Source organism: Salmo salar, chromosome ssa19, assembly GCF_905237065.1.
Source record: "Salmo salar chromosome ssa19, Ssal_v3.1, whole genome shotgun sequence".
Classification (NCBI taxonomy): Eukaryota; Metazoa; Chordata; class Actinopteri; order Salmoniformes; family Salmonidae; genus Salmo; species Salmo salar.
The window spans coordinates 60406082-60478170 of NC_059460.1; the positions used below are offsets into that span (position 1 = coordinate 60406082).

Here is a 72089-nt window from a genome sequence, read left to right on the forward strand (position 1 = left end):
GATTAGCTGTTCAGTAGTCTTATTGTTTGGGGGTAGAAGCAGTTAAGAAGCATTTTGGACCTAGAAGAAGAAGAAGCCTCTTCGGGTAAGTTTTGGGGAAAAATATGTCTTCTGTAACCCCTTTTTTGGAGCTGGTGGAACTGTGTGCTTGGGCTGCTGTGTACCTCCTAGTTTGTTACTCTCTGAGCCGGCTTGGTACGCGGCTGTATGTCCCCATAGTATGCTATACCGAGTGACCGACTGAAAGGGAACGTACAGTTATGAATATAAATACTGTTCCCTGAAAGAGGGAGCAAGGTATAACATATTTTGGCACCGCGCCATCGCGGGAGTTGAGCTCGCTGAAGAGCGATACTGAGTTGAGGTAATGGATGCGAGCCCGATATTATAGCCAGGGAGACGGGGCTTCCGAGAGCGGGCTCGGCATCCATTGGCCCGTTGGGCAGGATTTCAGTTTTCTTCGGGTGAATATGATTGGTAGTTGACTCCCCATAGTATGTTGTTATACCTCGTTCCCTCCTTCAGGGAACAGTAGTTATAGTCAGAATTGTACATTTATGAGTGTCCGTCAAAATGTAATTTTAATACAGCAATTCTAAATAACTGCTTTATTTAGAATTGTTGCTATTCAACAATTTTGTAGAATGACACTAACACTGTTTATTTATTAAATAAAAATTCAAAGCAGAGTCACCTGTTTATAATGATATATTTTACAGTACTATGGTCTCCCCTGGCTCACATGCTCCCTGTGACGATAATAAAGTGTCTGTCTAATGTATTAACCAGCAAAACATTCTGAAAGGACCTGAGACACACACACACACACACACACACACACACACACACACACACACACACATCACTCCACTCTGCCAGCTCACTGTCTCACCTGCCAGCAGCACCCCTTCAATGCCAATTAGTTTAATTGGAACTAATTGTGTTATTTGGGCTCATTAAGGCGGAGCAAACTTCCTGAGCTCTGCCATGTCACTGTAGCCCTGTCCTGACCAAATTGTCCTCTACTGGCCTCATGGGTGGAATATTATTCATACTTATTCATCATTTCATAATTAATAAACATTATATTATTTTTTATGCTGAAAATCTGGTATTTCTGTGTCAAACGGTTTTGGTATATTGGGATATAATCTCAAAATGGAATACATTTCAACTGCTTTATATACAGTATCTGACATAGCACAGGTGCCTTCTTTTTTTAAAGCCCATAACTGTGTGTGAGGTTTATACTTTTGTTTCAAGTTAGATTTCACACTCTGTGTGACCCTGATTTAGCCCACTGCAGTAAAAGGTTAATCCTCTTAAATGTAACTAAATGTAATTGAAAATGCAATCTATGTAATCACCAAAAGTAATTATTTATCATGAGATAAAACATGAACTTTTGAGGACACAAGCTCAAGTACACAGTACAAATATAATGAAAATATGAAATATGAAATATTATGTATTTCCTATTCAACAAAACTACGAATAAGGCTTGAAATTACATATTTTCTTCTAAATATAAAATAATCAAGTTCTGAAAGGACTACCTATAAGATTTCACCTTCCTTATAACTGTAACTGCTCTTTCCATGACAGACTGACCAAGTGAATACAGGTGAAAGCTATGATCCTTTATTGATGTCACTTGATAAATCCACTTCAATCAGGGGAGGAGACAGGTTAAAGATGGATTTTTAAGCCTTGACACAATTGACACATGGATTGTGTACTGTATGTGTGCCATTCAGAGGGTGAATGGGCAAGACAAAACATTTAAGTGCCTTTGAATAGGGTATGGTAGTAGGTGACAGGCGCACCGGTTTGTGTCAAGAACTGCAACACTGCTGGGTTTTTCATGCTCAACAGATTTCCGTGTGTATCAAGAATGGTCCACCACTCGAAGGACATCCAGCCAACTTGACGTGACTGTGGGAAGCATTGGAGTCAACATGGGCCAGCATCCCTTTTGAACTCTTTCGACACCTTGTAGTCCATGCCCAGACGAACTGAGTCTGTTCTGAGGGCAAAAGGGTGTTCAACTCAATATTAGGAAGGTGTTCCTAATGAATGGTATACTCAGTGTAGATATGTGTATATTCAGTGTGCATGTTTTCTAAAGGCCTCTCTTGACCATCGCTGTGAATGTCTCAAAAAGCTCTAGCTTGGCTTCCTGAACTTGTTCGGAACTCGCCTTTCATCTCATTAATCTTGTCAATTTTTTAGATTACTGGCTATAAATTGATCTCTGAATGTGCTACAGCCACGAAACCACTCTCTCCTGCTGCGTTACAATGTAAGGATTCCCAGGCATAAAATTACGTTAGTGGCTGTGACGTAGGATTCTGCCAGGAGATGATGGACAGTCAGAAGAGCGAATAAAATGGTATAAGGGACATCCCAGCTTCAAGTGGTGTCAGATTTCACATCCTGCTTCACACAAGAAAATTAGACATATTAGAGTCAGGGCTATCGCTCGATGCAAGCCATTTCAATCTACGGTGTCCACAGATCGATTTATAAGCTAAAATGTTGGTCGGAACCGGTACCAGAACCACGCAGGTCCCCTAAACAGGGGGCTTTACATCGAAGTGGATTTAAACTAAAGAGTCCCAGAGGAGTGTCACTGTCACCACGGCATTCTGTGGCCAATGACTTACACAGCCAGTCATAGGGTTGTCATACAACTACACAGCTCCAAGACCAAATCTAAAATGACACCCTATTCCCCAGATAGTAAGTGATTGAAGTGAGCCAGTCCTGACCTGTATGGAGAACCGGCACCATCATTTTCTTCTTTGCGTGCATCTCTTATCGAATACTGGCTCTAATACAAACCTTTGTACAGACATATTAGTAACAGACTTTTTTTTCATTCCATTTCAAGCACTGCAATATGACCAGTGTTATGTACTGTATAAAAACATCCAGCTCTCGCCATAAGGAGTGAACTATAGTACAGTATGTAGTACAGTATGTACAGTATGTCATTTGAGATGCAGCCTAAGTGAGCCTCTGTAAACCAGAAGCCTTCATCATCACAAGGTCATCATTTCAGTTTATCTAATCAAACATTACTGTACTTCCTGACAGCCAACCAATTGGGTCTAAGCTGCAGCTAGAGCCAATAAAGGCAGCTGGGCAGGAGAGTGTGATGGCTTTCTATCTATAGGAGTAAAAATACAAAATAAAACAGCTGTTGATTGATTTGATGGAAATTTATTGACATGTGTACAGGTCACAGTCCAGGTGGCCATGCAGGAAGGGAGACTGTGTGTGTCAATGCCAGGTGGATGGGGAGGGAAATGACCTTGGAGTACTGGTCCAGAGCCAGGCTTGGTTAGTCAGTCTCAAATAAACTGATCCACGATCAGCCCTTAAAGGGCTGGTCTTATACCCGTTATACCTCTAAAACCTTTATTACGCAGCTATTCTTTAAAGCTACGTGCTGTAAGATTTCAAGTCACTCCAGTGGTAATTTTGACTAATAAAATACACCTCTTGATGAGGAGAACATATATACCGTAATTTCCGGACTATTGAGCGCACCTGAATATATGCCGCAGCCACTGAATTTAAAAAATATTTTTATTTTGAACATAAATAAGCCGCACGTCTATAAGCCGCAGGTGCCTACCGGTACATTGAAACAAATGAACTTTACACAGGCTTTAACGAAACACGGCTTGTAACAAAAATAAATAGGCTTTAACGAAACACGGCTTGTAACAAAAATAAATAGGCTTTAACGAAACACGGCTTGTAACAAAAATAAATAGGCTTTAACGAAACACGGCTTGTAACAAAAAAATAATAATTAGCAGTAAGCTTTAGTTGTCTTTTTGCACTGAGTAAATTCCTCACGCTGCTGTTTCCAACGTCTTATCATCGACTCATTAAGACCAAGCTCCCGTGCAGCAGCTCTATTTCCTTTTCCAACAGCCAGATCAATCGCCTTCAACTTGAAAGCTGCATCATATGCATTTCTCCGTGTCTTTGCCATGATGAGGGTGACAAAATGACTACCGTAATCAGAATGATGGGAAGTTTGAGAGCGCTCGATTTAATCTAAACAGTAAACAAGAAAGTTGTTTGACCTTAACCCGTTCGTCAATTTCATTGGTCTAATGAAAGCTTCATGCCGCCAAAAAACGGAGCACGCCACAGAATGTGTTTTTAAAAAAAAAAAATTGAAAGCGGGAAAAATCCATATATTAGCCGCGTCATTGTTTAAGCCGCGAGGTTCAAAGCGTTGGAAAAAAGTTGCGGCTTATAGTCCGGAAATTACGGTACCATACATATTACTCCATTGTCTTTGCTTTTGTAGTTATGTAGGACTTTGTAAACAAATTACTGTATGTATAGCTTTAAATCATGTATGAAAAAGTACTGTTGCTCTCATGAAATGTCGTCCCCTTGATCACTATAAAAATATCATATAATTAAATTGCTATATGCGTGTGTCACTGTACTGGAATGCATCGTAATGCTCCAATGCTTGGTGGACCCACTCCTTGATGGCCAAGAAATCCAAGAGTGTGGCTTAATTGCAATATACACCTTATAACTGTTAGTAAAGATTGAGACTATACTGAGGGGTAAGCAGATGTACAGAGTGACTAGAATGGGTAGAGTGCAAAGCCCTGTGGTTGGGTTGTGCTTTTAAGTCTCGATGCTGATATATTAGGTAGGGAATGAATGCCGTTACTGAAAACAGTGAACTCTTTGATAGCCATATACCACATGGTTAAGGCCATGATAACTGAATACATACAACAGTTTCCCCATAGTTCTATTTAAATGCAGTACCAGTCAAAAGTTTGGACACACCTACTGCTTCAAGGGTTTTTCTTTATTTTTTACATTGTAGAATAATAGTGAAGACATCAAAACTATGATGTAATACATATGGACTCATGTAGTAACCAAAAAAGCATGGAAGAATCTAAAATATATTTTGATTTGTTTAAAGTAGCCACCCTTTGCCTCGATGACAGCTTTGCGCACAATTGGCAAACTCTCAACCAGCTTCATGAGGTGCAATGTATTTCAATTAACAGGTCTGCCTTGTTAAAAGTTAATTTGTGGAATTTCTTTCGTTCTTACTACATTTGAGCCATTTAGCTGTGTTGTGACAATGTAGGGGTGGTCTACAGAAGATAGCCCTATATAGTAAAGACCAAGTCCATATTATGGCAAGAACAGCTCAAATAAGCAAAGAGAAACGACAGTCCACCATTACTTTAAGACATGAAGGTCAGTCAATCCGGAACAGTTTCTTCAAGTGGAGTCGCAAAAACCATCAAGCGCTATAATGAAACTGGCTCTCATGAGGCCCGCCACAGGAAAGGAAGACCTAGAGTTAACTCTGCTGCAGAGGATAAGTTTATTAGATTTACCAGCCTCAGAAATTGCAGCCCAAATAAATGCTTCACAGAGTTCAAGTAACAGACACATCTCAACATCTACTCTTCAGGGAAGATTGTGTGAATCAGGCCTTCATGATCGAATTGCTGCAAAGAAACCACCACTAAAAGACACCAATAGGAAGAAGAGACACCAGCAATGGACATTAGACTGGTGGAAATCTGTCCTTTGGTCTGATGAGTCCAAATTTGAGATTTTTGGTTCCAACCACAGTGTCTTTATGAGACGCAGAGTAGGTGAACGGATGATCTCCGCACGTGTGGTTCCCACCATGAAGTATGGAGGAGGACGTGTGATGGTGTGGGGGTGCTTTGCTGGTGACACTGTCAGTGATTTGTTTAGAATTTAAGGCAGACTTAACCAGCATGGCTACCACAGCCTTCTGCAGCGACACGCCATCCCATCTGGTTTGTGCTTAGTGAGACTATCACTTGTTTTCAATAGGACAATGACCAAAAACACACCTCCAGGCTGTGAAAATTTTGTTTCCATTTTTTTATTTGAATTAATTATTTAACTAGGCAAGTCAGTTAAGAACAAATTCTTATTTACAATGACTGCCTACACCATCGCTGTAAAAGTTATTTGACTAGGGCTATTTGACCAAGAAGGAGAGCGATGCATCAGATGACATGGCTTCCATAATCATCCGACCTCAACCCAATTGAGATGGTTTGGATCGCAGAGTGAAGGAAAAGCAGCCAACAAGTGCTCAGCATATGTGGGAACTCCTTCAAGAATGTTGGAAAAGCATTCCTCATGAAGCTGGTTGGGAGAATGCCAAGAGTGTGCAAAGCTGTCATCAAGGCAAAGAGTGGCTACTTTGAAGAATCAAAAACCTATAATATATTTTGATTTGTTTAACACTTTTTTGGTTACTACATGATTCCATGTTTTCATAGTTTTGATGTTTTCACTATTATTCTACAATGTAGCAAATAGTAAAAATAATGAAAAACCCTTGAATGAGTAGGTGTGTCCAAACTTTTGACTGGTACTGGGTGGTTATTGCCAAGAAATCTTCTGACTGCTACGGAGTGAATCCTAGAGTGAATAAATCAGCAAATGAAGTAATGACATCCACAGGACGTTATATACAGTGATTTCATAGATATTACACTCTCAATTCAGCGGGATACACAAAAACATCCTTTGTCCGGCCTAGGCATTTGAGTGTGTTAGAATGGTATGTTCAACACAAGATGCAGACTATTTCTCTGGAGAGAAAAAACAAGAACATGGAAACAAGCATTACCAAAAGGGCTGAAGACATGTGAAAATCATTTTGTCGGGTGGTTGCATCCCAACACATTCCATGAGAATAATGTATTACTAACTTACTATAAAATGCTATGAAAATGGCTGACATCCAGAGGCCTACGGAGGAGCCCATACAGAGGGAGGAATCGGATGTTTAGGTTAAGCTTTGTGTCTGAGTGTCTTATCATGCTACACCGTCTCAGTGCTGTGACCACTGTGACCTCTGCTGCATTCACAGAGCTCTAAGCCTTTAGTGATCACAGAGAGGGAGAGAGTGCTAGACAGAGAGCATGTGTGATATACAGAGAGGTGGGGGAAAATAAATAGGGGGAGAGGGACAGAGGTCCCAAATAATCACCCATTGTTGGGAAGGACATCACAGCAGGATTAACATGTGTGTCTGTCTCCCCTCACTCTCCTGGCTAAACCCTTCTTAATAGTAAAGATAATTAATGATAATGGATTGGATTTATATAGCGCTTTTCCAGATGCTCGGAGCACTTTAAACCTCATCCAACACCTACAGGTATGTGTAGCACCCACCTGGATGATGCCACGGAAGCCATTTTGCACCAAAAACAACTGTTAGCCTTTTAGCTAAACAAATTGTCAAATGGGATTGACCAATGTAAAGCAAAGAAGGGGAGTTAGCAAAGATTAAATGCTAGGACCTGAACTTCCCAGTGGTCAGGGAGTGAGTGAAGCATGCATCAATACATTTGACTCAACAGTACACTTTCAATTACATTGTCCAAGCTACAATCCTCAAATCAAGCATAAGGCCCTTGAGGCCCCCTTCTACCCACTTTGGTTTGCCCCAATGTGTTAAATAATCTGTGCCACAGGGAATGCGGCTATGCCCTATCTGGCTGGGAGGACAACCTCAAAGGAAAAGAGCTTGGTCGCAACAAGCTGCTACAATAAAATGCTACAGAACTTGGACTCACAAAAACGTCCAAATTTCACTTTCACATGAAATCCAAAAGGTCACACGACCAACACGGCGAATAACTGCCAGTCTTCTCCACCTTGGCTCAAGCAGAAGCTGTGCTTGTGTAGATTGTGAGGTATCCATACATCTTTCAGACAACCGCTGCCTGCTACAGTCACGCCGCCCAAGCTCCAGGGCCATTGTTAGCATTAGTGTCTTTGTGCAGTGTGTGTGTGTGTGTGTGTGTGTGTGTGTGTGTGTGTGTGTGTGTGTGTGTGTGTGTGTGTGTGTGTGTGTGTGTGTGTGTGTGTGTGTGTGTGTGTGTGTGTGTGTGTGTGTGTGTGTGTGTGTGTGTGAGAGAGAGAGAACAGGTAAAAGAGTGTGAGGGTACACCACAGGTAAAGCAGCTAGCTCAACAGAAGCCCTCCCCCCTCCTTTCTCTCTAAATTATTCCACCACTCCAAGCAAAGCAGTGAAACCAATTTGATCCTGGCCAGTGTCCACCATATTCTCCCTCCCTCTCTATGTTTTCTGGTGTTGGTGGGAGGGTCCATTTCCACATCCAGGGAGTTGGCAGTCAGTGAGGTGTTAGGGAAGCGCTCCTGATAGAGGGTGGTCTTCAGGGCAGAACGAGGGTCGGGACACAGAGAATTCCCTTCTTTGACGGAAGTCATATCTCCAGAAGGTACTTGGAAGGGACTAGACCTCTCTTTTTCCCACTGCTCAGCTTTAGGAAACCGTCCAACTCTTCGTTCTTCCCCACACAGATCTAGTTTGAGAAAAGAAAGGTGTGTGTTTAGTACAGGTGTGTGTGTGTGTGTGTGTGTGTGTGTGTGTGTGTGTGTGTGTGTGTGTGTGTGTGTGTGTGTGTGTGTGTGTGTGTGTGTGTGTGTGTGTGTGTGTGTGTGTCTGTGCGTGTGTGCGCGTGTTTTGTGCGTGTGTGTCAGCGTACCTGAGCCTCTTTCACAGTCATCTGCCCTCTGTCACGGTCACCATGGAAACCACCCGTAACCTTCCACACACGCTCACCTGGGCGCACTCTCTGTACAAAGTTGGCGGGGAAGAAACCCAGCTTGTCTTTGCTTTTCCCCTGCGAACACACACGGCAGAACATAGTTAAGATAATTAATTACACTATGCTCGTATATTCTCAGGGATGTAGTGATAAAAAGGTGTGTAAACGCCGAATGCCAATAGACAAACGGCACATCCATGTAGATACAGCACTTTTTTATTGTTTGAACAAATGGTGTGTCTGCATGAACGCTTGTGTCCCGACGTGTTTGTGTGTAACTGTGTGAGCTGACGATTGCCTTTCCATCTGGGCTCACCTTACCTCCATTAGGCCAAACCAAAAGGCAAAGCACATAAAACTTTCATTACATCCTGCTCCACTTACTGACTAGCTCTGCTAAACCGAAGTTGCCCAAAGACACTGATTTAAGGTCAGTTTTGCTTTTCCCCACCTAATGGTTACAGGTAGAATTGGGGGAAGTTAAGATGATCCTAGATCTGTGCTTATGGCCAACTTGTACCTAGATAAAGACACTACCCTCTCCATTGTCTAAGAACACTTCATGGAGATGTACTGTATATTAGTGATGCACCGGTTGACCTCGCATGTTTAGGGTCAGGAAATATTGTGTGGATGAAGGGCGTGTGGGTGGCGGGCTGGTTGAATATAGATAAAACAATGCATTAAAAATTCATAAATGTATAATTCTCGTGCAATTCATATCTATGGGCTACATTGAGGTTTTTCTTACATTATTTTTATCTGGCGTTAGTGCGTAGCCTAAGCTTTAGGGCCTAACTGTACAACCTGGACTCAGGGGTACGTTTTGTATGTATTCATTTGTGGATGTCTATCATTCATTTCGTATGATATGTTACGAATTACAATTTGTATGATATGTTACAAATTGCAATTCGTACAATAAGCTACAAATTACAATTTGTTGTGGCTAATGTTAGCTAGGTGGCTAACACTAATGTTAGCTAGGTGGCTAACGTTAGCTAGGCAAGGGGTTAGGGTTAGGGGTTAACGTTAAGGCTAAAGTTAGAAGTTAGGTTAAAGGGTTAAGGTTAGGTTTAGGGTAAGGGTAAGGGTGAGCTAATATGCTAAGTAGTTGCAAAGGAGCTAAAAATTTGTATGTATTGGCAAAGTTGCTAATTAGCTAAAATGCTAAAGTTGTCCAAGATAGACGTTTGTGTTATGTAACCGACCAACCGCCCTACTTTCATTTTAGCCTTAAGTAACCTTCTGTCTTACCAAATGTAACATATCATACTAATTTGAGTGTCCCGGATTTACATTTACTATGTTACGTCTAGCCTATGAGACCAGGCTGAACTGTAGCACACCAAATACACACCAATTGCCAAACGCTTTTGGGAACTTGAGCAGAAAAAGTTAATGACGATCCACAGAGGCAAAAAGGACAATGCCGGAGTTTAATTCAATAAGAGAAAAGCTGCAAAATGGGAAGTTACAAATAAATAGAAGGGAGGGCCAGAACAGTAGTCTAATGTTTGGGAAAGATTTTGTGAAGTGGTAAAAGAGGATGTTAGCAGTGTCGGCTATGTTATGTGTGATGATTGTGAGGCACTATACAAATTCGACAGTCACAAGACGGGGACTTCAAAAGGGCACGTCAAGGGAACTGTACAGTTTAGATGGGTTAAATGGAATAGTAGCATAACTGAAATCTGGACACTGACTGTTGGTCTATAACCTCTCACATAGCCTAATATAATATACTCCTGCAGAATAAAGCATTTCCTGCAGTAAAATTAAACACCAAATGTACATTTTTATCAGGAACAGGAGTGGAGAAATATGGATTTCTTTCTTTCTCAGCATCTTGAGAGAATGAATGCATGGTTAAGGACTGTCTGTAAATGGTGGAGGTGCTATAACCATCATAAAAGATGATCGTATTCCAACCACATAGAATATATGCATCCAAGCCAAACTGAAATCTTATGAAAAACATGTTGGGCTATTTTTTTTAAAAACATAGAATTTTCTTACAACCGGTCAAACTGATGTCATTTGAAAATGTTGCACGAAAAATCTTCCCTGTTTTTTGTTGTTATTGTTTTCTCCCCAGTACCTAAATGTCTTTGCTGCGCGAGCGAAGCAGAGATGAAAGAGGGAAATGAAAACAAACTTTACCCGATGTCAACTAGATTGAAACATTCATTCTGTCGATTTATGAACAAGCGTTTATTTAGTCTTCTACAAAAGGTGCTATCTAGAACGAGTGCATTTTCTATATTTGTGGGTTAGGGTCGGGTGCAAGCCTCAGATTGTCATGTTATTACATACTGTATAATCAGGCGGTTGCAGATAGGTTATTAGCAAGTGCGGGCAGGTGCAGGTGAAGAAATAGCTGACCCGTGCATCACTACTGTATAAAGTATAGTAGATCCTGTTTGAATACTTGAATGCTTTCATGTCTTTTCTGATATTGACAAGACTGGAAGGGTGAAAGCTTTGTAATGGAGCCCTTAGATTTACAGTTGAAGTCGGAAGTTTACATACACTTAAATTGGAGTCATTAAAACTTGTTTTTCAACCACTCCACAAATTTCTTGTTAACAAAGTATAGTTTTGGCAAGTCGGTTAAGACATCTACTTTGTGCATGACAAGTAATTTTTACAACAATTGTTTACAGACAGATTATTTCACTTATAATTCACTGTATCACAATTCCAGTTGGTCAGAAGTTGACTGTGCCTTTAAACAGCTTGGAAACTTCCAGAAAATGATGTCATGGCTTTAGAAGCTTCTGACAGACTAATTGACATCATTTGTGTCAATTGGAGGTGTACCTGTGGATGTATTTAAAGACCTATCTTCAAAATCAGTGCCTCTTTGCTTGACATCATGGGGAAATCAAAAGAAATCAGCCAAGACCTCAGAAAAATAATTGTAGAACTCCACAAGTCTGGTTCATCCTTGGGAGCAATTTCCAAATGTCTGAAGATATCACGTTCGACTGTACAAACAATAGTACGCAAGTATAAACACCATGGGACCACGCAGCTGTCATGCCGCTCAGGAAGGAGACGCGTTCTGTCTCCTAGAGATGAACGTACTTTGGTGTGAAAAGTGCAAATCAATCCCAGAACAGCAGCAAAGGACCTTGTGAAGATGCTGGAGGAAACAGGTACAAAAGTATCTATAGCCACAATAAAACTAGTCTTATATCAACATAACCTGCAAGGCCGCTCAGCAAGGAAGAAGCCATTGCTCCAAAACCGCCATAAAAAAACCAGACTACTGTTTGCAACTGCACATGGGGACAAAGATCATACTTTTTGGAGAAATGTCCTCTGGTCTGATGAAACAAAAATAGAACTGTTTGGTCATAATGACCATCGTTATGTTTGGAGGGAAAAGGGGGACGCTTGCAAGCTGAAGAACACCATCCCAACCGTGAAGCACAGAGGTGGCAGCATTATGTTGTGGGGGTGCTTTGCTGCAGGAGGGACTGGTGCACTTCACAAAATAGATAGCATCATGAGGCAGGAAGATTATGTGGATATATTGAAGCAACATCTCAAGACATCAGTCAGGAAGTTAAAGCTTGTTTGCAAATGGGTCTTCCAAATGGACAAGCATACTTCCAAAGTTGTGGTAAAATGGCTTAAGGACAACAAAGTCAAGGTATTGGAGTGGCCATCACAAAGCCCTGACCTCAATCCCATAGAAAATCTGTGGGTAGACCTGAAAAAGCGCGTGCGAGCAAGGAGGCCTACAAACCTGACTCAGTTACACCAGCTCCGTCAGGAGGAATGGGCCAAAATTCACCCAACTTATTGTGGGAAGCTTGTGAAAGGCTACCCAAAACGTTTGACCCAAGTTAAACAATTTAAAGGCAATGCTACCAAATACTAATTGAGTGTATGTAAACTTCTGACCCAATGGGAATGTGATGAAAGAAATAAAAGCTGAAATAAATCTGTCACGTCCGGACCAGTTAAGGGTTATTTGTTGTTGGAGTTTGGTCAGGATGTGGCAGAGGGTATTTGTTTTATATGGTTTGGGGTGGTGATGTAGGTAGTAGGTCGTTTTATTTATGTATTCCGGGGGGTTTGGGCACTGCTCTGTGTTTATGAATTTCTATGTTTAGTTAGTTAGTTGTGGGTATAGGTTCTAGGTTTGTTTTCTATGTATAGTTAATTGGGATGGGACTCCCAATTGAAGGCAGGTGTGTTGAGTTGCCTTTGATTGGGAGTCCTATATAATAGGGTGTGTTTGTCTTTGTGTTGGTGGGTAGTTGTTTTTGCACTGCGTTTTGTATAGCCTGCAAAACTGTTGCTGTCGTGAGTATCATTTATTGTTTTTTTCCCTGTGGATGCTTTACTTTTGTTTATTAAAAAACTATGAGTATCCACATACCCGCTGCAGTTTGGTCAATTCAACACGGCACCTTTTGTGACAAAATCATTCTCTTTACTATTATTCTCTCTATTATACATTTCACATTCTTAAAATAAAGTGGTGATCCTGACTGGCCTAAGACAGGGAATTTGTACTAGGATTAAATGTCAGGAATTGTGAAAAACTGAGTTTAAATGTATTTGGCTGAGGTGTATGTAAACTTTCGACTTTAACTGTACCTATCCAAATGTGTTGCATTTTTCTAAAGGAAGGAAGGAAGAATGGATGGAAGAACGGAAGGAAGAACGGAAGGAAGGAAGAACAGAAGGAAGGAAGGAAGAACGGAAGGATAGTTAAAGAATTCTAACAAAACAAAAAACGTATTTTTCACCCACCTTCCACCAGTCCTCATTGGAGTCATCAGTTACTTGCACTCGATCGCCAGGTCTGAGAGTGAAACAACAGGTCCTGATTAAACACACAAATGCGCACACACACACACACACACATTCCCGGCTGCCTGTCCTTCTCAGTCTGTGGCTCCAACAGCGTTGCCAGTTACGTCTCAGACCCCCAGTGAGAAGGCAGATGGTCTGAGAGATGTGTTGGCACTGCACACCTGTCCTTCCTCTTTCTCTCACCTGCCCACTGCGACAATACCCCCTCCTCATACACACATACCTTTCTCCCTTCATCCATTCTTCATCACTGCCTATTTCTTTACCTCTAACTTTTTACCTTTCATGTGGTAATGCGAAGTCTGACTTTCTGTCTGAATACGTGTGCAGGCACACACACACACACACACACACACACACACACACACACACACACACACACACACACACACACACACACACACACACACACACACACACACACACACAAAATCACATGCATGCACACACACACACACACACACACACACACACACACACACACAAACAAAGGTACTATGTATTTAACTCACTGCAACTCCAGATCATTCTTCTCCTGAGGGATGAACTTGTACAGAGCCACGTAGGTGTGTACAGAGTGGACGTCGATGCGCTTTGGAGTCTGGACACACGCACACACCAGATTAGTCTAATTCACACACTTTGTATTTCATTTGATTACTTTGGTACTATTTTCACAAGTATGTGTGTGGTGAATTTTCAAAACTTCTATTACAAATTTCCAAACTGGTAACACTTGTAATGCAGCAAGTCTTGCATTCAAAACCTTTCATTGTGCATTCGTTTTGTTTGTGGACATCTTTCACCATTGATCCAAAATATAAGTTTACTTTCGAAATATGAGTACATTGGTTCACCAAAACACAAAATAATGATATCTTCTCAATTTAGTTATTTTAACAACCAGTTAATCCAATAGCAAAAAATGTAATATGCATGTTTAAAAATTGCCCATTGAATGTAGAATGATTCAGTACTGTAAATTACAGTACATTACACTGTTTTCACATTAGGCAATACACTTGCACTACACATTCAAATTTACTGAACATAACATTTCTGTAATTTCTATCCCATGTGTGACCAAAGGCGTGATCATTGAAGTCATCTTTCACAATGTAATCAAATGAAAGAAAGGAAAGAGACATAATATTTAGCAGGCACTAGTTTCTGTCCAGCCTGTCTTGAGCATTTGGCCATAGGTTCTCATCGAAATCGCAGTAAATATCCTCATTGTTCATGCGCCTGGGGAAAACCGTTTTGGCATGGCGAATCCAAGCCTGACATACTGTAGGTCTGGTTTGATGTCATTGCATGCCTCATCCATGGCCTGAAGGAGGGTGGTACACTCATGGGGATGGCAATCAATCGTAAATAGCATATACTACGCTATTACGGTACTGTATTGGCCTATGCAATTTTAGTAAAACAGGGGTGAACAAAAAGTCACATGGAGGTTGATAGGTAGAGTTTGAAAGGATAGATAAAGAGAGGGAGGGTTTAAAGTTAGAGGTGAAGAGGGATGAAAGGAGGAAAGGAAAGAGATATGCTGACTACGCACCTTCAGACTGACCCTGTCCTCTGAATCAGCCTCACTTTCAGGAGGATTGAGAGCTAGAGGGAGAGAGAGCGAGAGAGAGAGAGAGAGAAGATAGCTCGAGAGCAGGGAAGAGAGAGAGAGGAGAGAGAGAAAGAGAGAGGGAGGGAGGGAGGGAGAGTGAAAGAGAGAGAGGGAGCATACAGATTGAAAGAGAGTAGAGATACAGAAAGATAAAGAGAGAAAGAGGGAGGGGGTCTTGTCACTTTGCAGTATAGCACAAAGACAAGGTCAGTTAGTTAAAGCATACACAGTACTTTATATCATCGGATTTATTGAAAATGGAAAGACACTGGTGAATTCACTACAGACACGCATGCATACACAAACACGCACACACAAACACACAGGCATACTCTCACACACACACACACACACACACACACACACACACACACACACACACACACACACACACACACACACACACACACACACACACACACACACACACACACACACACACACACACACACCACCTAGTTTTGGCAATGGAAGGCCTTCTCAGTTTAATGGATGGGTATAATGATAGTCTATAATGAAAGAGATTATTTCAGGAGAGAGGACAATGGTTGACAGTCCAGGCTTGGCTTTTTGCAAGTTCAACCAACTAGTCACGTTGATGCAACATTACATATATAACATTACATTGATTACATTTAAATGACATGACATTGATAAATGAGTTTGAAATAATGAGGAAATAGGTTGACTCAACCATTTAAAGCCCAGAGTTTTGGGGGTTTGGAGTGAGCGTGCTTTAGGGTGAAAGGATAGGGAGGGGCAATGTTTCCTCTCAGCAACGCGAGTGCACAGGCGCAGCTTCCCAGGGACTGCCGCGCACAGAAGAAATATCAAGTCGCGCAGAGAAGCACGAAGTTCTAGAGTTACCCCCATTAGTTAACATTAGCAATGTTTGCCTTTACTATGGGAATTGTAATAGAATCAACGCAATATTAGCCACTTTCAATGCAACATACCAAAATAAAATAAAAGATTCATGCCTTAGTGTGCAAAACTAACTATGCAAAATATTTTGTTGTAGGCAGAATGCATCGGAATAGGAGTCTATTGCCCGTACTCTAAACAGACTGGTGCGCAATAACCAATCAGAGCTGCAGCAGACCTATATGCAAATGACCCATTGCCATATATGTATTTGTGCCACTTACTTTGAACTGGACTGTTTTACACCATGGGTGGTTGTGATTATCATGCGCTTCTTTTGAGATCAATGCGAGAAATGCATGTAGCCACGTGTTCACATTAGTTCATATTCTTTGCTAGTTAGTGAGTTATTAGCCCAGTTATAGCTAACTTGTAGTTAGCAATGTGGGAGTGATTGCTTCCTACAAGAGTACAAAACGTGTGTTTCTAGCCATCTTTGAAAATCGAGTCAGGTAAAGAGCTTTTTTATGCATTAAAGGGGCAGTGTTGTATTTTGAGACAGGCTTGAATAAGCTAAATAGCCAACAGGCAGAGGGTAGCATAATGTCTGATTTTCTGTAATAATGGTATGGGAATAATAACTCATTTTATTTGGTAAAGTGGTTTCTTGCATCAAACAACATTTTCAGTCACCTTGTCTGAAGGACAAGTGGATAAACAGGTTAATGTCAAGCCCTGCATGTTTTTTGCAAGTCTCATGGAATGTAAGCCTGCATCAAACACCACACATTGGCTGTTACTGTAGGATGAATGATATAAACCCTATTTCCGTGTTAAAATGTTATGTGATTCATTTTCTCCATAGTTTTTTTATGGTAGGCCACTCTGGTAGGCCTACATTATGATCAAATAGCCACAGTAGTCTACTTGGCCACTTAAAACTGTAAATTAAAGCATGTACAGCCTCAGTGTTCACAGAAAACGGGCATCGGAAGTTGCACAGAAATTTCACAAGGTTCAAGTTTGTACTCAGCAGACCTGAAATTTGCTCAGTGCTGAAAAATATTACAGGAAACATTGGGGAGGGGTTAGGGATAATAGCAAAGATGGTGGATAAACAAAGATAGTTCACTCTGGCTGTTTACCATTGAAAAAATTGTAATTCGTAATCTACTTAACGGGGTGGCTCTCCCATAGATACCAATGATGGGTCTGGTCTGCTTAGTTCATTGAATGTATATGAACCAGAAAAAAACAGAGAGTGGGATGTCTCACTTCCTCTTCCATCTCTGATAATAGGTTAGGAGTGAGAGGTTGGGGTGAGATGTCTGGTAATAGGTTAGGGGTGAGTAAATTGTGGGGAATTTGATCCAACTCACTCTCAGTCTCTGGGACAAACTCCTCCTCAACGATTGGTTGTGTTTCCAGTCCCTCCCCTACTCTCTCCACCTAAAGAAGATCAGAACAAGGTGCCAAGTCAGAGAGGGAAGAAGACAGCGTGCAAAAAAGGAAAGAAGCTGGGAAAATACTGCTCAGTTTTAACTCTTATTGTTAGCATTTGTATATCAAAACACATTGCTTTAGTGAGAAAACATTTCAAATCGACTATTTGTATCTATGAACGCAAGTGCGTGGAAACAGTGTACCTTATGAATGGGGGACTCAGTGATGCTTCCGAAGCTAGAGCGACTCATCTGTGCCAGCGACGTCCCATAACGCAGAGCCTCATACACAGGGTCAACTCCCCCTTTATCAGACTCTAGAAACACACACACACACACACACACACACACACACACACACACACACACACACACACACACACACACACACACAGAGAAAAACTATGTGTCAGGCTAAAGACCAGATCTTGGAATGAACTAAAGGTCTATGTATCTGTAGCATCAACACTGATCACTCAAGCAACATGCACGCGCACACACACATACACACTCCCTCACCTTGCGATGGTAGAGCTTCCTTGACCACCCCTAACATATCGTTAGTCAAGAGAGGGGAGCTGAAGTTTCGTTTAAAGGCCCCCGTCTAGCAGGCGAGAAAGAGAGAAGTAGAGTGGGATGAGAAGAGACAGAGAGGGGATGAATAACTGTCCCTATTTATTCATTTTATTTAACCTTTATTTAACTAGGCAATTCAGTTAAGAACAAATTCTTACCCTATCAGCTGAATGTTATTTAAGCAGCGAAAAGCGGACAAACACAAATGTCAGAAACTTTCCCACCGTAAATGGAGTCTTGTGGTTTACAAAGGGAGCTGAAAGTGTGTGTGTGTGTGTGTGTGTGTGTGTGTGTGTGTGTGTGTGTGTGTGTGTGTGTGTGTGTGTGTGTGTGTGTGTGTGTGTGTGTGTGTGTGTGTGTATGATATTCCCTCTGCAGTCTGTGGCTCGGGGGTCACCGTAAATTGAACAAGCAGACAGGTGGAACTCGATTCTTAGCCTTCTGCATTTGCAATGAACTGTACCTGCACTCTCTTATCATGTCTATCTGTACAGCATCGTTCACACCTCATACCCAATTTCAGCTAGACAAGCACAACAAAGCCTCGGCATTGTCGTTTGACAGAAAACCAACATTCGCCACAGTAATACCCAAGCTGTTGGGATTAAAATAGTCCACAGACGTGTGAGGCAATGAATCACAGATTCTGATTTAGAAATAGGAACAGAATAGAACTCAAAGGTCGATCTGAGTCATTGAAAGTTTTTGACAGAGGGAGCAGTGTTGTGTCGTTGTTTTTTCCTGTACGAGCCCGTCCTAGGTGCAGCATAGCTCTACTTTCATCTTTGTGGCATCAGAGCGTAAAATATATCCATATATCAACAGCTGTCATCAGTGGCTGGATGAGAGCTTATACAGAAAGGAGAAGATAAGGTGTCAGGACCACGCTAATGTGATAAGACACTTTACCCAAGACCTGAAGACTTGTGTTAGCTTCCGAGGTAATGCCTTGGCTTCAGTTCAGTGGGCTAACACAGTCTTGGGATGAGAACCGATAACCTAAAGGATAACCTAGGACCAGGCAGTGTCGTCGACCAAATATTGTCAACCATACTCATGTAAGGTGAACCGTGACGAGTGACCTCACCCAAGGCGGGAAGACTCGCGTTGGCTCCAAGAGCTAATGCCTTGGTTTAGTTTGGCACGCCGACGCGGTCTTGTGGCGATAACTGGTCGATCATTCTCGCTTCTTCCAAATATAACATTTTGGAAACATAAATCATAAGTCATTATATGAGCTGAGTATCCTCTCTGCATTTGATTAGATTAGTCTTATTATAACAGATGCGCCACCGTGAGATTTTGATAAATGAGACGAGAGGTTCCTATTGGCTGTCAAGATGGCCCCAAGGTGCTCAGCAGGGCATGTGGGGAATTGGAGGGGTGACTTTCTACTTTCTCTGGAGTGATCTAAAGTCAATTTAATGCTTATTGCTTCTCTTATTGCTTATCTTGGGGGCCTCCTCGTCCCTGTCCAAATTACAGCTTCACCTCTGATAGGGTAAAATGATGATGAGAACGAGAGGGAGAGAGAGAGAAAGAAAGAGAGAGAGAGAATAGATAACTAAACTAGTTGTGTTCACAAAACTCTTGCTCGATAATCTTGGCCGACGACTTTATTTTATAGTATTTGGTGGTGAAGCTGAGAGGGGTGGAATTACGAACCAAACTTACCTAATCATCCCTTCTCCCCACCCCAATCGGGCCTTTATTATAATTATTGGTCTGGGCTGGGGATTGGGCTAGATTACTAATGCACCTTTGAAGATATTCCCCTGGCTGGATTCAATGTGGCTCCCAGATGTCCAACTGATTAAGATTTTTGGACACTTTTGGACAAACACACAATTGCCCCTCTTTTGACCTCAAATGAGACTGGTGTCCAATCCTGTATTGACACCATCACTCCTAACTCCTAGCCCCTAGGCTAGGAGTTAGTAAGCAATATGGTGGACATTTTCAACGAGCCTATCTGAAGGCAAGGTGAATTACCAGTATAACCATATTTTCCAAACCCTCCCTTTGCTTTTCATAATGTTTGGTCCTTGTTTTTTTTTAAATAAATTGTAATTTACTCTAAAAAAGAAAAACGCTGACGTCACTAAGTTAAATGAATTAAAAGTTTAAAAATGAATTCAAATGAAAATCCCACTCCACAGGGGCCATATTTAATTTGCATACAAAGTGACACCAAAATTCATTAGATACTAATCAGGGGGGGGGGAGCAACACGGGTCTAAACTTATGTACGAGCTACTGTAGCATGTTGCTGCCGTCTCTCCTCCAATATGACTATGCAGCGGACACAAGTTTTGCTGCTGCCGGACATGTCGCGTCCCACGGGAACTGCGAGCACCTCAAACACACCGCATTTCACACTGAATTAGCCACAGCGCCTGGTGCAGGGAGATGTTGATTTTTCCGACTGACTTGAGAAAATCGGATCCATGCAAGAAGAGGGTGAGTGGGGGGGGTGACAGGGGGATGGATGGGGGGAAAAAAACAGGACAGAGCTATCTGCCTCAGCCCTCGCCTCGGCTTTTGTTCCACATATAGAAATTCAGAGTCATTGCGGATCATTTTATTATGGCTCTCACTCATCCTCTTCTTCTCTCTTTTCTTCAGCTGTTTCTCTTTGTCAGGTTGTCAATTCTCTTTCTATTTCTATCCTCTCTTTTCTTTTTTTTTTAGCTCCTCTAGTGGAAAAACGATCATCCTCTTCTAACACGATTGGGACTTTGAGACTACATGCAGCCCCCCCCGCAAGCCCACCTTGTATAGTGAGGGTATTGGGTGCACCATGCCCCCCCCCAAAAAAAAATATATATTTAGACCATAATTGTTGAGGATCAGAAAGCAGTAGATATCTAACTCTAGAACAGTCCACTACTTAGGTTGTAATGGTTGAGTACAAGACAGCTGTGGGGAAATCTGAATCTAGGGCAGTTGACTCACCTTTCCTGTGCAGGGCTGTTGGGACAGCTCAGAGGAGCACCAGAGGTGGGTGCCCAGCTTACAGGCTTTACAGCGCAGACCCTGCTTGGAGTTCCCTGCACAGATGGGAAGCCAGGTTACTACAGTACTGTACTGTACTTTCCTTTACTATACTATACATACCCACAGTAGCCTCAGCTCACACAATACAATCCATTCATCAATCAATCAATCAATCAATCAATCAATCAATCAATCAATCAATCAATCAATCAATCAACTAGAACTAGGTTATAAAATGTCAAAGTGACCCTTTTGATGAGAGATGTTATAGGCAACATGTGTATGGACAGTGTGATTATTAGCCATATCTACTTCAAACTCATCCTCAATCAAAATCCTAACTTGCCATTTGGCCACAAGAGCTCAAACTTTCATGGAAACATTGCACTGATCACATGGGATTGCTAGATTGTGTTGGACGTGCATACTGTCTGTCAGTAGTCTGCCCAAAGATAATAGCTTTTATGTGACATGATCTACCAGAAGATTATTTGCATTTCATGTCACTGCATTAAGGGAATACTGGACCGAAATCGACCTACCCTGGATCACGTGTTTGCATTGCTGGCAGCAGGTGGGCCGGCGGAAGACGTGCTCCTGGAAACAGTGGGTCTTCACTAGCCGGGCCTGGAGCTGGGCTTTGGAGGTCAGGGAGAGGGAGGGACTGAGGGAGGGCGAGTGGGACGAAAGCGAGGGGTTGGGGCTGAGCGAAGGGGAGAGGGAGGGTGAGCGCTCGCAGGTCAGGGGCGTTTCCCCGAAGGGTGGTGGCGAGGAGGTCAGCGGAGGCTCGTGGATGATCCCAGAGGGCAGGCGGACTTCCCCGTTGCTGGGGCGCTGGAAGAAGTTGTCCACACTCTTGCTGCGCATCACTGACTTGAAGGACAAGGAGCGCTTTAGTCGCTGCAGCTGTGGAAAGAGAGGAGTGGAGACATTAGGTTAGCATGGATAGACAAGAGCTGGGGAATGACAAAATCACTGACACTGGTCGTTCAGAATAGCAGGGTGCACTCATTAAGGGCTGAATCGTAACTTGAGACCCATGTACGCATCTAGCAACTCCAGAATTCGAACACAATTTAACAAAGCACTATAACTTCGCTGTCTCCACGTAACGATAACGAAGGTGGTTCGGCGAACCACTCTCGAGTAATGAGTAACCTTGCCAGAGACCAGAAGAATTGTGTTAACTTCCCAAGCTAATGCATATGAGCTTACTGCGCAGCAGGCTAACGTAGTCTTGTGGCACGAGACCTGGGTTTGACCGCAGCCACTCACATCTCCCCAAGATCCCTGGTCATGATCTGTGTTCAAGCCACTGGATCAAAGACATTCATTCCATCCATCCATTCATTCATTCATTTATTCATTCACTCAGTGACGATGAAAACAAAACGACCACAGAATTTGCTAACGGACTCTTAAACAAAAAATCTAAACGTTAACATTTTAGCAGCAGCTAGAAACAGCTCTTCTGACTTGAATAAGGTGACAGGAGTGAGACAGAGGGAAGCGAGACAGAGACCCTGCAGTACCCTCTGATTGCCCTTGTCCTACAACACCACAGTTGGCTTGTTTGGATCAGAATTATAGCAGATCCTGGGAACTCAAGTCAATACCCCTTAAAATTCAGATTTGATTAGTTTATTGACTGGTCTGCTCCTCCGTACTGTGATGTACTGATGCACAACAAGGAACAAACACTAGGTTGATATTTCACTCCTCCGGCCGCCTCACTTTCAGTGGACTTGCCCAGGCATCTTGGCCGCAATATTATGATGCTGCTAATGATATAAGATTATGGGGAGTGGAAGGCAATGAGGTCCTATGGTATAATAATAAGCCACAGATTCCTACATCATTAGAATGGCCTACGGAATGAGAGAGCCCCCCTGCAGGCACACACACACACACACATTTGTTTTACTACCAGTGTGGGGACCAAACTATTAATTCCCATTCAAAATCCTATATTCCCTAACCCCTAATCCTAAATTTAACCCTGAGCCCTTAATTTAACCCTAAATCCTAACTCCTAACCAATGGTACTCCAACCCTGTCCTAACCATAACCCTAACCTTAAACCTAACCCCTAACTCTAACCCTAACTCTAATTCTAACCATAAACCTAATTGTAACCCTAACCCTAAACCTAACCCCTAAGCCTAAAATAACCTTTTCCTTGTGGGTACCGACGAAATGTCTCCAATTTTCCTTGTTTTTTTATATTTTTTTATATAGTAAAACCAAAAGCACACTCACACGCAGCGATAGTCACAAAGATTGAGGTGAAAGTGTTGGGCATACCACTATTAGCTGCCTATCTGACCGGTACGGCTGTTTTTTTATTTTTTATTCTGTGGCGCAGTATAGTTGTGTGTTATGTTTACGCCTTACAGCTTGTGTCTGTGGTGTATAGCTAGCTGTTTGTTATATGCTTTTCGGTGTATTTTGTCTGCAGGTTACAGCTTGTTTGTTTCTGTTTGCACCTGCACTGCAGTAGCCTAAAGATAAAGAAATATGACACAACTGTGTGTGTGTGTGTGTGTATATATCATTATCAAGGCCTTGTATAAGTTGGCGTGTGTGTGTGTGTGTGTGCGCATGCGTGCCTGCATATATTCGTGTCTCCATATGTCTGTGTCACTGAGTGTTTGTAGCTTTCACATCATTTCCCTCTGCACCTGCGGAAGCTTATTGGAGCCTGCGCTCACTCGGAGAAACGGTCATCAATAACGTTGAGTGGGTTCCTCTTTTCCTCCCTTAAGCCATGGCTCCACTGACGCCAATTATCTTGAGTGATGAAAAGAGCACTCTCTCTGTTGACCCATTAGCGAGCACCTCTTGCAAGTGTTTTTCTACCCCGAGCTGCATACAGGCTCATTTTTAATGGGCTTTTATAGGGTTGACTGGTGGTTCATTCAAAATAGTCTATTTGATTTTTTTCTCTTTCCACCACATCGTTTACACATTTGACCTTGTTTTTGTATTTAATGTACTTAATAATAGAAACACTTGAGTAAATGTGGGATAAAAAGTATATTGAAAGCAGGTGCTTCCACACAGGTGTGGTTCCTGAGTTAATTAAGCAATTATTTAAGGCCATTATTTTGGCTACGATGGCTATGTCCACATAGGATGACAATGCCCGCATCCACAGGGCACGATTAGTCACCGAATGGTTTGATGAGCTTGAAAACGATGGAAACCATATGCCATGGCCGTCTCAGTCACCAGTCTCAGATCTCGACCTTGGGTAAGGTATTGAAACACTTAAAAGCCTTCTTAAAGACAACTTCTTCTGTGAAATCTGGAAGATAAATTATAATTACATAATTGTATAAAAAATAATATTCATTATTATATCATTAACAAATATATTTTGCTATACCTATTTCAAAGCTGGAGAGTAAAACCTGCAAGTTTCATCAAATTCTGTAGCGCATCAAATTAATTTCCTGACTTGTGACATAGACTTATGTTCTATCATCTACTTTACACAAAGAACCAGAAATTTCAACCTATTTACAGTGCATTCGGAAAGTATTCAGACCCCTTGACCTTTTCCACATTTTGTTACGTTACAGCCTTATTCTAAAATGTATTAAAGAACATTTTTCCTCAGTCTACACACAATACCCCATAATGACAATGCAAAAACAGGTTTTTAGATTTTTTTCCAAATCTATATATATATAAAAGAAAAAAAATCCCTTATTTACATAAGTATACCTAGCCTTTGCTATGAGACTTGAAATGGAGATCAGGTGCATCCTGTTTCCACTGATCATCTGGAGATGTTTCTACAACTTGTTTGGAGTCCACCTGTGATAAATTCCATTGATTGGACATGATTTGGAAAGGCACATACCTGTGTATATAAGGTCCCACAGTTGACAGTGTATGTCAGAGCAAAAACCAAGCCATGAGGTCGAAAGGAATTGTTCTTGCAGCTCCGAGACAGGATTGTGTCAAGGCACAGATCTGGGGAAGGGTACAAAAACATGTCTGCAGCATTGAAGGTCCCCAAGAACACAGTGGCCTCTATCATTCTAAAATGGAAGAAGTTTGGAACCACCAAGACTCTTCCTAGAGCTAGCCGCCCGGCCAAACTGAGCAATCGGGGGAGAAGGACCTTGGTCATGGAGGTAACCAAGAACCTGATGGTCACTCTGACAGAGCTCCAGAGTTCCTCTGTGGAGATGGGAGAACCTTCCAGTAGGACAACCATCTCTGCAGCACTCCACCAATCCGGCCTTTATGGTAGTGGCCAGACGGAAGCCATTCCTCAGTCAAAGGCACATGACAGCCCGCTTGGGGAGTGCATGAGAAACAAGATTCTCTTGTTGCTGCTGGCACAACCATCTCATGGTCGAGGATGAAAAGCACAGACTGGTCACCTAAATGCCGGAAGACCCGCTTCCCTGTCTCCTGTGGTTCCACGTCGGTTGAGAGTCCTATGGTTTCCCTTCAGCCTAACATCCCGGAAGAGTACCAGGACCTAAAGGACGCATTCTCCAAGACCCGTGCTACTTGTCTCCCTCATCGCCCCTGGGAATGTGCCATTGACCTGTTTCCAGTGCTACACCTCCGCGCAGACGCATCTACCCTCTGTCTGTGGCTGAGACCCAGGCCATGGAGAATTACATTCAAAAGAGGCACTCCAACAGGGTTTCATCCGCACATCCACGTCCCCTGCATCGGCTGGTTTCTTCTTCGTGGCTAAGAAGGATGGAGGATTACGCCCATGTATCGATTACCGAGGACTCAATGACATTACCAAGAAGTATCGGTACCCTCTCCCGTTGGTGCCATCAGCCATCGAGCAGCTCCACTGGGCCCAGTTCTTCACCAAACTGGACCTGCGGAGTGCCTACAATCTCATCCGCATCCGGGAGGGGGATGCGTGGAAGATGGCGTTCAGCACGATGTCTGGTCACTACGAGTATTTGGTTATGCCCTTTGGCTTAGCCAATGCTCCGTCAGTGTTCCAGGCATTCGTCAATGAGGTGTTCAGGGACATGCTCGGATGGCAGGTGATTGTATACATCGATGACATCCGGATCTTCTCGACCAACCTGAAGGATCACATCACCCACGTTCGAGTAGTCCTGGAACGCCTATTGGTCAACCACCTGTTCGTCAAGGCGGAGAAGTGTCAATTCCACCAGAGGGCTATATTCTTCTTGGGTTACCAAATCAGCCCGCAGGGAGTGAGGATGGAGGACACGAAGATAGATGCGGTAAGGTGATGCGGCCAGTCCCAACCACCATCAAGGGGTTACAACGGTTTTTGGCGCTTGCCCATTTCTACCGCCGCTTCATCAGGAACTTCTGCGCTGTCGCCACCCCTCTTACCTCCCTCCTCAAGGGTGGGCCTCACAGGCTGGTGTGGTCTCCAGCAGCCGATGTTTCCTTTCGTCTCCTCAAGGGGCGTTTCACCTCCGCCTTCTTGCTAAAACACCCAGATCCCACGCTACCTTTTGTGGTTGAGGTAGACACATCTGAGGTGGGCGTGGGGGCAGTTTTGTCACAAAGACAGGGTAACTCATTGAAATTGTATCCTTGTGCTTTTTTCTCCAAGAAACTGTCCTCCGCAAAGAGGAATTACAACGTCGGCGATTGGGAGCACCTTGCGGTTAAGTTGGCATTAGAGGAGTGGAAACACTGACTTGAGGGCGCCATGGAACCATTCATCAACCTCACCGACCATCGGCACCTAGAATACATATGGACAGCGAGGAGACTGAATCCGCGCCAAGCCAGGTGGGCCCTTTTCTTCACCAGGTTCGACTTCACGCTGACCTATCGCCCAGGTTCTAAGAACATCAAGGCCGATGCTCTGTCCCGTATCTACAATTCGGGAGATGTTCTTGTCCAGAGGGCACCCATAATCTCATCCTCCCGAGTCGTGGGTCCAGTGGTTTGGGACATAGATGTGGACAACCACCAGGCTCTAGAGAGGGAGCCCGCACCCTGGAATTGTCCTCCCCAGCGCTTCTACGTTCCCACAGGGATAAGGGATCAGCTGCTGACCTGGGCACACACAGCTGTCGTCGCTGGAAGTCCAGGTATTACTCGCACCATCCCCTCCATCGCGGAGAAGTACTGGTGGCCCACCTTGGTGCAGGATGTCACTCGGTATGTCAACTCCGGGTTCCATATGTGCTCAAACCAAGTCCCCCCGGAATGCTCCAGCAGGGAAGCTCCTGCCGCTTCCCATGCCTCAGCAACCTTGGTCACATCTATCCATTGACTTTGTAACCGATCTTCCCTCCTCTGATGGTTTCACCACCATTCTGGTGGTAGTGGATAGATTTTCCAAGTCATGTTGATTAATCCCTCTTCTGAGGCACTCTTCCAGCAGGTCTTCCAGCATTATGGCCTTCCGGAGGACATCGTCTCCGACCGTGGCCCCCAATTTACATCACGAGTTTGGAGGGCCTTCTTGGAGAAGCTCAGGGTCACGGTCAGCCTCACTTCCGGGTATCGGCCTCAGTCCAATGGGCAGGTGAAGAGGATGAACCAGGAGCTGGGGAGGTTCCTGAGGAGTCACTGTCAGGACCAGCAGCGTGAGTGGGCACGATTCCTTCCCTAGGCAGAGTACGCTCAGAACTCCCTACATCACTCCTCCACTGGGTTGACCCCGTTCCAGTGTGTTTTGGATTTCCAGCTGGCCCTGGCCCCATGGATCCCGGTCCAGACCACGGCTCCTGCGGTAGATGAGTGGTTCCGGCACGCAAAGGAGGTGTGGAGTGACGCACATGTGAGACTCAAGCGCACTGTCCATCGTCAGAAGGAACAAACAGGCAGGCCGCCACCACAGTGAGACCCCTGTGTTCCATCCTGGGGACCGCATCTGGCTCTCTACCGGGAAACTCCCACTCCGCCTGCCCTGCAACAAACTGAGCCCCCGGTTTGTGGGGCCGTTCAAGGTTCTCCGGAGGGTCAATGAGGTGATGTACAGGTTACAACTACCCAGTCACTATCGCATATCACCCTCTTTTCATGTCTCCCTTCTCAGGCCGGTGGTTCCTGGTTCCCTAGCTGATACTGTCCCCCACGACACACCTCCACGCCCTGGACATTGAGGGGGGTCCGGCGTACGCTGTCAGATCTCTACTGGACTCCCGATGTCGTGGGGGTCGGCTTCAGTATCTGGTGGACTTGGAGGGGTATGTTCCGGTGGACATTCTGGACCCCAACATCATCTGTGACTTCCACCTTCGCCGCCCGGACCGACCCGCTCCTCGTCCTCGGGGTCATCCCTCTGGTCAGTGTCGTCCTGCGGCTGGAGCTGCGCATCAGAGAGGGGGTACTGTCACATCTTCTCCTGTTCCTCCCCTCCGGCGTACAACGCCGCCAGAATACTAACCACCGGTCCTGGGATTCATCATTACGCACACCTGGCACTCATCATTACGCGCACCTGTTAATCATTATGATTCACACCTGGACTTCATTACCTTGATTTCCTCCGCTTTATATGTCACTCTCCTATGTTTTCTCACCAATTGGTATTATCCTTGTGTACCAGCATATAGCCACATGGAATTGTCTCGTTTCTGGTTGTTGTTGTTTTGTTAAACGTTGAACCTGCTTCCTGACTCACAGCTCCAATATTACACTGAGGGTCCCACACATAGAATGTTGCATAGTTTTGTTCGGTAAAATACATTTATGTTCAAATGTAGGAACTGGGGTCTACAGTTTGACCCCACTACTGTCTCTGACTCCACACCCACCCCGCCCAGAGCATTTAGATGTGAGAAAGTTAGTGTATTAGCTAATGATCCATCATGTATGACATTCCTGGGAGTGTGTCAACTTAAATGTTGTATTACCATAGAATTTTCGTATGTTCTCTATAGTTATGGACTTGAAAATGTATCAATTGACCAATTTGGCAAACTCCTGGCAGATCATGACAAAAACTGCCAACCAGCATTTATATATTTGTACCTGTTTTTTTAAGTATTGTATGACATCACATGTTTTATGTATGTGTTTGCATATGTACAATCATGTTAATTAAACCTTCCCTTCATCCTCTCATTATAGTAGCAAATCTGCATATTTCCGCAGGCCTATGTGAATAACTACCATTATGCACCACTGACAGCACACCTAAGTACCTCAGTCGACACACTTGTGAGTGCATCCCACTGGGCTAATCACTATACAGTAGGTTTGCATTATTCAGCAATCTCAATTTAATTCCACGCCTCTTAGGTTCGGGCTTCATGGATCTCATATCAATATGCAAAGGCCAGGTTAAGTGCCTTGGCTTCTCCCATTGTCCCGAACTGCCGCAGTGGGTGCCAGCTGTGAACAGAAGGGCCCTGTGACAGGTTTGGGTCTCATGGGTGTTTTTCACACCTTACACCATTAGTACTACCAAAGTGACTGCATGAAGCATCTGACTCATAACTGTTCTATTCGCCACTCACACATCAGGGGCTGAAAGGTGTGTGTGTGTGGTGGTAGGGGTGTGTATGTGTCTGTGCGTGTGTGTGTGTGTGTGTGTACGCGGGGGGAGTGACTGTGTGTGTATAGTGTGAGACTGTGCGTGTATATGTGTGACCTTTTTGGTGTGTGGTTAGGCCTGTGTAAGTGTGAGACTGTTTGTGTGTGTATGTGTGTGTGTGTGTGTGTGTGTGTATTTGACTGTGTGTGTGGGTGTTTGTGTTTGTGAGTAGCCTATTTACATGCGAGGAGGGCAAATGGCGACTTCCCAAATGTGCTCCTCTGCTCCTTGTCTCTTACCACATGTCTCCCTGAATTTGAAAGGAACAAAAGCAGACCCTTGGGGGACGCCAACCCTCTTCAATTGCAGCAGTCTCTCCCTCATGTGCTGTTGCATCAATTCATAGTTCCAAAAAACACAGACCCCCCCCCCTCTCTCTGAACAACTGGCTGCTCAATTAGTGTAAAAGAGAGAAAGAGGGAGCAATAGAGGAAGGACCGTGTGAGAGTGAGACAGGGATAGAAAAAAGAGAGAAATAGCGATAGCAGGACAGAGTGTGTGTGTGTGTGTGTGTGTGTGAGAGAGAGAGAGAGAGAGGGGGGGGAGGGAGAGAGAGAGAGAAACCCTTGCTTTTGAAATCCCAAACAATGCACAGAGCCTTTTTTCCTCCCTCTGACAGACAGATAGACAGATGGTAAAGACAGAGGCAGTGAAGACATTGTGGCCTTGTTCTTCTTCAGCTGTTTGAAGATGAGCAGTCCACAGAGGGTTGTTTGGCGGCGAGCTAAAAATAACGTGTTGTGAGATGCATAGATAAATTAATGATTAGGGTTACGGAGGCGTTCACACGGCATGCCTTGGAATAACGGTAAGGTATCGAGCACAAAAAAACGACCTGCTTCTGTTAGGCCTTCAGTACACATTAGATTTACTGTCGACTTCCTGTTTCTCACACTACTTAGTTCAACTGTTGTACCCCAAAATATAAGTTTGTTTTTCTCCTTTGTTTTTTAAACAAAACAATTGTAAACAAACACTGTATGGCCTCAAAACATGGTTAAACTATCATTTTGATAACATGGACGGTCAGTCCAGGGCTGCGTTCAGTTCGAAAAAACGTACTGGAACGTTCAATTCAACAGAAACAGTGATGTACTGAATGACCAGCTGAAAGACGGGGAGGGGTTGGGTTGTGGAACACTGTTAGCATGGCCGCTGCCCTTTAAATGCGTCACTCCACCAAACGGATCAAAAATACCTCAAAAGTCTGTTCCAGAGTGTACAAGAACATTTTGGGGAAGCATGTAGTTGAGTACAAACCGTTCTGCAATGTAGCAAACATTCAATCGAACTGAATGCACCCCTTGTATCCATAGCTCTATCCATGAATTTGAGAGTGGGTACATTTCTCTAGCCCCATCTCTCAGCTTTTTGCCAAAACAGCTTGGTTTCTTGCAACCTAGTTGCTTCTTGATTGATTCCTGAAACAGCCCCAGCAACTAATAAGCAACTTATCTGCAACTTGGTTGCATGCAGTTGCAAAAATGTCAACTTTGTGCAATTAGTTGCAAGCTGGCCCTTGGATGTACACAGAGAGCTAATATTAATCATATGCATGTCAATCTCTCCTGACTCAAAGTGGAGGAGAGATTGACTTAATCACTACTTGTATTTATGAGCGGTATTGACATGTTGAGTGGACCGAGCTGTCTGTTTGAGCTGCTGGAGCACAGCTCGGACACACATGCATACCCCACAAGACATGCCACAAGAGGTCTCTTCATAGTACCCAAGTCCAGAACAGACGATGGGAGGCGCACTGTACTACATAGAGCCATGACCACATGGAACTCTATTCCACATCATGTAACTGATGCAAGCAGTAAAATTTGCTTTAAAAAACAGATGAAAATACACCTTATGGAACAGCAGGGACTGTGAAGCAACCCAAACATAGGCACAGACACATGCATACACACACGATAACATACGTACTATACACACACGTACACATGGATTTAGTACTGTAGATATGTGGTAGTGGTGGAGTAGGGGCCTGAGGTCACACAGCGTGTTGTAAAATCAGTGAATGTATTGTAATGTTTTAAAAACTGTATAAACTGCCTTAATTCTGCTGGACCCCAGGAAGAGTAGCTGCTGGGGATCCTTAATAAATACAAATACAAAGCAACTGCCAATCAAAACAAATGCTGTTGTCACATGATCCATTCGAAGGTTCAGAACTCCGACCGAGTTGTCATGTCAACACAGCTGTCAGTGCTGCGGGAACCACGATGATTGATAGAATTGTTAATAGAATGGCTAGTAAAGGTTTATGTACATGGTTTGGCAGTCAATAAATGTCATGTTCAAAGTGAACCTAAACCTCTCACTGACCAGTTTCAACTTAAATTATTCACCATGAACTAGCTTAATTAGTTGCTAGCTTGGATAGCTCATTGCTAGCTAGCTGTGTTGGTGTTTGCAATGTCATTTTGGCTAGCTAGCATTGTGTTCATATCCATGCTGTTACAATAACCAAATGGTTGGAAAAACAAATCATTTGTGAAACCATTATGTAATGCAGCAGATGACATGGGGTATAGAATTCTCAAACAATAGGACAGAAGCTGCTTCAATTTGATTCTCTGTTGCATGCAATTCTAATCGCGTTTGAGTTGCTTTATGTAACAGCAAAGTCAGGGGCGAAAATCTGATATCAACTTTGGAGGGGACAATTACATTACATTTTTTCAAGAGCAATTCCTGAGGGGGACACCAAAAGTAGTGCTGTAACACATAGCCTACATTGTAATATGGTAAATGTATATTGAGGAACCAAAGAAATAAGGTGTTTGCCGTACTCCTAACTACCGGTACCCAAAACTACACAACTAATCACAACAGCAATACCATTGCCTTTAACAAATCTTAGTTCAGTCACCAGTTTAAGTTGAGAGTGGGGGTATCCATGGCATTTTCCAATTATGTTCCTATTTTACAAGTTAAAAAAATTGAGAACCTTTCATAATGTTGCCAAACAAAGACTCAACAAACTTACCTGAGACTCCCTGTCTCTGCCAGTCTGTCCCTGCATATCTGTCCCCAACTCTGCTGTCTGTGTGCCATCTGTTGCCTGCTCTGCCTAATGACATCATTGTGAAACATTTCCATTAGAATTTCATTTCTTTCTTATGAACATTTTATCAACTAGTCTTTGAGATATTAGGCTACTAGGGTTCTTACTTTGCGTTTTGGTGTACTGACAAATACTCTGATGTCCGTCTTTTATTTTTCTGCCCTTTTTCTACCTGGCTGGCTGGCTACACACACACACAGTGTGTAGGTTATTTACAGTAGGAGATGGGCTTCTATCATCTTATCTTTTATCATTCTATTTGGGCTTCGATCTAAAAGGTAGCTAGCAAATGTGAAACGGATTAAAATGACAAGAGTTGACAGCTGTATGAGTTCACCATTTACACAACATATGCTGCAACCTTTTGTAATTTTAATAGTTTGTTTCATATTGGCTGGCTTCCAACAATAGCTGAATTTGCAAAGCTAGCGAGCACCAATTCCGTTTCAGTGGTGTTTGCTATAATCTTTGCTACCCGGGTTAAATAAAAGTGAAATAAAATAAATAAATAAAAGTTCCCTTGCGACAATTTAGCTTTTGCAACGAGACCATTAAATATATTTAAGACAATGGTAGAAGAGAGTGTAGTTCTGTTCAGTTTGGACTCCAGTTTATCGCTAACCTTATCACAGGGACTTTGAAGCACTAACTTACATCATCTGCATGCCGATCTTGGAATAAATTGACGATAGCAAAGATTCCATCTTTGACGAGGCCACATAAATGGAGTAGGTACAAGCTAGCTTAATAGTTAATATTTGCGCGCTAGCTCTGCATATTCAGCTAGTGTGTGTGCGCGATTGACTGGATTAACCTCACGTCAGTTACGTTCATTGAGTGCCTTTCAGACAGTGGATACGACCCCTCTGTTACCTTGCCAACTAAGGAACTGGCAGTGGATCAAACCATTGTGAGACAAAGGGTGGGGGGGTCGCAATCTTTTGAAACTTAAGAACGCGCTATTAAGTGTCTATAATCAGCACAATTGCTTTCATTGCGTATTATTAATATTATTTAAATTACATAGTTATGTTTCAGTGATATATTGGGGGGGACAAATCATATTTTTCCCAGGATGGGGGGGTCGTGTCCCCCCCGTCCCCCCCCCCCCCCCGGGATTTCCGCCCCTGAGCAAAGTTGCTTGAGATGATGATGTCACTTGCAACCTGCAACTAAAATGTTGCTTTGTGTAACTCCAGCCTTATTGTGCAAACTGCATATTGCCCCTTTAAGTACACTCAACTTATTACACTGAGTTGACTAAACTTTTCATCCTAAAAGTACAGAGAACTAAGCCATAGTCCTGTCAGCAAATTTAAAACATTTAAATATATTTAAGTTAGGACGCTTGACAGTATTTACAATGCACCAAGAAACAAAAAACATGGTAAAAGAAGTGCCAACAGTAGGGGAGATAATTGTCAAATGATGTGTTTTGCAAATGTATGTTTTATACAAGAGCTAAGGGTGAAGATATCATTGCAAGAGAAGTGAAAGAAATCAATGGCCACCCACTGTCAGTTTAATCAGTTTCTCTCAGGCCTCACTTTTAGCTTTGCGCATAAACGGTCTGGCTTTTCTGGGGGTGGTAGGTATTTTTAGCCTTATTTAGCCTATTTTAGCCTAACTAGCCAACACTCCACGTGCTTGAGTGATTTGGTCTGAGTGTATGTATGTGTGAAGAGGAGCTAGCTATATGTAGCATCTCTAAATCCTGCCTAAGCAGCTTTAGCAATTAGCATGAGGTGGTAGATGTCTGTACACGTCGTCATTGGGCTAGCATAGCTACTCATTAGGGCTGGGGAATTTCCAGGGACCTCACGATACGATATTATCACGATACTTAGGTGCCGACACGATACGTACTGTGATTCTCGTGACTCTCGCTATTCTATATGTATTGCTATTTGATACTGTGATTTTATTGCGATTCGATGTTCCAAACATATTGCTCACCATATGTCTGCTGCAGCGGGACAAGAGAGAACCACGAGAAAACTAGTTTTGATCAGTCAGGGAAATAAAAGTGCTGAAAACAAAATTCGCTCCCTATTTAAAAAGAAGTTTAGGGAAAAATCTATGAAGGAAAAAAACTGGCGTTTTTTGGTGCAGGTACAAACAACTAGTGCAAAAATAATATTATGATAGTCAAACTGATACGATGCGAGATATCATCAAAAAGATAGGTATAGATATGTAGCTGTATCTGTTCTTGCCGCCATCGCTACTACTCATGTCCCCTTTCATTGTTAGTACATTGCAGGGGAGTTGGCGTATAAGGGCAGCACAGCATTTGTTTATGGACGTATTTCCTGTCATTATCAGGTATGGCATGTGTATTTTTTTTTTTATATATTTTGACTATTTTACTGACTGTTAGCTTTCGCAAATGCACTGTCGTTGAGAAGGTTGGCTAGCCTCGCAGGCTATACTCTACATTTCTATTTCATACTGTACATTGCATTAACCTTATATTGTACTGTTATGTGAAATGAGATTTATTGTATAAATCAAATCAAATTTTATTTGCCACTTGCGCCCGAATACAGCAGTGAAATGCTTACTTACAAGCCCTTAAGCCCTTAACCAACAATGCAGTTTTAAGAAAAATACCTTAAAAAATAAGAAATAAAAGTAACAAATAATTAAAGAGCAGCAATAAAATAACAATAGCGAGACTATACACAGGGGGGTACCGGTACAGAGTCAATGTGTGTGGGCACCGGTTAGTCGAGGTAATATGTACATGTAGGTAGAGTTATTAAAGTGACTATGCATAAATAATAACCTAGAGGTTCAGCAGCATAAAGGAGGAGGAGGAGAGGAGGGGGCAGTGCATATTGTCTGGGTAGCCATTTGATTAGATGTTGAGGAGTCTTATGGCTTGGGGCTTTTTATTTTTAACCTTTATTTAACTAGGCAAGTCAGTTAAGAACAAATTGTTATTTACAATGACGGCCTACCAGTCGCCTCCTGCACTGAGATGCAGTGCCTTAGACCGCTGCGCCACTCGGGAGCCCTGGGGGTAGAAGCTGTCTAGAAGCCTCTTGGACCTAGACTTGGCACTTCGGTACGGCTTGCCGTGCGGTAGCAGAGAGAACAGTCTATGACTAGGGTGGCTATAGGCCTTCCTCTGACACCGCCTGGTATAGAGGTCCTGGATGGCAGGAAGCTTGGCCCCTGTGATGTACTGGGCCGTACGCACTACCCTCTGTAGTGCCTTGAAGTTGGAGGCCAAGCAGTTGCCATACCAGGCAGTGATGCAACCCATCAGGATGCTCTCGATGGTGCAGCTGTAGAACCTTTTGAGGATCTGAGGACCCATGCCAAATCTTTTCAGTCTCCTGAGGGGAAATAGGTTTTGTCGTGTCCTCTTCACGACTGTCTTGGTGTGGAAGAGAGGAGTGGAAGAGAGGAGTTGACGTATAAGGGCTTTACAGCATTTGTTTATAGAAGTTTTTCCTGTCATTATCAGAGAAAAAAAGATCAACACCAACCCTGATCTTATGGTTATATGTAAGCCAATCAAAACACAACACAGATGCAATCTACGGCGGTCACACTGAGGCTTTGTGAGACTGATGGTTGGGTTAAGAAATATTTTGTATGGACAACCTGCCACACACACACACACACACACACACACACACACACACACACACACACACACACACACACACACACACACACACACACACACACACACACACACCTTAAGGTTTTTGGCTGTTTACGCTTTCCTGACTCTCAAAAAACACATATTTAATAAGAATAGTGATTGGGGCGGCAGGGTAGCCTAGTGGTTAGTGTTGAGCTAGTAACCGAAAGGTTGCAAGTTAAAATCCCCGAGCCGACAAGGTACAAATCTGTCATTCTGCCCCTGAACAAGGCAGTTAACCCACTGTTCCTAGTCCGTCATTGAAAATAAGAATTTGTTCTTAACTGACTTGCCTAGTTAAATACAATTAAATCAAATCAAATGTTATTGGTCACATACACATGGTTAGCAGATGTTATTGCGAGTGTAGCGAAATGCTTGCGCTTCTAGTTCCGACAGTGCAGCAATATCTAACAATTCCGCAACAACTACCTAATACACACAAATCTAAGTACCGTAAATTCCGGACTATAAGCCGCAACTTTTTTCCCAGGCTTTGAACCTCGCGGCTTAAACAATAACGCGGCTAATATATGGATTTTTCCCGCTTTCAATTTTGTTTTCTCCAAAAAAAACACATTCTGTGACGTGCTCAGTTTTTTGGCGGCATGAAGCTTTCATTAGACCAATGAAATTGACGAACGGGTTAAGGTCAAACAACTTTTTTGTTTACTGTTTAGATTAAATTGAGCGCTCTCAAACTTCCCATCATTCTGATTACGGTAGTCATTTTGTCACCCTCATCATGGCAAAGACACGGAGAAATGCATATGATGCTGCTTTCAAGTTGAAGGCGATTGATCTGGCTGTTGGAAAAGGAAATAGAGCTGCTGCACGGGAGCTTGGGCTTAATGAGTCGATGATAAGACGTTGGAAACAGCAGCGTGAGGAATTTACTCAGTGCAAAAAGACAACTGAAGCTTTCTGCTAATTTTTTATTTTTTGTTACAAGCCGTGTTTCGTTAAAGCCTATTTATTTTTGTTACAAGCCGTGTTTCGTTAAAGCCTATTTATTTTTGTTACAAGCCGTGTTTCGTTAAAGCCTGTGTAAAGTTCATTTTCTTCAATGTACCGGTAGGCACCTGCGGCGTATAGACATGTGCGGCTTATTTATGATCAAAATAAAGAAAAAAAATTAAATTCAGTGGGTGCGGCTTATATTCAGGTGCGCTTAATAGTCCGGAAATTATGGTAAAGGAATGGAATAAGAATATATACATTGAAATATATGATCAGCATACATCGTTAGTCACATTGTTACTCTTTTTACCCTCATGATCACAGCATCATCAGCTCTAGTGTCCTGAAAGGGATAGTTACACCCAAATGAAAGTTTTGGGGACATAAAGTGTCGAAAAATGCCTTATATCAAGGATATTGACTTGCAAAAAAAGGTTGTCCAGCTAAACAAAATCAAAGCATGAATTGCTGTCTTACTCTTACCTTGTCGATGGACTGCTTAGAGGGTAAGAAAACATATATGGTAGTTTGTCATTTGGGTGAACTATCCATTTGAATAAGATTCCATTATACACTGCTCTAAAAAATAAAGGGAACACTTAAACAACACAATGTAACTCCAAGTCAATCACACTTCTGTGAAATCAAACTGTCCACTTAGGAAGCAACACTGATTGACAATACATTTCACATGCTGTTGTGCAAATGGAATAGACAACAGGTGTAAATTATAGGCAATTAGCAAGACACCCCCAATAAAGGAGTGGTTCTGCAGGTGGGGACCACAGACCACTTCTCAGTTCCTATGCTTCCTGGCTGATGTTTTGGTCACTTTTGAATGCTGGCGGTGCTTTCACTCTAGTGGTAGCATGAGACGGAGTCTACAACCCTCACAAGTGGCTCAGGTAGTGCAGCTCATCCAGGATGGCACATCAATGCGAGCTGTGGCAAGAAGGTTTGCTGTGTCTGTCAGCGTAGTGTCCAGAGCATGGTGGCGCTACCAGGAGACAGGCCAGTACATCAGGAGACGTGGAGGAGGCCGTAGGAGGGCAACAACCCAGCAGCAGGACCGCTACCTCCGCCTTTGTGCAAGGAGGAGCAGGAGGAGCACTGCCAGAGCCCTGCAAAATGACCTCCAGCAGGCCACAAATGTGCATGTGTCTGCTCAAATGGTCAGAAACAGACTACATGAGGGTGGTATGAGGGCCCGACATCCACAGGTGGGGGTTGTGCTTACAGCCCAACACCGTGCAGGACGTTTGGCATTTGCCAGAGAACACCAAGATTGGCAAATTCGCCACTGGCGCCCTGTGCTCTTCACAGATGAAAGCAGGTTCACACTGAGCACGTGACAGAGTCTGGAGACGCCGTGGAGAACGTTCTGCTGCCTGCAACATCCTCCAGCATGACCGGTTTGGCTGTGGGTCAGTCATGGTGTGGGGTGGCATTTCTTTGGGGGCCGCACAGCCCTCCATGTGCTCGCCAGAGGTAGCCTGACTGCCATTAGGTACCGAGATGAGATCCTCAGACCCCTTGTGAGACCATATGCTGGTGCGGTTGGCCCTGGGTTCCTCCTAATGCAAGACAATGCTAGACCTCATGTGGCTGGAGTGTGTCAGCAGTTCCTGCAAGAGGAAGGCATTGATGCTATGGACTGGCCCGCCCATTCCCCAGACCTGAATCCAATTGAGCACATCTGGGACATCATGTCTCGCTCCATCCACCAACGCCATGTTGCACCACAGACTGTCCAGGAGTTGGCGGATGCTTTAGTCCAGGTCTGGGAGGAGATCCCTCAGGAGACCATCCGCCACCTCATCAGGAGCATGCCCAGGCGTTGTAGGGAGGTCATACAGGCACGTGGAGGCCACACACACTACTGAGCCTCATTTTGACTTGTTTTAAGGACATTACATCAAAGTTGGATCAGCGTTAGTGTGGTTTTCCACTTTAATTTTGAGTGTGACTCCAAATCCAGACCTCCATGGGTTGATAAATTGGATTTCCATTGATTATTTTTGTGTGATTTTGTTGTCAGCACATTCAACTATGTAAAGAAAAAAGTATTTGATAAGATTATTTCATTCATTCAGATCTAGTATGTGTTATTTTAGTGTTCCCTTTATTTTTTTGAGCAGTATATATTCTTAAAGCAGACTATTAATAGGTTATCTTGATAATGTTATGCTATGCAGATACATAGTACACCTTAATCCAGAGCAAACTCTTCGCAATTACTATCCCATGTCTCGGGAAGGCCTTGATTTCTTAAATATTCCAAATATCATCAGGGGTGTGAGCGTGTGAGTGTGTGCGTGTGTGCGTGTGTGTGTGCGTGCGTGTGCGTGTGTGTGCGTGCGTGTGTGCGTGCGTGCGTGTGTGTGCGTGCGTGCGTGTGTGTGTGCATGTGGTAATCCCTAATGACATCAATATGAATATATGAAGAATATAATTGCAACAGTAAAAGGTCATCAGTGTCAGCACTCTCTTGTTCTCTTGTTCTCCAACTGTGACTTTTCTGGGTCAGCACTTTGTGGGGCTCAATCAAGGGTATTAGAAGGATCATCATTCAGAGTGTTATAAATGATCAGATCGTGGCACTGGGTTGGTCTAGCTAATGGTTAGCGTTGCCTCCTCCTTCATCCTTCTGTATTCTCTTGTCGCTTTTCCATCTCTTTCTCTCTCTCGCTCTCTCTCTCTTTCTCTCAATCTTTCTTTCTCTTTCTACCCTTGCTCTCTCTCTACATCTCTCTCTCTCTCCACCTATGCTTTCTCTCTCTCTCTCTCTCTCTCTCTCCATCTCGCTTTCTCTTTTCCTTTCTCTCTCTAACCTTGCTTTCTCTCTCTCCCCCCATCTGTTCTCTGTACAGACAACATTTTTATTTAAAAGTCAGCAGGTCACTCAGTTTGGCAAGCTGTGTGTGTGTAAACAAACACGGACGCACGCACTCTCACAAACACTTGCCCAAACTAAAGTTAGCACACAAATATATACAGTCATGCTTACACACACACACACACACACACACACACACACACACACACACACACACACACACACACACACACACACACACACACACACACACACAACACACACACATGCAAATACACACACATTTGCTATGATTGCTATGATTGCCTCCATAGTAGTATAATGTGCTGTGAATGATGTAACCTTTACACTGTGGAATGACTGTTTGTGGAGGCACAGTCAAGAAACCAAAACACAGATGACACATCTCTCTCACTTCCTTGCTCTCTTCTTTCACTCTTGCTTGTGTTCTATCACTTCCATCTCTCTCTAGGCTTCACTCTCCTCTCTCTGTCCTATCTCTATTTTTGTCCCTCTTGCTTCCTTGCTATTTTTTCCAGCACTCTATCCCCCCGTCTTGGCACGGGCACTGCCCCTGGCACGCTACCCTGCCCGTAATCACACCTCTAACCTGCCAAGCGCTCATCCAGCCATCACCACCCAATCAATGTCCATAGAGACAGAGGGGGGCGGAAACAGAGGGGAGGGGGGGAGACATTCAAAGGAGAGGGAACATCAAAAGTGGAGAAGTGTATAGAGAAGGAGACAAGAATGAATCGAAGAGAAAACAGAGTGGGTGAGGAGAGAGTTCCGAGAAAATGTTCATACAAAAGCGAACAGAGGGAGAGAGGGAAACAAGATAACGACGCAAAGAGAGGGGTGCAACATTAAAGAGACAGAGAAGGGAGAGACAGATGAAGAGTGCGTGCAGGATAGATAGAGAGCACAGGAGGTTGCTGGCACCTTAATTGGGGGGGATGGGCTCGTGGTAATGGCTGGAGTTCTATTTCAGAGCTGTAGGCAAAGGTGGCCCCCCTCCAAATGTACAATAATAGGGGAATCACTGCTCCATACCACTTTGATTAGAACTCAAACCGCTTGAGTGGAATCGTTATTTTAATTTTATTTATTTAACCAGGCAAGTCAGTTGAGAACCAATTCTTATTTTATAATGAGAGCCTACCCCGGCCAATTGTGCACCGCCCTATCGGACGATCATGGCCGGTTGTGATACAGCCCGGGATCAAACCAGGGTCTGTAGTGGTGCTTCTAGCACCGAGATGCAGTGCCTTAGAACGCTGCGCCACTCAGGAGACTATCAACCTCACCTATTAGTCTTACCTCCCCCTTAGAAACCTCCCCCAGCAGGGAGGTAGAGGGGGTAAAAAGGGCCCAAATCATTTGTTTCAGAGAACATAGCTGTCACTGCACCCCAAAGGAGGAGAGGGTCACTTAGCAAAGCGCTGAGGCCAGCGGTCCCATTTAAGACTATGACAAATTCTCCCAGAGCCATTTGAAATTGGAGTGGATAGGGACAGCGAGAGTGGAGAGAGGAGAGAGAGGCACAATACGAGAAAGAGGGATGATACGCCACATGTCCTCCTGGCCGTTATTCACTGAGACTCTCTAACCGGTTGGAAATGGGCCTGTGGCTGCCAGCCGGGGCTTTGGCTTGGCGGGAAGTGAAACATGGGACATCCTTTCCCCCATGTCTTGTTGAGCCAGCGACCCACTGAGTTATGACCCAGCTGGTGGCCAGACAAAGAAAACATCTGTTGCCTGATTGAGTCATAAATTCTCAGGTGACGGTCGAGGACCGAGTCCGCCCTCCCTGGTCGAAATGTACCGTAGCTCATCCCTTTAACCCTTGTGTGTGTGTATGCTAGGTGACTGGTGTGTGTGTGTGTGTGTGTGTTTCCATGATCAATCAAAAAATGTACATTGCGTACAGAGATACTTTTGGTTGAAATAATTGGGGCCCATGGGAAAGGGGATGTCCAAAAAACATATTTAACACTAACATTTTGTTTCACAAATACTTATTGAGGGCAGTCTCAGTTTGCATATAGATCATTGACAACCTAATGCTGGGTGTGACCAGTTGGGTTCAAACCCGGGTTTCCTGCATGCCTGTGTTAGACGCCTAAGCTAAAGCCTAGGTGAGTATTCAAGTATAAAACAATGTTACTCATCACATAAAGTGTGATTCAGCAAACCACCTCCATTCATACAACCTCTAGTACATGGTGTGCCTGTCTAGAGTAACAGTCTGTCTAGAGTAACAGTCTGTCTAGAGTAACAGCCTGTCTAGAGTAACAGCCTGTCTAGAGTAACAGTCTGTCTAGAGTAACAGTCTGTCTAGAGTAACAGTCTGTCTAGAGTAACAGCATGTCTAGAGTAACAGCATGTCTAGAGTAACAGCCTGTCTAGAGTAACAGCCTGTCTAGAGTAACAGTCTGTCTAGTGTAACAGTCTGTCTAGAGTAACAGCCTGTCTAGAGTAACAGCCTGTCTAGAGTAACAGCCTGTCTAGAGTAACAGTCTGTCTAGAGTAACAGTCTGTCTAGAGTAACAGCCTGTCTAGAGTAACAGCCTGTCTAGAGTAACAGCCTGTCTAGAGTAACAGTCTGTCTAGAGTAACAGTCTGTCTAGAGTAACAGTCTGTCTAGAGTAACAGTCTGTCTAGAGTAACAGCCTGTCTAGAGTAACAGCCTGTCTAGAGTAACAGTCTGTCTAGAGGTCTGGAGAGTAATGGGAGCTGGAGCTCATGTGTGCCCAGGCACAAAGTTCCACCACTGGGATAAAAACAAACTCTCAGGGAACTACACCCAGACTGTCTCTGGAGCTCTGTCCCTGTCAGTGCACATTCCATCACACACACGCACACGCACACGCACGCACACACACACACACACACACACACACACACACACACGCACGCATGCATGCGCACACACACTCTCACACTCATGCACGCACACACACACACATTCTAACACAACATACACACGTGCACTGAGTGTACAAAACATTAGGAACACCTTCCTAATATTGAGTTGCACCCCCTTTTGCCCTCAGAACAGCCTAAATTCGTCAGGGCATGGACTCTACAAGGTGTTGAAAGCATTCGACAGGGATTCTGGCCCATGTTGACTCCAATGCTTCCCACAGTTGTGTCAAGTTAAATCAAATCAAATGCGTCGAATACAACTTACAGTTTTAAGAAAACAGAGTTAAGAAAATATTTACTAAGTAACACAGTAAAATATATAGGCTATATACAGGGGGTACCGGTACCGAGTCAATGTACGGGGGCACAGATTAGTCGAGGTAATTTGTACATGTAGGTAGGGGTAAAGTAACTATGCAAAGATAATTAACAGTGAGTAGCAGCAGTGTTAAACATAGGGGAAGGTGTCAATGCAAATAGTCCGGGTGGCCATTTGATTAATTGGGGGTAGAAGCTGTTAATTAGCTTTTTGGACCTAGACTTGGCGCTCTGGTACTGCTTGCCATGCGGTGGCAGAGAGAACCTTCCTCTGACATTGCCTAGTATATATACGTCCTGGATGGCAGGAAGCTTGGCCCCAGTTATGTACTGGGCCGTACGTACTACCCTATGTAGCACCTTACGGTCGGATGGCGAGCAGTTGCCATACCAGGCGGTGATGCAACCGGCCAGGATGCTCTTGATGGTGCAGCTGTAGAACTTTTTGAGGAGCTGGGGACCCAAGCCAAACCTTTTCAGTCTCCTGAGGGGGAAAAGGTGTTGTCGTGCCCTCTTCACAACTGTCTTGGTGTGTTTGGACAATGATAGTTTGTTGGTGATGTGGACACCAAGGAACTTGAAACTCTCGACCCGCTCTATTACAGCTCCGTCGATGTGAATGGGGGCCTGTTCGGACCTCCTTTTCCTGTAGTCCACAATCATCTCCTTCGTCTTGCTCACATTGAGGGAGAGGTTGTTGTCCTGGCACCACACTGCCAGGTCTCTGACCTCCTCCCTATAGGCTGTCTCATTGTTGTCGGTGATCAGGCCTACCACCGTTGTGTCGTCAGCAAATTTAATGATGGTGTTGGAGTCATGCTTGGCCATGCAGTCATGGGTGAACAGGGAGTACAGAAGGGGACTAAGCACACACCCCTGAGGGGTCCCCGTGTTGAGGATCGGTGTGGCAGATGTATTGTTGCCTACCCTTACCACCTGGGGGCGGTCCATCAGGAAGTCCAGGATCCAGTTGCAGAGGGAGGTGTTTAGTCCCAGGGTCCTTAGCTTAGTGATGAGCTTCATGGGCACTATGGTGTTGAACGCTGAGCTGTGGTCAATGAACAGCATTCTCAGATAGGTGTTCCTTTTGTCCAGGTGGGAAAGGGCAGTGTGGAGTGAAATTGAGATTGCATCATCTGTGGATCTGTTGGGGCGTTATGCAAATTGGAGTGGGTCTAGGGTTTCCGGGATGATGGTGTTGATGTGAGCCATGACCAGCCTTTCAAAGCACTTCATGGCTACCGACATGAGTGCTATGGGGCGGTAGTCATTTAGACAGGTTACCTTAACTTTCTTGGGCACAGGGACTATGGTGGTCTGCTTGAAATATGTAGGTATTACAGACTTGGTCAGGGAGAGGTTGAAAATGTCAGTGAAGACACTTGCCAGTTGGTCCGCGCATGCTCAGAGTACACATTCTGGTAATCCGTCCAGCACCATGGCCTTGTGAATGTTGAACTGTTTAAAGGTCTTGCTCACATCGGCTACGGACAGCGTGATCACACAGTCATCCAGAACAGCTGGTGCTCTCATGCTTGCTTCAGTGTTGCTTGCCTCGAAGCAAGCATAAAAGGCATTTTTCCCATCTGGTAGGCTTGTGTCACTGGGCAGCTCGCAGCTGGTTTTCCCTTTGTAGTCCACAATAGTTTGCAAGTCCTGCCACATCTGATGATTTGTCTGTTTGACGCTTTGCCTGTTTGATGGTTCGTCTGCGGGCATAGCGGGATTTCTTACAAGCATCCGGATTAGTGTCCCGCTCCTTGAAAGCGGAAGCTCTAGCCTTTAGCTCGGATGTTGCCTGTAATCCATGGCTTCTGTTTGGGATACAGCGCCTTGCAAAAGTATTCATCCCCCTTGGCCTTTTTCCTATTTTGTTGCATTACAACCTGTATTTTAAATAGATTTTTATTTGGATTTCATGTAATGGACATACACAAAATAGTCAAAATTGGTGAAGTGAAATGAAAAAAATAACTTGTTTCAAAAAAATTCAAAAAACACACAAACGGAAAAGTGGTGCATTCATATGTATTCACCCCCTTTGCTTTGAAGCCCCTAAATAAGATCTGGTGCAACCAATTACCTTCAGAAGTCACATAACTAGTTAAATAAAGTCCACCTGTGTGCAATCTATGTGTCACATGATCTGTCACATGACCTCAGTATATATACACACATGTTCTGAAAGGCCCCAGAGTCTGCAACACCACTAAGCATGACGCACCACCAAGCAAGCAGCACCATGAAGACCAAGGAGCTCTCCAAACAGGTCAGGGACAAAGTTGTGGAGAAGTACAGATCAGGGTTGGGTTATAAAAAAATAGCAGAAACTTTGAACATCCCACAGACCATTACATCCATTATTAAAAATGGCAAGGAATATGGCACCACAACAAACCTGCCAAGAGAGGGCCGCCCACCAAAACTCATGGACCAGGCAAGGAGGGCATTAATCAGAAAAACAAAGAGAACAAAGATAACCCTGAAGGGGCTGCAAAGCTCCACAGCGGAGATTGGAGTGTCTGTCCATAGGACCACTTTAAGCAGTACACTCCACAGAGCTGGGCTTTATGGAAGTGTAGCCAGAATTTTTTTTTAAATAAGTAAACACGTTTGGTGTTTGCCAAAAGGCATGTGGGACACTTCCCAAACATATGAAAGAAGGTACTCTGGTCAGATGAGACTAAAATTGAGCTTTTTGGCCATTAAGGAAAACGCTATGTCTGGTGCAAACCCAACACCTCTCATCACCCTGAGAACACCATCCCCACAGTGTTTTCATCAGCAGGGACTGGGAAACTGGTCAGAATTGAGGGAATGATGGATGGCGTTAAATACAGGGAAATTCTTGAGGGAAAGCCGTTTCAAGCTTCCAGCGATTTGAGACTGGGACGGAGGTTCACCTTCCAGCAGAACAATGACCCTAAGCATACTGCTAAAGCAACACTCAAGTGGCTTAAGGGGAAACATTTAAATGTCTTGGAATGGCCTAGTCAAAGACCAGACCTCAATCCAATTGAGAATATGTGGTAGGACTTAAATATTGCTGTACACCAGCGGAACTCATCCAACTTGAAGGACCTGGAGCAGTTTTGCCTTGAGGAATGGGCAAAAATCCCAGTGGCTAGATGTGCCAAGCTTATAGAGACCTACCCCAAGAGACTTGCAGCTGTAATTGCTGCAAAAGGTGGCTCTACAAAGTATTGACTTTGAATAGTTGAATAGTTATGCACGCTCAAGTTGTAATTTGTTTTTGTCTTATTTCTTGTTTGTTTCACAAGAAAAATGATTTTGCATCTTCAAAGTAGTAGGCATGTTGTGTAAATCAAATGATACAAACCCCCCCAAAATATATTTTAATTCCAGGTTGTAAGGCAACAAAATAGGAAAAATATCAAGGGGCGTGAATACTTTCGCAAGCCACTGTATGTACGTACATTCACTGTTGGGGAAGATGTACTTATTGATGAAGCCGGTGACTGAGGTGATATACTCCTCAATGCCATTGGATTAATGGCGGAACATATTCCAGTCCTGTAGTGTAGCATCCGCGTCATTTGACCAGTTCCGTATTGAGCGAGTCACTGGTACTTCCCGCTTTAGTTTTTGCTTGTAAGTAGGAATCAGGAGGATAGAATCATGGTCAGATTTGCCAAATGGAGGGCGAGGGAGAGCTTTGTATGCATCTCTGTGTGTGGAGTAAATGTGGTCTACAGTTTTTTTTTCTCTGGTTGCATTTGACATGCTGGTAGAAATGAGGTAAAACAGATTTAAGTTTGCCTGCATTAAAGTCCCCAGCCACTAGGAGTGCCGCTTCTGGATGAGCATTTCCATGTTTGCTATTGGCCTTATATAGCTCATTGAGTGTGGTCTTAGTGCCAGTGTCGGTTTGTGGTGGTAAATAGATGGCTAAGAAAAATATAGATGAAAACTCTCTCGGTAGATAGTATGGTCTACAGCTCATCATGAGGTACTCTGCCTTAGGCGAGCAATACCTCAAGACTACCTTAATATTAGACATCGCACACCAGCTGTTATTGACAAATAGATTTCCTTTGGGTGGTGGACCATTCTTGATACACAAGTGAAACTTTTGAGCGTGAAAAACTCAGCAGCATTACAGTTCTTGACACACTCAAACCGGTGTGCCTGGCACCAACTACCATACCCCGTTCAAAGGCACTTAAATATTTTGTCTTGCCCATACAACCTCTAAATGCCACACATACACAATCCATGTCTCAATTGCCTCAATGATTAAAATCCTTCTTTAACCTGTCTTCTCCCCTTCGTCTACACTGCCTGAAGTGGATTTAACAAGTGACATCAATAAGGGATCATAGCTTTCACCTGGATTCAACTCATCAGTCTATGTCATGTTTTGTACACTCAGTGTACATACAGAAACAGACAAACAGCACTCACACACATACATATACACACACCACACAAATCCAAGTGCAGAGTAGAAGGTTGTCAGGGCTCTGCAATCAATGAAAGCTTTGGATAGTGTTTTTTTCTGTTGTGTGTGATACGTTATTTTTTGGGTTGATAGCTTTGGCTTGTTTCAATAGAAGTACCAACCATTGTGTAAACAATCTTCATTTTAAGAGACAGTAGAAAATGTAGGCCTATTTTCAATTGCTTTTGTATCTTTCTTGATGGTTATCCACTTTTACATGTAGGCCTACCAGTTGTATTATTCCCTATGTAGGCTACTTTTGCTGTTTTATATTACACTGTTTCATATACAGTACACTCACCAGTCAGTTTATTAGGTACGCCATCCCGTTCATGAAAATGAATCGCTCCTACAGACAGTGAGTCACGTGGCCATGGCTTGCTATATAAAGCAGGCAGACAGGCATTGAGGCATTCAGTTACTGTTCGATTGAATATTAAAATGGGAAAAACAAGTGACCTAAGCAACTTTGAGCGTGGTGTGATCGTCGGCGCCAGGCGCACCGGATCCAGTGTCTCAGGAACGGTCGCCATCCTGGGCTCTTCACGCACCACAGTGTCTAGGGTTTACTGCAAATGGTGCGACAAACAAAAAACATCCAGTCAGCTGGAGTCCTGCGGGAGAATACAGTTTGTTGATGAGAAAGGTCAGAAGAAAACGGCAAGAATCATGCACGCTAACAGGAGGGCCACAAACAGGCAAATCACGGCGCGGTACAACAGTGGTGTGCAGAATGACACAGCAGACGACCACACCGGGTTCCAGTCCTATCAACTAAAAACAAGAAGAAGCGGCTCCAGTGAGGGCGCGATCATCAACACTGGACAATTGAGGAGTGGAAAAAAAATTGCCTGGTCCGACGATGCGGTTGTGTCATGCTCGTGGCAGAGTCAGGATTTGGCGTAAGCAGCATGAGTCCATGGACCCATCCTGCCTGGTGTCAATGGTACAGGCTCATGGTGGTGGTGTACTGGTGTAGGGAATGTATTCCTGGCACACGTTATGTCCCTTGATACCAATTGAGCAACGAACGTTTCCAACACGTTTTATAATTCACACCCCAAAGAATTCAGGCGGTTCTGGAGGCAAAGGGGAGTCCAAGCCAGTACTAGATGGACATTCTGTAATACGTTTTAATATGTCAATGCATTTTGGGATAAAAAAAACAATGCTGCTTTATAAATAAAATGTATTATTATTACATTTATGAATATTAGGATCTTGTAGATTTCATCTGGTGACATGTAGGTTCATCCCTCCTTAAGCTATAGTCTTCTCTCAAACAACTCTCAGAGTTCCGACTTCAGTGTGTTCAACACAACTGGGAACTTGGAAAATAACGAGCTCCAACTGGTAAAAAATTGTTTCGAACAGTCATCCAACTCGGAATTGCAAGTCGGGAACTCGGAACTCTTTCTAGAGCCCCGCCTTTCCGACCTGAAGATCACTGATGTCATGATTTGACCTCGTTTTTCCCCCGAGTTCCCAGTTGTCTTGAAAGCACCATGACACTGTCATTTAAGGCTAGCCGCTAGCTGTCACTTTCGATACACGCTGTCACTTTTGCCGCCTGTGGTGTCACATCCCAGTTTTTCTCAATCATTTTGGGTCTCAAAAACAAATATAAATGCTTTGCATATAAAGGAAAAATGTAGTCTAAAAATGGTTAGGTATGGCTCATCAAGTCCTCATCATTTGATTCAGGCCATTAACCTGCATTGCATTTAATTTAAACTAATATCAGGCAACTAGAATCAACGTCTTTGCGTGCGCACCTGCAAGGCTTCAAAGTAAAGTCGAACGTCTTACCTTTGATTCGGGCTGAATAGGCACAGTGCTCGGGCAACGTTGGAGGTCCCGGTGTTGCGGTTCATTCTCCTTCTCATTGTTTTCCGTCATCTTTTGGCAGACAAGCAGCAGCTATTACAGTATACTGCCAAAATTGGATACCGTGGTTAAATTTGCTCTAGTGAAATACAACAAACGTCTAACGCGACCGGTATTCGCGGGCTATGAACTTGAAAGCATACGTAGGCTATAAAGGCTCATGCGTTTCACTTTCTCACAAGTCAAATCGAAGTAATTTACTCGATAACATTCCAGTGCATAAGGTATCTTGACGCGCAAAGCCACTCCGTCGCAAAAACAATATCCTCTCTCATCCCAAAAAAAAAAAACGCATATCACGTTAGGCTACTTTATAACAATTGTAAATATCCACTAGCCAAAGCGTATTACATAGCCTTGTCTTTATCCGTGTGTCTATTGATGAGCGCGGTGCACTGGTTCGCTCAGCTTCTGCCACACGCGCCTTTACTAAAACTTTGATTTAGTGACAAGGTTGGCTCAACCTGATTGGCCTAACCTCCTTACACTATGCAAATGTTAGTGTAGTACTACGTCAGGACTGGATGAGAGTTGATGACGTTGGTAGACCTGGGCGGTGCTAGGGCGCAGGTGTAAGTCTCTGAAGATGTTGATGGCAACGCAACAGCTTGCTAACATGTCTATCCATTTCCTTTCGGTTTATGGTTATGACTGCTTTTATGTTGGATGATGTTATTTCAAAGTGGAGTCGTAGGAAGGCTAGGTGGAACGTTGTGTTTCAGCACCATATGCCGGACAGGGTTTGACTCTTTCAGGACCATGTTATAGCGGGACAGCGCCCCTTCCAAAGTAAACCCTGAAGGCACCTAGTCTCATGTTTCAGCACCATATGCCATGGACAGAACCTGAACCTTAGAATAGCCAAATCACATAAAAAAAATGCGGTGAAACACAATGAAAATCTTCAAAAACATAAAATATACTTTCTCATAGTCAACTTCACCAGGTCAATCTACTGTAATAATTAGTGGTTTTACTAAAAAGCAGTACTTCTCACTTGCAAGCATCCCCCCCCTCGAGGTTTTAAATATGCACCCACCCCATGACTCCGAGCTAAATATAGAAGCTATTGAATAGAACAAGGAGGGTAGAGAGGCATATAATATTATTCACTTACAACACCGCAATGCTGAAAACTCAGATGGGACAGGCAATGGCTACATAACCACCACAATTACTCATTTATCTAAACACAGACAGTAGCTGATCACTTTTATCATAATGTCCTTGAGGTTGTAATTGGCACTGCGGTTCATGCACATGTATTCATTACTCATTCCCATGGGTTCTTAGTCACGTCTTGTCCATTCTGTTACAGGAATAAAAACAGTATCACATATTAGGCCAAATATTAGGCCATAATACGTGATCGGAGGTTGGTTGACTGTTTCGCCGGCTAGTTTGCATTTCCACATTACATTCCAGAGGCACATTGAGGCCTAGCTTTTGAGTGGCAAAGTACAACTTAATTGTGTGTGTGTGTGTGTGTGTGTGTGTGTGTGTGTGTGTGTGTGTGTGTGTGTGTGTGTGTGTGTGTGTGTGTGTGTGCGTGTGCGCATGCGCGTGCGTGCGTGTGTGTGTGTGATACATAATACATATCAAGTGTATTAGCTACTCTGTAACCTGAGTTTCATACAGGGCATTTATGTTTGTCGGGATCATGTAGGTTGCATCTCAAATGGCACCCTATTCCCATAGGGCTCTGGTGAACAGAAAGTCCACTATGTAGGGAATAGTGTGCCATTTGGACCATCGACTGAAGTCAAATATACTAAGAGCTTTAAGCACTACTTATGGTGTAAGTGGATTAGTGAGGGTGAGGAGTGACAGAGAGAGAACATGGCTGTTACATAAAAAGGACATATTTTATAAATTGTGTGTAAGAGCATTTTTAGTCCCACTTAGAGTACGTACTCATCCTTGCTGTACTATTCTATTCTCTCATGGCGCATTTCTCTCTCATTCTCTCTCTCTCTCTCTCTCTCTCATTGACACCTCATCACACCATCCAGAGGAATCAGGTAGAATGGAGATGTGTTGCTCGTGCTGTTATCAGGCAGGGTGGGGGCGACAGCTAAGATTCTGGACAAATGTCCACATCTATTTCTCTCTCTTCTCCTTCCACTCCTGACAGTGCACGTGCGGCCCTCTACTCTGTGTTTTTGTTTCCTAACTCTGCCTCCACAGTCATCCTGCAGTGTAAAGGTTACAACATTCGTAGCCCACAGCAGGGCACAGAAGTAGCATTAGAGGCAAGCGTGTGTGTGTGAGCTAGTGTGCGTGCAAGCTAAAGTATGTGTGGCTTTTTAAGATCCAGAAGCTCTTCCACAGTAGGTAGAGAGCAAGGGGATAAGTCTCCTGGCTCAGGAACATAAGCAGGCTGAATATCTGCCCCCCCCCCCAATTAGCATAACACCGCACTGTCACTCTCTCTCTCGCCCCTTCTCTCTTTCCACCTCTCCATTTCACTCTCTCCCTTGGTCTTCATACATTTACATTTTAGTCATTTAGCAGATGCTCTTATCCAGAGCGACTTACAGTAGTGAATGCATACATTTTTTTTTTCCCCGTACTGGTCCCCCATGGGAATCGAACCCACAACCCTGGCGTTGCAAACACCATGCTCTACCAACTGCGCCACGCGGGACTCTTCACCTTTTTCTTTACAGCTTTTTTTTTTCTCTCTCTCTCTTTATCTCTTTTCCTCTCTCTCTCTTTTTTCATCTCTCTCTTTCTTTTCCTCTCTCTCTCTCTTTCTCTCTCTTTTCCTCTCTCTTTTCATCTCTCGCTCTCTCTCTTTTCTTCTCTCTCGCTCTCTCTCTATTTTTTTTCCCCGTACTGGTCCCCCGTGGGAATCGAACCCACAAACCTGGCATTGCAAACACCATGCTCTACCAACTGAGCCACGCGTGACTCTTCACCTTTTTCTTTACAGCTTTTTTTTTCTCTCTCTCTCTCTCTCTTTTCCTCTCTCTCTCTTTTTTCATCTCTCTCTTTCTTTTCCTCTCTCTCTCTCTCTCTCTCTTTTCCTCTCTCTTTTCATCTCTCTCTCTCTCTCTCTCTCTCTCTCTCTCTCTCTCTCTCTTCATCTCTCTCTCTTCATCTCTCTCTTTTCATCTCTCTTTTCCCCTCTCTCTCTTTTCCTCTCTCTCTCTTTTCCTCTCTCTCTTTCTTTTCCTCTCTCTCTCTCTTTTCATCTCTCTCTCTTTTCCTCTCTCTTTTCGTCTCTCGCTCTCTCTCTTTTCCTCTCTCTCTCTTTTCCTCTCTCTCTCTCTTTTTCTCTCTCTCTCTCTTTTCCTCTCTCTCTCTTTTCATCTCTCTCTTTTCCTCTCTCTCTCTCTTTTCCTCTCTCTCTCTCTTTTCCTCTCTCTCTCCCTCTTTTCCTCTCTCTCTTTTTTTTCATCTCTCTCTTTTCCTCTCTCTTTTCATCTCTCACTCTTTTCCTCTCTCTCTCTTTTCCTCTCTCTTTTCATCTCTCGCTCTCTCTCTTTTCCTCTCTCTCTTTTCATCTCTCTCTCTCTCTCTCTCTTTTCCTCTCTCTCTCTCTAGCTCTCTTTTTCTCTCTCTCTTTTCCTCTCTCTCTCTTTTCCTCTCTCTCTCTCTCTCTCTCTCTCTCTCTCTCTTTTCATCTCTCTCTCTCTCTTATTCCTTTCTGCTGCTCTGTCATTTCTACTGAGTGCCAACTTTTTGTTTCTTAAATCTATTTTGGTACAAAAGAGGCCTGTGAGCAAATAGTGCTTTCAGCCTTCTCGCTCTGCTGGGGGGGGGGCTGTCTGCTCTGGTGTCTTTTTAGACTCAGCTCCGTGGCATGTTATTTACCAGTGCTTCTGACGAGTGACCTCGTTTCACCGGCGTGTTCATTATTATCGCAAAACGGAAATAGAAGAAACTTTTCGGCGTGATTTGGAGGAGAACGCTGTGGGGTGTGTTATGATGCGCCACAATGCCAGGAAAGGCTGGGCGGTAGCAATCACAGTGTGAGCGGTTCTTCACATCATTAGATAGGATGTGCATGAGCCACTTAAGTTACTTTAAATAGAATCATCTGATTATATTTCTGTGATAAAGCTCATTGATTCTTGAAGAATATACCTCGATGACAAGAAAAACTCACACGGCTAGTCAGTATCACTTTAGTTTATCAAGCTTACGTATAAGAGCTCTGCGGCCAGAGAATGATATAAGGCCTTTAAAACTTCTTAAATGTAACTAAATGTAATTGAAAATGTAATCTACATAATCCCCCAAAAAGTAATGATTTATCATGAGAGGGCGATAAACAATAACTAGTAATGCTGCATACTCCAAGAAAGGTTAAAATCTCAACTTTCTTGTCTTTTTTAAAAATAAATTGCTGAGGTGTAGTCATTTTTGAGGACACAAGCTCAAGTGCACAGTACAAATATGATGAAAATATGAAATATTTTATGTGATCCCTTTCCTATTCAACAAAGCTGTATGAATAAGGCTTGAAAGTACATATTTTTTTCTAAATATAGTATAATCTATTTATAAAACGAATAAGCTATTAGAGTTCACCTTCCTTATTATAACTGTAAAATACATATCTGTGTATTCAGTGCGTATTTTCTAAAGGTCTCTCTTGATCAAAACGTCTGCCCCACAGCCGTGAGCGTCTCACAGAGCTCTAGCCTGGCTTCCTGAGCTCGTTAGGAACTCACCTTTCATCGCACATTAATCTTATCCGTCTACGACAAACAGAAAGTGTACAATCTATGAATTATTTTTGGATTACTGGCTATAAATCGATCTCTGAATGTTCTACAGCGACGAAACCACTCTCTCCTGCTGTGTTACGATGTAAGGATTCCAGGCATATGCGTTGTTAGTGACTGTGACGTAGGGAGTCGGAAGAGCGAATGAAATGGTAAGGAAGGACAACCCAGCTTCAAGTGGTGTCAGATTTCACATCCTGCTTCACACATGCACAAGAGACATACTCCTGTGTCCGTGAGAATCAGGACTCCAGCTCAACACAAGCTAAGTATAGAAGATATTGAATAAAACAAGGAGGATAGAGAGGCATATACTATTATTCATTACTCATTCCCATGGGTTCTTAGTCACGTCTTGTCCATTCTGTTACAGGAATAAAAACAGTATCACATATTAGGCCAAATATTAGGCCATAATACGTGATCGGAGGTTGGTTGACTGTTTCGCCGGCTAGCTTGCATTTCCACATTACATAACTTAATTGTGTGTGTGTGTGTTATCCATTTCAATCTGTGGCGTCCACATAATGATTTCTAAGCAAAAATGTCAGTCGGAACCAGTACCAGAATCGCACAGGTCCCCAAAAGAGGGGACTTTAAATAAAAGAGGGATATAATTTCATTATTACCTATCACCTGCAACAAGCAACCTCAAATGTGTGATCACTTTTCCTATTTTGAATAACATGCCTTATAATGCCTTATGAACCAAGTAAAACTGTCAGTCCTTACATCCACTGCGGTATATACACTGCTCAAAAAAATAAAGGGAACACTTAAACAACACAATGTAACTCCAAGTCAATCACACTTCTGTGAAATCAAACTGTCCACTTAGGAAGCAACACTGATTGACAATACATTTCACATGCTGTTGTGCAAATGGAATAGACAACAGGTGGAAATTATAGGCAATTAGCAAGACACCCTCAATAAAGGAGTGGTTCTGCAGGTGGGGACCACAGACCACTTCTCAGTTCCTATGCTTCCTGGCTGATGTTTTGGTCACTTTTGAATGCTGGCGGTGCTTTCACTCTAGTGGTAGCATGAGACGGAGTCTACAAACCACACAAGTGGCTCAGGTAGTGCAGCTCATCCAGGATGGCACATCAATGTGAGCTGTGGCAAGAAGGTTTGCTGTGTGTGTCAGCGTAGTGTCCAGAGCATGGAGGCGCTACCAGGAGACAGGCCAGTACATCAGGAGACGTGGAGGAGGCCGTAGGAGGGCAACAACCCAGCAGCAGGACCGCTACCTCCGCCTTTGTGATTTTGTTGTCAGCACATTCAACTATGTAAAGAAAAAAGTATTTGATAAGATTATTTCTTTCATTCAGATCTAGGATGTGTTGTTTAAGTGTTCCCTTTATTTTTTTGAGCAGTATATGTATTTAACAGTGGTTACATTACCCCAGCCCTATCCCTCAGCTTACCAAACCAAGATGCCGGGTCAGGCTGTTGAAATGACAGATTGTGCCTTTAAGACGTGTTTTCTAACATATTAAGATTACAAGACTTCAGCTTGGCCATTGTTAGTTTAGGAGTGAAGTCAGTGGAAGAGCTGTATTTGTACCCTCTGTTGTTATGAAAGTCCCCAATTTCTTGCTCTATCTCGGTCAAAGATTCACCTACTAATACATAAAATAAGTCAAATCCCTGAATGATATAACACACTTCCATTGAGTGTGAAAAGACCTGTGGGTTTGTGTTTGTGTGCAAAATATCTCTGTGTGTGTTTGGACCTATGTGGACATGAAGTGTGTGTGTGTGTGTGTGTGTGTGTGTGTGTGTGTGTGTGTGTGTGTGTGTGTGTGTGTGTGTGTGTGTGTGTGTGTGTGTGTGTGTGTGTGTGTGTGTGTGTGTGTGTGGTAAAGGCAGTGTGCGTGTTTGTGCATATGCACACACGTACGTGTATGCGCTTCGAAAAAAAAATCTTTACAACAGATGTTGAAAAATACAAACACCTAAAGGTCAATGGTACTATGCTTAGCTACTGCAGATTGACATGAGCAGTCACATATGTGGCACACAAAATGAACACGTAAAATGGCCTTTCTCATTTTAATCCCTGCCATGCCCATGAATATTGATTGGATTACCGGGAATTTAGAATAATAAACGGGTCTTGATTAGAGAGTTTAAACATTGTCATTTATACCCCTACATGTAGTACAATAAGTCTGGTATGACATATTTATGACTTAATATATTTATAAATGTGTATGTACAAAGATATTTAGCCTGGACAATGAGTACATTAGCATTCCAGTGTCCATCTGTGCTGAGTGTGAATAAAACAAATCAGCAGTGGTATGATATCCTGGTAATAACCTCTCATGGGAAAGAGGGAAAGAGAGAGAAGGAGAGATAGAGAGAGATCCCAATCCTCCATAAAAAAAAAAACTATGACCAAAAAACAAGTATACTTTTCGTTCAGAATTGAAAATTGGGGATTCGATTTCATTTATTGGATCATCGAATAAAAGAGTGTGTGAGTGTGATAGAGAGAGGGCGGCCTTCAATGACAAAGCCAGTCAGACTGCCAGGGAAACAGAGGAAGCCAGATAGCAGAGCCGGCATAGAAATATGTTTGCTCAACAAATCTGACAGCCAGAGGTCTATTCTTAGTTGCACGCGTCGATGTGGCTGCTCTCTGCTGGTTACGGATGTTAGTGGGAGAATAATATTGCTGTCTTGGGATTGGGACTCAGCGTTCTCCTCAAAAAATTGCTCTAGCTGTGCTGCAATGTATCATTGTGGATACAAATAAAGTGCTTAAGTGTGTGTGTGTGTGTGTGTGTGTGTGTGTGTGTGTGTGTGTGTGTGTGTGTGTGTGTGTGTGTGTGTGTGTGTGTGCGTGTGCGTGTGTGTGTGTTGCATGCTTATTCTGCTCACTCTATGAAATGTCTGTCTGGCTTAGCTATCTGTCTTATCTTGGCAACAGCAACTCCCTCTCACCTCGTGTGAAATATTCAGAAACCCCATTTACACCTTAAGTGCTTTTGAAGCGAGGAAGAAACAAGGTGTGAAAATCTATTTTCAAAACAAAATCTGGTCTGAAGTCCAGATATGCCCGCAGGGCTTAGGGTTCTGTGTCAGTGGGTGAGTTTTAGAACACTGTGTTTTGTGTTTGTGTGTGTGTGTGTGTGTCTGTGTGAAAGAGAGATACAGAGAGAGAGAGAGAGAGAGAGAGAGAGAGAGAGAGAGAGAGAGAGAGGAGGAGAGAGAGAGAGAGAGAGGAGGAGAGAGAGAGAGGATGTGTGTGAGATAGAAAACCATACCAGACGGAGTGACATTGACGAGGAGGAAGTGTTGGACATACCAAGAGGGTTTTACTCCGTCAGTCGCTGACTCACCCTCCATCGGGATTATAAGGACAATAAAGCTCCATTTATCTTTAATGAGAGGTATAACTGGGGTCCGAGGCCGGGTTATCACTGTTGAAATAGCCTGAGTGCTGCAGCCCAGATGAGGCTGCTGAGGGGAGAACGGCTCATAATAATGGCTGGAACGGAGCGAATGGAATGGCATTTAACCATGTGATTTGATAGCATTCCACTCATTCTCCTCCAGCCATTACCAAAAGCCCGTCCTCCCCAATTAAGGTGCCACCAACCTCCTGTGGTGCTGTTACAATACATCCACTTCGGGCCAAATGTGCTAATATACCAGGATTCTGGATGTGTTCAGACAATACAAAACTTTTGGTAAAATGTTTACAGAAATATGTACTTTATTCATGTTTTAAAATGAGTTTATAGACTGTTGATCTTGAGATTATACAGTATATAGTGAATTAGTAAGTGATACACAGTTATAAATAATTGGATGATATGGTGTGATAATCTCGCTATTAGTCTAGCATTAAAATAACAATACCTGATGTAAAAAAGTATTTTAAATGTGGACTTCTAGTTTCCCCTTGTCGTTACTATAAAGAGATCTGATTCCCCTTGGTTTCTGACTGCTTAGGAAGAGTGCACTGCGGCCTGAATGCTTGGGAACTGTCCATGGTCCTAAGGTATAGGTGTAGGTAAAGGCCTGTTTTTCACAACATTTCACATTCTGGTCAAAATTATGAACCTGTCTTTTCTCTCAATTTCATTATTTTACAAGTGAACAGGAAACAGAATCTAATGAGTCAATTGCCGTTAGAGGTCAACGTAAATTCCATTACAAATTAAATACACAGACACAATGAAAATTCATTCAAAAATGTATGTATGTATTACACTTTCATAAGCCATAAGCCATAATAAAGTACGTAGGTATGTAGGTCGGTAGGTTGGTAGACCGGTAGGTTGGTAAGTATGTCGGTGGGCAGGTAGGCAGGTACATAGGCATGTAGGTTGTTTAGGTACATTGCCTTGCAAAAGTATTCAACACCCTTGGCATTTTTCCTATTTTGTTGCATTACAACCTGTAATTTAAATCGATTTTTATTGGATTTCATGTAATGGACATACACAAAATAGTCAAAATTGGTGAAGTGAAATGAAAAAAATAACTTGTTTCAAAAAATTTACAAAAAAACATATTCACCCCCTTTGCTTTGAAGCCCCTAAATAAGATCTGGTGCAACCAATTACCTTCAGAAGTCACATAATTAGTTAAATAAAGTCCACCTGTGCGAAATCTATGTGTCACATGATCTGTCACATGATCGCAGTATATATACACCTGTTCTGAAAGGCCCCAGAGTCTGCAACACCACTAAGCAAGGGTCACCACCAAGCAAGTGGCACCATGAAGACCAAGGAGCTCGCCAAACAGGTCAGGGATAAAGTTGTGGAGAAGTACAGATCAGGGTTGGGTTATAAAAAAATATCAGAAACTTTGAACATCCCACGGAGCACCATTAAATCCATTATTTAAAAAATGGAAGGAATATGGCACCACAACAAACCTGCCAAGAGAGGGCCGCCCACCAAAACTCATGGACCAGACAAGGAGGACATTAATCAGAGAGGCAACAAAGAGACCAAAGATAACCCTAAAGGAGCTGCAAAGCTCCACAGCGGAGTTTAGAGTATCTGTCCATAGGACCACTTTAAGCCGTACACTCCACAGAGCAGGGCTTTACGGAAGAGTGGCCAGAAAAAAAGCCATTGCTTAAAGAAATAAATAAGTAAACACATTTGGTGTTTGCCAAAAGGCATGTGGGACACTCCCCAAACATATGGAAGAAGGTACTCTGGTCAGATGAGACAAAAATTTAGCTTTTTTGGCCATCAAGGAAAACGCTATGTCTTGCGCAAACCCAACACCCCCATCACCCTGAGAACACCATCCCCACAGTAAAGCATGCTGGTCGCAGCATCATGCTGTGGGGATGTTATTCATCGGCAGGGACTGGGAAACTGGTCAGAATTGAAGAAATGATGGATGGCGCTAAACACATGGAAATTCTTGAGGGAAACCCGTTTCAGTCTTCAAAAGATTTGAGACTGGGGCGGAGGTTCACCTTCCAGCAGGACAATTACCCTAAGCATACTGCTAAAGCAACACTCGAGTGATTTAAGGGGAAACATTTAAATGTCTTGGAATGGCCTAGTCAAAGCCCAGACCTCAATCCAATTGAGGATCTGTGGTATGACTTAAAGATTGCTGTACACCAGCAGAACCCATCCAACTTGAAGGAGCTGAAGCAGTTTTGCCTTGAAGAATGGGCAAAATCCCAGTGGCTAGATGTGCCAAGCTTATAGAGACCTAGCCCAAGAGACTTGCAGCTGTAATTGCTGCAAAAGGTGGCTCTACAAAGTATTGACTTTGGAGGGGTTGAATAGTTATGCATGCTTAAGTCTTTTCAGTTTTTTTGTCTTATTTCTTGCTTGTTTCACAATAAAAAATATTTTGCCTCTTCGAAGTGGTAGGCATGTTGTGTAAATCAAATGAATGTCACATCCTGACCAGTATAAGGGGTTATTTGTTATTGTAGTTTGGTCAGGACGTGGCAGGGGTGTGTTTGTTTTGTGTTGTCAGGGTTTTTGGGTAGTGTTCTATGTTTTGTATTTCTATGTTCTATTTTCTAGTTATTCTATTTCTATGTTTAGTTTATTGTTTTGACCTTCAATTGGAGGCAGCTGTTCCTCGTTGCCTCTAATTGAAGGTCCTATTTAGTAGGGGTGTTTGTCTATGGGTTTTGTGGGTAGTTGTTTCTTGTTTAGCTGTGTGCCTGACAGGACTGTTTTCGTCATTCTTTTTGTTCAGTGTTCATTTATTTAATAAAGAAGAAAATGAGCATACACATTCCCGCTGCATTTTGGTCCAATCACTACGACCCCCGTGACAATGACACAAACTACAAAATCTATTTTAATTCCAGGTTGTAAGGCAACAAAATAGAAAAAATGCCGAAGGGGGTGAATACTTTCGCTAGCCACTGTAGGTATGTCTGTAGATAGGTAGATAGGTAGGTTGGTCAGTTGGTCAGGTCAGTCGGCAGGCAGACAGGTGTGTGTGTGTGTGTGTGTGTGTGTGTGTGTGTGTGTGTGTGTGTGTGTGTGTGTGTGTGTGTGTGTGTCTTTGTGTGTGTTTGTTTTTGTACTTAGTAGCTTGGGTAGCTTTTCTTAGACGGATGATGGGTCAACAGGAGAAAGAAGTATCATCTCAACCGAATCCATCTGTGAATGAGACAGATATATAGATAGATATATTTATACTCTAGAACAGGGTTTCCCAAACTCGGTCCTGGGGCCCCCACTGAGTGTACGTTTTGGTTTTTGCCCTAGAACTACACAGCTGATTAAAATAACCAACTGTGTAATGCTAGGGCAAAAACAAAAATGTGCACCCAGGAACAAATTTGGGAGACCCGGCTCTAGAAATGTGATCTAAATTATAGAAACCTAACTTACTTAATATGGTCCATCACCCTGAAGACCTTCCTGTGTTATTCCTATTCTTACTACTCTTCTTCTATGGGTTGAATCTGTTAACTCCGATACCCCCAAACTATGGAAAACATAAAATATTTATTTGAGGTTTATTTTGCTTGAGATTTTCTATCTGCTCACCTTTTCTTGAAACTCAGCTTCCTGTCTCTCTTGTCCTCTCTTGCTGCCTGAATTTCAGTATGAATGTCACTGCGTTTCATCTCCCTGAATATCCCTCTTCTCCTCCTCCTGTTCACCCTTTCCTCCTTCTCCTCTGGTGCTTTCACTACCCTTTTTTTCTTTTTTTTCTCCTATCAATGCTCCCCTCTGCCTGCTCCTTCACCTCTGTCTATTCATTCAGATTGAGACAGAGCGGGAGAATTAGAAGAGTTCACCAGTCAAATACTTTACATAATGTATTTGACCCAGGTCTGACCCTCATAAAGTCTCATCTACGGTGAATCTACAGTGAAACCCTTTTATTCTATTCAATGAATCCCAGAGTCTCCTCCTAAACCTCAACTCACCCTGTCCCTCTCCAAACCCAGCATTTCAGCTCCCGTTTCCTTGTAAATGGCTGTCCTTGGTTCCTCCTCATCCAGGATGGAGAGATGGGGCAGGAGGATGGGTTGCAGCGTGTCACAGATAGAGATGGGAGGGAGAGTGGTATAGAAGGGGGGGGGGGAATATGTTGACAGGTGTAGGGATGGACAGGGGGCAGGCAGTTGGGGAGGAGGCGGAGGAGGAGGAGGTGGTAGCAGAAGCATGGGATGAATGTCCGTCTCCCATCTCTCTGTGAGGCTCTCTAATTGGCCCTGGGCTCTGCAGGGTGGGAGAAACAGAGGAACGGGGTTAAGTTAGGCCACAGTGGTATGCAGATTCGTCCAACAGACTGCATAGTTACAGTGCCTTCAGAAAGTAGTCATACACCTTGACATTTATTGTGTTACAGCCTAAATTCAAAATGGATGAATGATTTACTTTTCTTCACCCATCTACACACAATAACCCATAATGACAAATTGAAAACATGTTTTTTTTTTATTATTAAGCTAATTAACTGAAAATGAAATACAGAAATATCTCATATGAATGAGTATTCACACCCCTGAGTCAATACGTGTTAGAATCATCGTTGGCAGCGATTAAAGCTGTGAGTCTTTCTGGGTAAGTCTGTAAGAGCTTTCCACCCCTGGATTGGGCAACATTTGCCCATTATTCTTTTCAAAATTCTTCAAGCTCTGTCAAATTGGTTGTTGATCATTGCTAGACAACGATTTTCAGGTCTTAGTGTAAGTCAAATCTGTAAATCGGCCACTCACTAACATTCACTGTCTTCTTCGTAAACAACTCCAGTGTATTTTTTGGCCTTGTGTTTTCAGTTATTGTCCTGCTGAAAGGGGAATTTATCTCCCAGTGTCTGGAGGAATGCAGACTGAACCAGTTTTTCCTCTAGGATTTTACCTGTGCTAAGCTCCATTCCATTTATTTTTTATTCTGAAAAACGTTCCAGTCTTTAACGATTACAAGCATAATGCAGCCATCACTATGCTTGAAAACATGGAGATTGCTAATAAGTAACGTGTTGTATTGGATTTGCCCCAAACATAACACTTTCTATTCGGGACAAAAAGATTGCAGTATTTAATGCCTTGTTGCAAACAGGATGCATGTTTTTGGAATATTTATATTCTGTACGCTTCCTTCTTTTCACTCTGTCAATTAGGTTAGTATTGTGTAGTAACTTCAATGTTGTTGATCCATCCTCAGTTTTCTCCTATTACAGCCATTTAATTTAGTAACTGTTTCAAAGTCAACATTGGCCTCTTGGTGTTGATCCCTGAGCGGTTTCCTTCCTCTCCGGCAACTGAGTTAGGAAGGACGCCTGTACCTTTGTAGTGACTGGGTGTAGTGAAACACCATCCAAAGTGTAATTAATAGCTTCAACATGCTCAAAGGGATATTCATATAGGTGCCCTTCTTTGAGAGGTATTTGGGAAACCTCCCTGGTCTTTGTGGTTGAATCTGTGTTTGAAATCCACTACTCGATTGAGGGACCTTACAGATAATTATACACTATATAAACAAAGTATGTGGACACCCCTTCAAATTTGACCATTTCAACCACACCTGTTGCTGATAAAATCAAGCACACAGCCATGCAATCTCCATAACCTAACATTGGCAGTAAAATGGCCTTACTGAAGAGCTCAGTGACTTTCAACATGGCACCGTCATAGGATGCCACCTTTCCAACAAGTCAGTTTGTCAAATTTCTGTCCTGCTAAAGCTGCCCGTCAATTGTAAGTGCTGTTATTTTGAAGTGGAAACGTCTAGGAGCAACAACGCCTCAGTCACGAGGAGGTAGGCCACACAAACCTACAGAATGGGACTGCCGAGTGCTGAAGATCGTAGCACGTAAAACTTGTCTGTCCTCAGTTGCAACACTCACTACCGAGTTCCAAACTGCCTCTGGAAGCAACATCTGCACAAGAAATGTTAGTCGGAATCTTCATCAATTGGTTTTCCATGGCCGAACAGCCGCAGACAAGCCTAAGATCACCATGCGCAATGCCAAGTGTAGGCTGGAGTGGTGTAAAGGTTGCCGCCATTGGACTCTGGAGCAGTGGAAATGCGTTCTCTGGAGTGATAAATCACACTTCACCATCTGGCAGTCTGATGGACGAATCTGGGTTTGGCGGATGCCAGGAGAATGCTACCTGCCCCTATGCATAGTGCCAACTGTAAAGTTTGGTGGAGGAGGAATAATGGTCTGGGGCTGTTTTTCATGGTTCGGGCTAGGCCCCTTAGTTTCAGTGAAGGGAAATCTTAATTTGTTAAGGCTAGAGGGCAGTATTCAGAAGTTTGGATGACTGAGGTGCCCAAAGTAAACTGCCTGTTACTCAGGCCCAGAAGCTAGGATATGCATATAGGATATACTATATATGGTAGTATTGGATAGAAAACACTCTAAAGTTTATAAAACTGTTATAATATTGTCTGTGAGTATAACAGAACTGATTTGGCAGGTGAAATCCCGTGGCCAATCCATCCAGGCAAAAAAACAATTTGGAGGACATTATTATTATTATTAGGACCCAGATTGCAGTTCCTATGGCTTCCACTAGATGTCAACAGTCTTTAGAAATTGTTCAATGTTTTTTTTTTGAAAAATGAAGAAGTATTCATATTCTTTCTAAGTGTCACTCAGAAGGACTCTAGTCTTTTGGTGCGCGTGAATGACTGCGCTCCTCGTTGTTTTTCTCCAGTATTGAAAACAGTTTATTCTGTCTTAAATATTATAGATTATTTACATATTGGGGTACCTGAGGTTGGATTAGAAACGTTGTTGAGAAATGTTTGGACCAAGTTTACAGGTAACTTTTTACATTCCTTTGTAGGCATGTTGGGCGAGTTGGAACAGGTGTATTTCTGAATCAAACGCGCCAAATAAATTGACATTTTTGGGATATAAAGAAGGACTTTATCGAACAAAATGACCATTCATTGTGTAACTGTGACCATTGGGACTGCAAAAAGATTAAGATCTTCAAAGGTAAGCGATTTATTTTATCGCTATTTCTGACTTTCGTAATGCATCTGCTTGGTTGGAAAATGTTTTTGATGCGCTCCGGTGAGGGCGTGCACTTGGTTATTCTCTTTGAGCTAGGCGTGCCTCAAGCAACCCACCTCGACAACATCCGGTGAAATTGCAGAGCGCCAAATTCAAATGACAGAAATTGTAATATTAAACATTCATGAAAATACAAGCGTCATATATCATTTAAAAGCTTACCTTCTTGTTAATCTAGCCGCGTTGTCAGATTTCAAAAAGGCTTTATGGCGAAAGCACACCATGCGGTTATCTGAGGATTGCGCCCCGCATTCAAAAGCATAAAAAGCATTTTCCAACCAAGCAGATGCATCGCGAAAGTCAGAAATAGTGATAAAATAAATCCCTTACCTTTGAACATCTTCATCTGGTTGCAATCACAAGGGTCACAGTTACATAACAAATGGTCCTTTTGTTCGATAAAGTCCTTCTTTATATCCCCAAAAAGTATGTTTATTTGGCGTGCTTCATTCAATAATCCACCTGTTTCCCCTCATTCAAAATGCATACAAAATGAATCCCAAACGTTACCAATAAACTTGGTGTAAAAACATGTCAAACAAAGTTCCTAATCAATCCTCAGGTACCCTAATATGTAAATAAACAATCAAATTTAAGATGGAAAATAGAATATTCAATACCGGAGATAAATAACGCTACAGCATTTCTAGATGATTCTGTGCTTCCAACTTTGTGGCAACAGTTTGGGGGAAGGCCCTTTCCTGTTTCACCATGACAATGCCCTCGTGCACAAAGCGAGGTCCATGCAGAAATAGTTTGTCAGATCGGTGTGGAAGAACTTGACTGGCCTGCACAGAGCCCTGACCTCAACTCCATCGAACACCTTTGTGATGAATTGGAACGCCAACTGCAAGACAGGCCTATTCGCCCAACGTCAGTGCCCGACCTCACTAATGCTGTTGTGGCTGAATGGAAGCAAGTCCCTGCAGCAATGTTCCAACATCTAGTGGAAAGCCTTCCCAGAAGAGTGGAGGCTGTTGTAGCAGCAAAGGGGGGACCAACTTCATATTAATGCCCATGATTTTGGAATGAGATGTTCGAGGAGCAGGTATCCACACACCTTTGGTCATGTAGTGTATGTGTGGGGTACAGAGATGAGGTAGTCATTCAAAAATCATGTTAAACACTATTAGTCCATGCAACTTATTCTGTAACTTATTAAGCACATTTTAACTCCTGAGCTTATTAAGGCTTGCCATAACAAAGGTTTGAATACTTATTTACTCAAGGCATTTCAGCTTTTAATTTGTAATTCCTTTGTAAAACATAATTCCACTTCGACATGATGGGTACTGTGTTTAGGCCACACAAAAAAATCTCTATTTAATCCATTTTAAATTCAGGCTGTAACACAACTAAATTTGGAAAAAGTCAAGGGGTGTGAATACTTTCTAAAAGCACTGTATGATCACTAAGTTTTAAGGTTGCACTCAATTCAAATTGACAACCCTGACTAATTTTATTTTACCTTAATTTAACTAGGCAAGTCAGTTAAGAACAAATTCTTATTTTCAACTATGGCCTAGGAACAGTTGGTTAACTGCCTTGTTGAGAACAACAGATTTGTACCTTGTCGGCTCAGGGATTCGAACTTGCAACCTTTCGGTTACGAACCCAACGTTCTAACCACTAGGCTACCCTGCCGCCCCTAATGTAACACCAATGAACAGCAGTAAAGGAATCTCTATTTTTACTCCATGGGTTTCACAACAGCATGATTAATAACAGGATTCACATGATTGACACAATAACATGATTGACATCAAAGCAAATAACATGAAAACATTGTACAGTAGTAGTCCATTCTGGAGACTTCAACTTCAACTCCCTGTGTGTCAGTTGGCGCTCTTCTCCATCTTCCGTTTCCTCTTTCTCTCCCTTCTTTGCTCTCCTCGATCTCCACTTCAATCATTCCCTCAATCTTCTCTTCTCTATCTCCCTCCTCTCCTCTACGGAGTCCCACACCTCCCTCATCCTTTCCTCTCCCTCCTCTCCTCTACGGAGTCCCACATCTCCCTCATCCTTTCCTCTCCATCCTCTCTACGGAGTCCCCCACCTCCCTCATCCTTTCCTCTCCCTCCTCTCCTCTATGGAGTCCCCCACCTCCCTCATCCTTTCCTCTTCCTCCTCTCCTCTACGGAGTCCCACATCTCCCTCATCCTTTCCTCTCCATCCTCTCTACGGAGTCCCCCACCTCCCTCATCCTTTCCTCTCCCTCCTCTCCTCTATGGAGTCCCACACCTCCCTCATCCTTTCCTCTCCCTCCTCTCTACGGAGTCCCACACCTCCCTCATCCTTTCCTCTCCCCCTCTCTACGGAGTCCCCCACCTCCCTCATCCTTTCCTCTACAGAGTCCCACACCTCCCTCATCCTTTCCTCTCCCTCCTCTCTACGGAGTCCCACACCTCCCTCATCCTTTCCTCTACAGAGTCCCACACCTCCCTCATCCTTTCCTCTCCCTCCTCTCTACGGAGTCCCACACCTCCCTCATCCTTTCCTCTATCTCTCTGCTGTTTTTGATAATCCCCTCTAAAAATACTGGCTATCCGCACGTCTCACTCCTCCCAGTCCCCTGCATATCGTTCCGCCTCACCCACGTAATAGTCCAGTCCAGCTAGTTCCTCTCCCTGGCGAACTCTGCCCCCTGGTCATTGGTCTCTGAGGTGCCACTGTTGTCACCTGCTGATCTCTTATCATCATCACTCTGTGTGTGTGTGTGTGTGTGTGTGTGTGTGTGTGTGTGTGTGTGTGTGTGTGTGTGTGTGTGTGTGTGTGTGTGTGTGTGTGTGTGTGTGTGTGTGCGTGTGTGCGTGTGTGCGCTGTCAAAACAGAGAGAATGAGAAAGTATACTGGTGACCAGTAACTCCTGGGCCCTGGTACGAATTACTTTCAAAGCAAGAATTTGATTATTTCTGTTGCAGCGGAGCTAAAACCACAAAACATCATAATAAACCTCTGATTTGTCTATAGCCTTAACAACTTAGCTAGGACCAACTGAAGTTAGAGGTAACGTTATCATGAATCAGCATTTTGGCGAGGGGTAAAATATGTTAAAAAAAAATTGCACTTCAACAATGACATTACTGGGATTTGATATTTGAAAGTCTTTTTACCTTAAATGCTTGTCATTTTTAACTGTATTCTAATGTTGTCTCGATCCATGGTTATTGATTCACCGAAAACATCAGAGAATGCTCTTTCTACAAGAGGCAGAGCAACTCTGATGTCCTTTTATCCAAACGGAACTGGAACCGTGCACCCGCCGTGACACGCTTTTACGCTTTAACATGCTAAGTAGTTGCAAAGTAGCTAAAAAAAAATAAGAAGAAGTTTCTAATTAGCTAAAATGCTAACGTTGTCTGTGGAGATTCAAACACGCAACTTTTGGTTGCTAGATGTTAGCATTATACGCCCACCCACCCACCCACCCATCCTTATTTTTTGCCTTAAGTAACCATCTGTCTTATGTAACCATACCAAACTTAACATATCATACTAATTTGAGTGTCCCAGATTTACATTTACTATCTAACTTCTAGTCTATGAGACCAGGCTGCAGGGGTAGACAACCCCGTTCCTGGAGTGCTGCAGGCACGGCAGGATTTTGCTCCAAATAGACACCACATTAGCCTGGGTACCAGTCTCTTTAACTGACATTCCACTCATTGCCTCTCCTTGTCCTTGTAAAAAGAGACTGGGCTTTTGGCAATCTTCAAATATGAACATTATATCATTAATGAGCTGGAGGAGATCAGAGGATTTGATCCTGATTCCAGAGCCTTCACAGCTATCATCCAATCCCAATGTTGGTGCAAATTAGACTGATAGGAAAAAGTTCTTACTTAATTCATACATTTGATTGGAAACATTCTAACACTGGGCATTCTGGCATAGTACATTTAACTGTGAACATAAACATTGGGCGCTAGGGAGAACAGAGGATACCCGTTTATTGCATTTTAAACTACCAGCCAATGTGATCACACAATACCAGAGAAGCTCTCACGATTTAAACTTCTCCGTCAGTTCATTGTGAACGCTGTAGCCTATTTTATATCCAGCAAGCAAGAGCAAAGTAAGTGACCAAACTATATTGCTAGTTCTGGGACACGCATTGGGCTAGGATACTGGTTCAAGAGCTATAAGAGGAACAGAGGATGGAAGAGAGAGAGCCCATTGGAGATGACAGCAGAGATGCATGAATTGTGCAAGATAGGAACAGTGAAGACAGAGATGTGTAAATGAGAAGTTAATTCATAGGCTATTAATCCACCATTCGTATTCTAGCCTGGATATTTGGCGAAGCCTACTACAGGGAATTTTGGAGACCATCACCTGTGCGATGCAAGCCAGAGACAAAAATGAATTGAAGTTGAACATCGCCAAATGCGTCAGCTTAATTACATGTGCAATAAAAAAGTAGGCCTATAGCGCCTAGACCTATTTAATGAAACCCTGGCTGTTGGCGTAGGCAACAGATCACAAAGCAGGGAATCCCCATTCCACACTGAGCTCATTTTTGGAAATGCCAAGTTCACTTTGTCATCTATAAAGTGAAAGTGCTCTGCCCAGCAGCTCACATCAGCAGGATGGGGGACCTTTCAATTAGGGGGGACTTCTAACGTGGATCGCCCCAAAAAAATATTACAACACATTACCTCAGTTAAAATATTAGAACTATGGGGACACCTATACATTTGGCAGCCAAGCACGAGTGAGCATTGCAGTCTTTTATCATCTAGACATGATGTTGAAATATCTTCATGCCTAGAATAAAAAAAAAACAGGTTTCCGTCACAGACTAAATAAAATAAAATGATAAAGAATTACAGGGGGGCAGTTTAGAAAAATGAATCCCATGCAAATCTTCCTCTGGAATAAGGCACATGCTTGGATAATAATTATATAACCAACCTCTCTACTATAGCCTCCACCTCCCCCTTCAAACTCTTGAAAGGCAACATTATTTTAGCATTGTGCTATAATGTGTATTTGTTACCTTGTGCCTGTATCTTTGAGTAAAGTACGTCGCTCACTCATTTTGCTCTCCTGCGCCTGACTTCATGCACCAGCTACACTCACCTTCTGACATGCATAACATTGTTCAAACAACCATCCTGACAGAAGTCCTCTGATTATTCCTACAATAATGAGTATTTTCACCTGAGAAAACAAACTTTTAAATCTAAATAAATTAGGCCAAGCATTAAATAGTAAAAACATAGTAGGCCAAGGATTAAATAGTAAAAATATAGTAGGCCAAGCATTAAATAGTAAAAATATAGTAGGCCAAGCATTAAATAGTAAAAATATAATAGGCCAAGCATTAAATAGTAAAAATATAGTAGGCCAAGCATTAAATAGTAATGTATCTGTCAAGCCCTGATCTGTTTCACCTGTCTTTGTGATTGTCTCCACCTCCAGGTGTCTCCTGTTTTCCCCATTAGTCCCCGGTGTATTTATCCCTGTGTTTCCTGTCTCTCTGTGCCAGTTCATCTTGTTTTGCCAAGTCAACCAGCGTTTCTCCTAGCTCCTATTTTTCACAATCTCTGTTTTTTTCCTAGCCCTGGTTTTGACCCTTGCCTGTCCTGATGCTGAATCCGCCTGCCTGACCTCTCTGCCTGTTCTGACCTCGAGCCTGCCTATCCCCTTGTACTGCTTGGACTCGGACCTGTTCACCGAACCCTTGCCTATCCCCTGGTACTGTTTGGACTCTGACCTGGTTTATGAACTCTCGCCTGTCCCCGACCTGCCTTTTGCCTACCCCTTCTGGTATAATAAATATCGGCGCTCAACCATCTGCGTCCTATGTCTGCATTTGGGTCTCGCCTTGTGCCCTTATAGTATCAGCGTTAAAGACAAAATGTTTCACTGCTGACAAATGTAATCCAATCAACAAAAGCATGCATGAATGCATGCATAAATGAAATGAAAGCCCTATCATAACACCAATGATTAAATCACTTTTCACAGTGAAAACTCAGTAAACATTATTTTGGATTTCCAATAGGACATGTCTGGTTTTCTGGTTGAATCTACATCAGATATTTGTTTTGATCTCCTGTATGTATCTGGTGTGATTTTAAGCTGCCTGTTTGAGAAAGATTATCTCCACGCTCAGAGTAGTGGTAAGACTTTTCTCTTGTGTGAACTGTCTAATGAATTACATTACTGGTCAAAAGTTTTAGAACGTCTACTCATTCATGGGTTTCTTTATTTGTACTATTTTCTACATTGAAAAAATAATAACGAAGACATCAAAACTATGAAATAACACATATGGAATCATGTAGTAACCAAACAAGTGTTAAACAAATCAAATATATTTTATATTTGTGATTCTTAAAATATCCAGCCTTTTCCTTGATGACAGCTTTGCACACCCTTGGCATTCTTTCAACCAGGTTGGCTATATGATCACACTGGTAATATATCCTTGGTTTTATTACTTGTGAGGCACAGCTGAGTGAGCATACATTTAAACTATTTGCTTTTAATTTTTATTTTACTGGGCTGATGGTGTCTGCATCTGATGGTCAGTCTCAGCGGAGGGAGAGAGCAGCAGAGTGAGGGTCCGCCTCTCAACATCCCTCCGCTCTCCCTTTCCTCCACTGACACTGACCAAAAAGGGATCCCTTTCCTCCACTGACACTGACCAAAAAGGGATCCCTTTCCTCCACTGACACTGACCAAAAAGGGATCCCTTTCCTCCACTGACACTGACCAAAAATGATCCCTTTCCTCCACTGACACTGACCAAAAAGGATCCCTTTCCTCCACTGACACTGACCAAAAAGGGATCCCTTTCCTCCACTGACACTGACCAAAAAGGGATCCCTTTCCTCCACTGACACTGACCAAAAAGGGATCCCTTTCCTCCACTGACACTGACCAAAAAGGGATCCCTTTCCTCCACTGACCAAAAAGGGACACCGTCTTCCAGCTGATGGGGAAACTTGAGTCGCACTGCATTATTTAATGCAAAAATTGTTGTTACTCCTATGAACAGAGGAAGTGAAATATTCCTCTATTAAAAAATACCCAAGCTGCTAATAATAACAACGCAAGCCTATAAATACACTTGCCCACTCATTCATTACTGCTGCGCTGCTTGCTGTAGAGCTGAGTGGAAAAAGGAAGAACGCACATTTCATGGCTTATAAAAGTGTTGAATACAAAATGTTGACAGTGCGGAGTAAGAACTTAAAGATCAACTCACT

General features: G+C 43.2%; 1 protein-coding gene across 1 annotated transcript; it reads right to left on the reverse strand.

Moving 5' to 3' along the window:
* Positions 1-7939: 7939 nt before the first annotated feature.
* Positions 7940-50037, reverse strand: LOC106579369 (SH3 and cysteine-rich domain-containing protein 2). The gene is made up of 11 exons (XM_014159209.2): positions 49550-50037; positions 21518-21881; positions 20934-21028; positions 17922-18006; positions 17607-17719; positions 17340-17409; positions 15037-15089; positions 13988-14076; positions 13413-13464; positions 8577-8714; positions 7940-8393 (listed from the first exon to the last, which is right to left on the reverse strand). The coding sequence occupies exons 1-11, from the start codon at positions 49637-49639 to the stop codon at positions 8295-8297; spliced, it is 1248 nt and encodes a 415-aa protein (XP_014014684.2). The 5' UTR covers positions 49640-50037; the 3' UTR covers positions 7940-8294.
* Positions 50038-72089: the final 22052 nt, after the last annotated feature.

Coding starts and splice junctions, on each gene's coding strand:
- LOC106579369 (XM_014159209.2), bottom strand. CDS start 49,639: ATGACGGAAAACAATGAGAAGGAGAATGAACCGCAACACCGGGACCTC. Junction 15,090..17,339: donor GTTTGTCCCAGAGACTGAGA/GTGAGTTGGATC, acceptor CTCTCCCTCTAG/CTCTCAATCCTCCTGAAAGT. Junction 13,465..13,987: donor AAGAATGATCTGGAGTTGCA/GTGAGTTAAATA, acceptor TTTCACTCTCAG/ACCTGGCGATCGAGTGCAAG.